At 41.2% G+C, this 71,419-nt stretch overlaps 4 protein-coding genes across 6 annotated transcripts in view; 3 read left to right on the forward strand and 1 right to left on the reverse strand.

Annotated features, from left to right (window-relative positions):
* Window positions 1–3,037: 3,037 nt before the first annotated feature.
* Window positions 3,038–9,958, forward strand: cd79b (CD79b molecule, immunoglobulin-associated beta). Its single transcript, XM_066665700.1, has 5 exons — window positions 3,038–3,225; window positions 4,913–5,203; window positions 6,375–6,493; window positions 6,979–7,032; window positions 7,460–9,958. Exons 1-5 carry the CDS (start codon window positions 3,174–3,176, stop codon window positions 7,601–7,603), a joined length of 660 nt encoding a protein of 219 aa, XP_066521797.1. The 5' UTR covers window positions 3,038–3,173; the 3' UTR covers window positions 7,604–9,958.
* Window positions 9,959–11,015: 1,057 nt separating this feature from the next.
* ifnphi4 (interferon phi 4) lies at window positions 11,016–17,855 on the reverse strand. Its single transcript, XM_066663957.1, has 7 exons — window positions 17,685–17,855; window positions 17,301–17,303; window positions 12,867–12,977; window positions 12,511–12,588; window positions 11,631–11,777; window positions 11,209–11,286; window positions 11,016–11,108 (listed from the first exon to the last, which is right to left on the reverse strand). Exons 1-7 carry the CDS (start codon window positions 17,853–17,855, stop codon window positions 11,016–11,018), a joined length of 681 nt encoding a protein of 226 aa, XP_066520054.1.
* plekhm1 (pleckstrin homology domain containing, family M (with RUN domain) member 1) lies at window positions 16,430–34,687 on the forward strand. Of its 2 annotated transcripts, none has more exons than XM_066665480.1 (13): window positions 16,430–16,559; window positions 17,959–18,169; window positions 20,712–20,953; window positions 22,521–23,156; window positions 24,302–24,800; window positions 25,501–25,672; window positions 28,229–28,595; window positions 28,685–29,250; window positions 30,025–30,170; window positions 30,455–30,648; window positions 30,770–30,833; window positions 31,480–31,637; window positions 32,892–34,687. In XM_066665480.1, the coding sequence occupies exons 2-13, from the start codon at window positions 18,116–18,118 to the stop codon at window positions 32,998–33,000; spliced, it is 3,207 nt and encodes a 1,068-aa protein (XP_066521577.1). In that variant the 5' UTR covers window positions 16,430–16,559; window positions 17,959–18,115; the 3' UTR covers window positions 33,001–34,687. The 2 variants fall into 2 exon arrangements, with proteins under 2 accessions (XP_066521577.1, XP_066521576.1); XM_066665479.1 differs by having other exon boundaries at window positions 18,079–18,169.
* A 5,695-nt stretch (window positions 34,688–40,382) lies between these two features.
* The window catches only part of arhgap27 (Rho GTPase activating protein 27), a 39,904-nt gene continuing 8,867 nt past the window's right edge, over window positions 40,383–71,419 (forward strand). The window contains exons 1-9 of one of the 2 annotated variants that reach the window (XM_066664108.1): window positions 40,383–40,511; window positions 44,481–45,394; window positions 66,389–66,737; window positions 67,168–67,301; window positions 68,207–68,437; window positions 69,572–69,652; window positions 70,039–70,140; window positions 70,559–70,633; window positions 71,411–71,419. The exon at window positions 71,411–71,419 is cut by the window's right edge and continues 78 nt beyond it. In XM_066664108.1, coding sequence (XP_066520205.1) covers window positions 44,519–45,394; window positions 66,389–66,737; window positions 67,168–67,301; window positions 68,207–68,437; window positions 69,572–69,652; window positions 70,039–70,140; window positions 70,559–70,633; window positions 71,411–71,419 — 1,857 coding nt within the window. In that variant the 5' untranslated portion in view covers window positions 40,383–40,511; window positions 44,481–44,518. The remainder of the gene's footprint in view (window positions 40,512–44,480; window positions 45,395–66,388; window positions 66,738–67,167; window positions 67,302–68,206; window positions 68,438–69,571; window positions 69,653–70,038; window positions 70,141–70,558; window positions 70,634–71,410) is intronic. The other variant, XM_066664109.1, reaches the window with a different exon arrangement.

A 71,419-nucleotide genomic window follows, 5' to 3' on the forward strand; every position in this document is an offset into this window, starting at 1 on the left:
AACCTCTTAGAAATTCTGTTCACAAACTGTTAATTATTATTCAGTAGTGATTTATGAATATATTATTCAGTCGTTGTCCATTCATTATGTAGGTGGCCTTCAAATAGATAAAACGCTGCTGTATTTTCTAGTATTTTGTTTTCTTATTTTTTTGTAATGCATTGGTTTGAGTTCTTTGGAAGCTAAAGTCTTAACATAAAAAATGTCTTACTCCTGAAAAAAATGTGTAAAGGAATAAATATAGCACTTTGGAGAGTTTTCTTAATCTGCTGTAGACGTCTTGTGATTTTTAGGATGTGTCTGTTCTTGCAAACTTCTCATGGGATTCAAGTTTGTTTTTAGAGTCGAGATATTAACGCATTTTGTTCGTATGGGATTTTTCAGCATGTAGCTTTTGAGTATTAATAATATTTGTTTATGCCTTCTGTGCTTTAGTATTTCTAATTGTGTTGCCTGTATATACATGACGCTCCTTTTAGAAGCTTTTCTTGCTACTTTATATGATGAGAATTTTAATAAAACCGTAATTTAAGACTATGTCAATAGAATAAATTTGACAACTTGGGAAACTGGGCGTTTTGTTTTCTTACGCTGCCATGAAAACGTACACTGTTTTTTCTGCTCTGTTTCCACAGTGTGTTTTTACAGTAGGTTATGAAGCATGTTTCAGCATCCTATCGGATGGCACTTCATTCGAAGGGGATACACGTTCTCAGAAACCCTCATCTAGCGCTCTTTTTCCGTAAGGTTAACGCCCCCCTCTTGCTGTTCCTCCTCCTCTTGCTACCCTTTCTATTTTTACTCCCAGGAGCGAGACAGATTAACAAGTGTTAATAACGGTGGAATTGTAGACCTATGCATGTTTTAGCTTGCAAAAATGTCTGCTGTATCTGTTGCCATTTCTCAAACGAGAAACTAAGTCCTGTATGCAATATGCTGTGTGTCGTTTTTAGAGGAGAGGTGAGTACTCAGCACCCAGTAGTCTGTGTAATGTGATATAAGCTACACCATGCTGTTCGGTTTGCTGATTATTTAACCACATTTTATGATATGATATGTTTACAGAAATGTCTGTGCTGCTGTTAAGCTGCTGAGGACACAAGTCGCTGTCTATTCTGGTTTATCGGTCCGGATGTAGAGAGCAGAAAGCACGGAGCGAGGTGAAAGCCATGGACAGGTTCCCACGGCATCAGAGAGGATCAGATAGTGGAACCGTGACGTGCTTGGTGCTTACAGTCATCTGGAGATGTCTTCAGATCACCAAGTCCCCCACCTACCACCAAAATAAAAGGTCAGACTTCAGCAGTGGGTAGGGAGGTACAGCCTGACTGCCACACAGAGGTGGGTAGAGAAAAAGCTTTGTAGATGACTGCAGTATGATTGCTGTCATAAAAAAAAATTAGATTAGATCCAAAAATTAAAAAAAGCTAAAGCTCCAAAGTCAGTGGTGTGTCCCAGTCACACACCACATGGAGAGGTAAATAGTCAGTAAACAGGAATGGGGTGAAAATAGACTATTTTACTGACTAATAAACTGGAGTAGAAGTGAAAGTATTACTATTTGAAACTGCTTAGGAAAGTGTACTGTTTCAATGTATGAGTTTAAATCAGTGTATGTGTCTTTCCTTCCCAGCAGAGGTTATGGGGCGGCCCCAGTGCCTACCCACTCACAGTGTGTCTATTCTAGTGTCCCAGAGTGCAAGCAATGGAAATACAGACTTTCTTTTTCCGCTGATTTACTCAATAAAGCACCTGTTGAGTGACAGTGCACAATGCAAAAAAATACAGCATTCAGATCCTCCCCCAAAATAGAATATACAGTATTATACACATGCTGACATGTCCTTGACATCTACTCCGTGTGGCTTCAATTTATTTACTGCAGTTTGAATTCATTTAATCATTTAACCACATCACACACTCACTGTGTTAATATCACTATTAAAATCTGTGGTCTTACGCTTATGAGCTGCCTCAAGTTCAAATCCCCAGTGGGTTTGTTTAGTTCAGATTTATCAGCAAATAAAGAAAAAAATAAGAAAATATCACCAACATCATCCAAAATGGAAAATGAAAAATGTAGATTTTTTTAGCTCAGCTTTCACCTGCACCTGCTGCTTTTGTAACTGCTGCTTACAAAACATCACTGGACATCACTGGAGCGCAACACACTTGGAAGAGGACTAACTATCTGGGCCTTCATTCCCAACAGAGAGAGAGAGAGAGAGAGATTTTCTTGGATTCTTGGGAAGAGTCTGGCATCATCAGTGATTATTACACTGCAGTAGCAGCTGGAGTACTTTTTAAGAGTAGCGTAATCAATCAGTTTGGACTCGGAAGAACTATTAAAATGAACAATTTTATTGAAAATGAATGAAATATCAAATGAACCAGTTAACATTTATTTACATTCCTATTAACACATGCACAATTAAAGCAACACTACATTGTATTTTGCCCTTAAAATTACAGCTTAAAAATCATTGTGATGCTCCACTGAGCTGTAACAGGGAGAATAGAACCTCTGCTGTTGCAACTCTGGACTCAGCACTGCAGAAACTGCACTAAGTATCTTTTGGATGAGGGTAGGAAACCACCCCCATTCCCTTGATTTCAGGGCAGTGCTGTAAATGTGCATTACCTTCAGCCCAGGAACAAAAATACATAGTGTTGCTTTAAATAATCATCAAAAGACTGTCTTATGTGTTTTCTATAAGTACATAACACCACCTCTGACTCCTATAGGATACGCCTATTGTTGCACATGGGAAGATTAGTGGATCGGTCTCGGTCTCCTTTCACTGAATTGTTCCTTTAAACCACATCTTGTTAATGATGGTAGGGTTATGAGGTTCTCAACACTCCAGTGCCTCGGACCTGAATTGTGTAATATGTCAGAGCCCCACACCAACGTTACTTTTTTTAATTCTTTTGCTCAGATTCTGACTCAGAGCTCATGCTTGGCTGAGCGGATTTGCATCGTACACAGGCACTATCACTGCTTACTGATCTCCTCCCCACTTTCATGGTAGAGGGAGCTCCATGCGCTATTTCTTTCTCTGTCTCTCCTTATTTCTTTGTGTTTGAAGGTAGCATCTAAAACACCCTAAAAAAACTGCAGTTTGCTTCAAGACGAGCTCTACAGGATTAACCCTCTGTTATTTACCGACATCATGCATTACTTCATAGTCAGCTGTTCCCTGCTGGCGCTGGTGAACCTCGCAGGTAAGACTCGAACCACATCCTTCACCTTCCCAAGAAAAACCTGTAAAGCCATAGACTTGTAGCTGGAGTCTTTTACTTTGGTGCAGTTTCTGAACGGTGCAGTTGTGAAATTATTGTTTAACTTATTCTTTTTAAAGTTTGTCTTTAATATATGATTTTCAATACTTTTATCTGTTGAAGGGGAGAAGTGTTTTGCATACAGTGGATGCACTCCAGCCTTGTTTTCAGACTTGCCTTCCTCTCCATCTGTGCATAAAAGAGGAAGTCACAATAGCTTCAAAACATGCATTTGCAGATCTTTAAAACATGTCACAGTCCATTAACAAATGCAAAAGCGATCAAATGTTTGGACACGTTTTAATGAAAGTTATGAAAATATTCAGCGCTGAAGACAGTGCTCAGTTGCTTCGAATGTCTTTCAAAAGCCTTCTTTGGATAAAGCCCAATTTATCTGTGCGATATTTACATTTTTATGTGTCCCATCAATGAGTTAAGATTCAAGAGTTTTTTTGTCATATGTGCAGTTAACCTTATAATAATAATAATAATACCTTTTATTTAATTAGTGCCTTTCAAAACACACAAGGGCACTAAATTATCAGTAAAATGATAAAATATGAACAAAGTAATAATGAAAATACATAAAATGAAGTAAAATAGAATAAAATAAATAAAATGTAACTCATTCTGCAGTTCCTATGTTTCAGCTCAGAAAAGATTACAAACAAAATACATAAATACGGAAAATTAGAAGCAGGAAACATTTAAGCAAATAACAATATATCATGTAAAATTAAGGATAGCTGAATTAAGTGTATACAATTAAAGGCATTGAAGAGTTTATAATTAAATGTAAGTACTTCTTAAATGTAGTAGCTGACTAAGAGCAGTGAGGCTTGTAAAAAAATATAAATAAAAATACAATAAAACCTGATGCCTTAGAAAGAGCGCACTTCTAGTGTTTGTTTTTTTTGTTGTTTGTTTGTTTTTTTTACAAATGCAGATGTTCATGATCTCAAACTTTCGTCTGATATTTTCACCCTTTCACGGTCATTTTCTTTCTCCTCTCACTAATGCTTTTCCAGTGTTGAGATATGGTTCCACTGAGTACATGATAATAAATGATCCAGAGACTCCTCTAAAGCATTCATATCTGCACTAGGATTCATAAATTCTAGGATGAAAATGTCGATTAGCAGTGAGAAATCTTCTGTATCAGAAGCACGGTGAGATTTTTGCCTGTAACAGATGTGTATCCTGACAAAACTAAACTGGAGAATTAGTAGAGAAATCATTCTGTAGTTTTCTCAGGGGGAACAAATAATGGATATGACCGATCCAGACGGAAATACAATCAAAAAGTATCCCCTGTAAAATTGAAAATTACACCACAATCTGTTGTAAATTTAATGTCTGTTCTGTTCTGTTCTTTCGTCGTAAACTCCTCAAACAAAACTGAGGCCACAGATTTGCAAAACAATAAAACCTGCAGTGAAAGTGTTAACATACTACAAGACATAATTTGGCCAGGCTTACTCAAACTTTTGCACAATTTCTTAACCTATAGTGCACCAGTGAACCTAGCGCAAGAGAAACATCACCCATATAAATGTTAATCACAGGGAGCCAAAAACTCCCGAGTGGCCGAATTAAAGACTGACGTAGCACCTCTTTGTCTTCTGCACAGCTGCAAACACAAAGTTGCACATAGACCAGAAGCCCAGGTTTTATGGCGTGAAGACGGGAAAGACTGTGAACATAATGTGCTTATTTTCTGGAAACAAAAACCTTGGAGAGAAGATAGAGTGGTACAAGGTCAAGGCCCACAGAGACCCACGTCAACAATTCAGTGGACACAAATCAGCCTTGATCTTAAATACGTCACTGACAATCCCAAATGTGGAGGTGACAGACAGTGGCATTTATTACTGCAAGGTGAAGGATCAATATGGACCGGGTACTGAGCTGCAAGTTTTCAGTAAGTGCATGTTTGTGTGTGTTGGTGGAGGTGGTGGGTTATAAATTATCAGTGATTTGCTCCAGTTCAAAAAGCACAGTCTCCCCAAGCAAATGGGTGATATAACAAGAATATGCCGATATACATTTATTGACACTTAGAGCACCCTTATAATGAACATGGCCACAGACAGCCACTGGATCACTCTGTAGTGGTTGCGTGTGAACCTACACTCACCATTTCCCAGTTCCCAGGTGTGGACTAGAGGGATAGAAAGCCTCCAGAATTATGCTGTGGAGAATTATGAAGTGATGGAGCTCCAACCACTACCTTTGAGATAGAGAATCTAACATCAGGACATGAACTCACTAATGCTCTTGTAGTTTAATGCAATAAAACCCTCATAGCAATGCTCCAGTATCTAGTGTAAACCTTTCCTCATAGAGTAGACACTGTTACTGACACAAAGGCAGGACAAACGCACTATTAATATCTTTCATGAGCAAATGTCTACAACCTTTGGACCATGTAGTGTGTTTAAAATAAACGTGTCGTCCAGTCAGCTGCGTATCACTAAGCAGTTTATTCAGTTACTGGTACTTTGTACTTGACAAAACAGTATTTGTTTAAAATATTTCTGACTAAAATTTGAAAAGCCACAAAAGCAAAGGCCCCTCACCAAAAAGCCAAGCACACACTGATCGTCAAAAGTTTGGGACGCCTTGCTTCTTAAATAAGTGATTAAGTAAACACATGCCAGTTTTTTTTCCACATATAGATACTGTATCAACAGCTGAAAAAGCATTGTATCTAAATGAAAAATCCCACTGCTACATGCTTTCTATGAACTGGGAGGGTTTTTCCAGGTATTTCTGACTAATAAAGAAAGTATATACAGCTGTTCTGGAGAGTAAGGGGTTATTCTAATGTATTAAAGTAAATGTGTGTACATTTTGCCCCACTGTATCTATATATCTATCTGTATATCTTTAAGCGAGTGTGAAGAGCAAAGTGTGTTTCCACATGTTCTCTTTGATCAGAGCACCCCACTTGATTTAACATAATAAAGTATTTCTTAATTAAAGACTAGAGATTGGATGACACTGGATAATACCGGACTGTCACGAGGAGAGATGTGGAAAGGGTTAAAATTCTAGATAAATATGTATAACTTTGCTCTTCTCTTCATCAGGACGCAGCGATAAGGGATCTGCCAAGTGGAGGAGCAACATGAAAGATTTCGTCATTTTCCTTCAAGCTTTTTTCCTCTTGCTGTGCATAGTTATTCCCTTGGTTTGGCATTACAAACTGGTGAGGGCCGTCCTAATCCAACCACACAAATACACATCATTTATAAAAACATCCAACTATTAAAAACAAAGTCCTGCGGGGTTTATTTCGGTCGTCCGTATTTTCCCGCTGTCCCAACCCAAGCAGGAACACAACTCTAGGAAGTGTTCCAGACACGGCGGAGGAATACATTGGTAATCTGTATGATTCAAGTGTTCAAAGGCAGCTAAAACAACTAAAAGCTTTAGCCTCCTCAAATGCCTTTTCATGAACAGGAATACTGACAAAGTCATTAGGAAGAACAGTGTGAGTTATAAGGTTGTTACAGTTGAATGGAGGCCAGTGGGATCACGGTGTTATCAAAATATTGATTTTAATTGTCATTAATGATTCAACCAGTGGATATCAAAAACTATCAGAGGTGCTCCTAAAGCATGCTTTACAAGTTTAGAACAACTCTAAGGTGATAAGAGGTGAAGTCCTCATTGCTCTGTGCTCTATTTCAGATGAAGAAAGAGGAGGCTGTGTATGAGGAGCCTGAACGTGATCACACATATGAGGTCAGTCCGTCTACCTCCGATTTTTACCAAATGGACATTGTGTGCAGGTGTAGTGTGTGAAGTGGTGGCAAACCAAGTGTGTGTTTGGTTTTCTGAAGCATCTTGACTATACTGTGCGCGTGTGCATGTGTGTGTGTGTTTCGCTTGGTTAACTGTGCTGCAGCCATTGTAGCGTGCTCTACAGGAACAGGAAGGGTTTAGAAATAGACAAGAGGCAGAATGCAAAGCATTGTTATGGTATGTGTGTGTGTGTGTGTGTGCCTGTGTGTGTGTTTTCTGTCGTTCTTTTACTTTCACTCCACTGATGTCATGTCTCTCATTCAGAAGTTATGTGAGCTTTGAGCAGTTTTAGGTGATTTGATGGTGTCAGGGTTATTTCTTATTCATTAAAGCTCTCTCTCTCTCTCTCTCCCTCTCTCTCTCTCAGGGTCTGGAGATTGAACACTGTGGTGGCGATCTCTATGAAGATATTCATGCTTATTCTCAGGCAAATCAGGGCCCAGAGGCAGAGTGGGAAGTCATATCGGCTGATGGCGAGTCGCCTGAAATGGAGTCTCCAAAAGACGAGTGATCAATTTTCACTCATAAACTTGAGGGAGAAAATGCTGTGTTGCATTTACTTGGTTCAGACATGTACATTTCCTCATGAAAAAACAAATTCTTTACATGTACACAGTAAGAGCCAGAAGAAGCGATGACAAAAAACTTGCTGACATTTGTATCAAGTAAATTCAGTGCAGTAATTCTTTCAAAGAGGAGGGTGGCATGTAGTGGCAGATTAAAAGTAATATTAATAATAATAGTTAAAAATAATAATAATGATATGTAAAATAGCAAAGTAGCTACAGGCAAAGTCCATGTTAACACCCCTAGGCCTTGTTTTAACCCCTTAATCTCTGAATAAGTACCTCCACAGTGACAGGATGATTTGTACCTAATATGCTTCAACATGGAAAGTTAGTGTCGATCCCAGTTTTACTTCATTAACCAAATTTTGGGAAAAGAGCCACTGTCTCCAAAGAGGACATGTTAGTAACTTCAGCAGTGCGTTGGCACTGAGTTACTGATAGGTACAGAGCAATAAATAAACCCACGTTTTATAAAACAGATATTTTGTTTAAACTATTAACTATGTAACTATGCTGTTAACTATGGCTGTCTCACACATTCTTTGTCTGTTTGGTGTATTTGTTGTGCACATCCACAGAAATTAATGCTACGCATACACAAGGTGCAGTACCCACAGAGAGGGCAGGAAAATATAAATAAGGTGGAAAGTTTTGATGAAGTGCTGTGCAACCACAACATATTCACTGTCATATTTTTTATGCTGTGATTGTACAGTTCCAGTAGATTCTGGAAACCACCTTTTCATTTCTTTAGATTGGAATTCTCATAGCCATGCCAAATGAAATTTAACCATGAAAGCTTAAGTATAATAAAGAAGAAGTTTTAGCAACAGAAGCTGCCCTATTAGATACGCTAATGCTAAAGCTAACACTGAAGCTAGCTGGAGCAAGGTTAGACACAGTAGAAGACACCTCGTCTTTTAGACAAGGTATTTCAGCAAATTAAATGACAACTTTATACAATTAATATCTATCTTTACACCATACCGTCTGGAGTTATTTATCAAGCTAATCTTAAACAGCAAGGAACAGCTAGCTAATATGTCTAGCTAACTGATCTTCACCCCTTTAATGTCTGTATATATTCTTCAATAAAATATAATTATTCAGTGTGCTCTAACAAAAAGTTTATCAGGAAATGAAAGGGTTAACTATCGTTATTTATCCTCAGAAATCACTTTAAAATATCTGTTAGCAAATAGAGCAACACTGATAAAGTTTAACGTGTCTTTGACTCTGTTCATAGCAGTGAACAAACTCACTAAACTATTTAGTGTATCAGGCTACTGCCACTAGAGGGCAGTGAGCCCACATGTACCCAGAGAGGAGAGCACCCGGGGAGCAGTTGGTGACCTGCTGCAGTGGTAAAAGGCAGCTCACTCCGTCTCTTGCCCCCCACATTTAGGCTTTTGTTGCCCCCAAGTTTTGCCCTTGATTTGAATGTCCTCCCACACAAAAATAATTCAAAATTTTTCCTGTTTCAACAAGGAAACATAAACATTGCCACCCTCCAAAAAAAACAGGAAAGTGAAATTCAGACATTAATCGTTCCTCAGGAACAGCTTTTAACATTTCTTAGCCTAACATTTCAGACTGATTTACTGTCAGAGCTGTTCTAACCACAGGTTTGTTGGGATTTCGGTAGTTTCGGTGCTCTGTTAGAGCTACTTTTACACATTTTGTATAAACTTGTATTTAGATCACATTAGAGGAGCCTCGGAGAGGAGAACACACATTGACTCATAACCACAGTAAAACACATGCTAGCGCACATAAACACACACATTCTCACACAAACACACACACAAAGACCTACCCTAACATTAACCACAACTACTACATGCCTTACTCTAATCCAAACTTTAACATAAACTTAAAACTTTGCCTTTAAAGTCAAGTCCTCATAATGTGTGTAAAAAGACTCGGTCCCTGCAACATAAGTAAAACCTAGTACACATGCACATACACAGACAAACAGTACTTGCAGTAGTTGAAAATACACACACACACACACACACACACACAGACGGTAGCCCATGCACCTCACACTGATCTGTCATATTACTGTATGTTATTAATCATGTACTATGTCATTACTTCTGTGTTTTTGTGTTGTAAGTGCTTTATTCTGTTTCTTTCTGCTTTGTTTATGGCTCTAGCTTTTTTGTCTGAAGCCGTTCAGTTCAAAGGTGCTGTGTATTAAAGAGAGATGGAGAACTACATGGAAAGGAACAGTTGATGTGATGTGTGGACTCTTTTCAACTCAAAGTCATGTGGTCATCAGGTGCTGCTCTTTCACTTCATGTCTTTCACCACGAGCAGCCGACAGATTTGTTTTTCCACCACAAAACTTATATGTATTCTGTGCTCAGAAACATTTACCAAGCATGGGAATGATTAAATCTAATATATAATTATTGTTAATGATGTAACAAGGTGAAGAAGTGATTTATAATACAGACCAGTGACTTAATATGGCTTGGGAATGACTTAATATTGCAAACCTATGTCTTAAAACGTGTAGGTGTGACTTAATAATGCAAACCAATTATTTAATAATGTGTGTGAATGATGTAATACTGCATACCAATGGCGTAAGGTGTGGTAACTATTTAATAGCGCAAACAATGCTGGATAATAAGGTGTGGGAGATATTTAATAATGAATGATAGTATAAAAACATTAAAATGCATTGGAATGACTTATTAATGAATGGAAATTAGCTGTTTAATACCTTACTATGTCATCCCCAATTATTAGGATTTTATTTGCATTCGTAATCACATTTTTAGCCTGCCCTTTTTATGAAGGGGTGTCCCCAGCAGGGCCCAGGACTTGAAGTGTAAAAGTGTAGTGCGTGAAACACTCACATATGAAAAGATCTGGGCCTGAATAAACACCAGTGTTGTGTAGATCAGCAGCGTACACACACAGCGCCCTCATGTGGGATGTTTAAACATTACACAGTGTAATGGTGAGGTGGGGGTGTTTCAAATAAAGCGGCCAAGAGGATAAAGCATTCAGGAAAAAAGGCGCTTTTATTGACAGACAAAAATCAGGAAAACTTTACAATATAATTTTCATTTTCAGTCCAACAAAATATATAATAAATAAATAAAATAAAATAAATAAATAAATATTTGGTGGATCTGTAAATAAATAGCTTGTCCCAAAGACATATAAAAAATAAATATGCTAAAATCTTATCTATAATTCACAGTTTCACATCTCAAATTTCAAAATTTCAAATAAACAATAAAAGAATGAAGCTAATTCAGTGTAATTCGGTGTGAATAATAAAATGAACAGAACTGAATGTTTAAACCCAACACTGAGAGTAAGGTCCGGAGTAAACTAATGCGCACTGAGAGCAGGGAATAACTCCAGCAGGTTCAGGATCCTCAGCAGCTCTTTTCTGGTCTGCTCCCAGGCGTATGACTGATCACTCTGTAAGACCAAAGACAGGTGTTTATTAGGTTTATTCTGTTATTAAGTGGTTTATTTATTAGAGGCAGATTTCTCAGTGGGCTTCAGAGTAACACCTTACCGTTTTGTTCTGGGTGAGATCTCGCAGAGCTTGGAAGTGGTCCTTCAGTCTCTTATTCTCTCTAAATCTGCTCGTGACCTGCATTAATCAGAGAACAACTCATGAATGAATGAATTTAAGGCGGCTTTCTAAATCCCTGCAAAGGTTTTTATTAAGCAGATAGGTGTCAGTCCCTGGGATATATTTGTATTATATTCATATTAATATTCCAGGGCCTCGGGTCACAGTCTGTGAGGAGTGCGGTGTGTTCTCCCTGTGTCTGTGTGGGTTTACTCCAGGTCTCCTCCCAAAGTCCAATCACATGCTGTTAGGTGGATTGGTTCTGTGACATTACCCACAGGTTTGAGCTTGTGAGCAACTGGGTGAGTGTATGAAACTGTCCACAGGTGTGTGAGTGTGTGGACGAGAAATGTGGTACACACACATGAGCGCAGTCTCTCTGTCTCATGGTCGATGATGTTTAAGAAGTTCTGCAGCTTCTCTCTGCTCCAGGAGACAGACTCAGCCTCGTTCAGCAGAAGGGAGATCTCCTCCAGAGTCTGGATCACAAACCAGACCTGTTTCTCTGGCTGCAGAGAGACGGACAGCCATGTGAATAACAGCGCTACCACAGTACGACTGAGAACTCACACATACACACAGGCTTGTTTACATAGTCTTTAGATAGACTTCCAATCATATTGTGGAGACTAAACTTTAGATTATATATAAGTATTAGTAGCCTAACCCTGACCCTGACCTTACTCTGTGACTGACTTACGTTGTGGGGACCTGACAATGAAGAGAACCCATATGTGAAAGCAGGTTTTGGGCCCCTACAGTGTGGAACAGACCTTGTACACACACACACACACATACAGCCAAATCCAAACCAAAATAGGTGTGAACACATTTTGACCCCTACAATGTGAACTATACCTGGGGGGAATTCCACATAACTGTTCAATAGGAACAGAGCTGAGGAAGATTCCCATTGGACAAAAATTTGGGCTTAAGTTAACTGGCTAACTGAGAAATCCTGCGTTCTGGAATACCCCCCAGTAAACAAACAAACACAAACACACAAGCCACAATCTGTGTAAATAGATTTCTATTCCCTACCATGCGAGATATACCTGGTAAACTCACACACACACAGACACTGGCATGTTAGCTTGTCAGAAAGTGATTATTAATGGGGTTAGAGCAGTGCGCAGTTGATAAACAGTGAGCTACTGTATGTAACACTGTACACTGACACGGTGGACGTACAGATCAGACACACTAATAGTGTCCACACAGTGGTGTTAGTATCTGACTTACCCTAGACTGTGTGTGATGAACGAACCAATCGACATCAAAGATGGCATCATCTCCACCATCCACACGGACTCCTGTATCCTGCAAAAGACCAGACAGCACAGCATGGATTTCAGACCAAGACCACAACCAGACACAGGGAGAACACACCACACAGACAGTCACCCGGAGGAAACCCACACAAACACAGGGAGAACACACCACACTCCTCACAGACAGTCACCCGGAGTGGGACTCGAACCCACAACCTCCAGGACCCTGGAGCTGTGACAGAGACACAACCTGCTGCTCCACCATGCTGCCACAATCAAGTGTTGGAAACTGAATAAATATTTCATTATTTAGACCAAAGGACTCACCATTTCTCTCAGCAGCATCAAGCACTTCCCATGGTACTGCCTGAACTTATTACTGATCCATCTACAGCTGAAGCCAGAGCTCAAGCTGCACAGAACCAAAATGAGGCACAACTGCAAAAAACGGTGGACCATTGCCATCTTTTCCAAAATAATCCCGTGAAATACAACTCTGTTCTTAACAGCACAAAATGTCTTATATAGCAGTCTGCAGTTCCCAGTGAGAGCACCTTGTCTTCCACTCTGTCTCAGACCCATTTTGTCCGCTCCTAACGTACAGTATTTAAAGGCCTCCATTGGAAATCCACACAAGCTGCATTTCACTTTCCAGAGTGACGACTGTAAAACAATATAAACAAAGCCACACCACAAACCTGTCGAAGGAGCCGCTGCTGTTGCACAAAGCCACCACACACACACCTGTGTGTGCAGCCATAAAGATGTATGTGAAGATTATGGAATTAATTACAGTACAATGCATTAAGAGTATATATAATCGCTGTTTAATGAATAACACACATCTCCCAAAATAGTAATGTTATGGGAGAAGGAAAACACTTACTTACCTTTCAGTGGAAGTCAACGTAAATAGATTTTATTCCAAATAATTCTGGAGAATCTTCTCTGGTCCATTCCTTATGATTTTGACACAGTGTGAAGGGCTGATGCAGTGTTCACTTGATGTAACAAACTAAAAATCCACAAAAATGGAGAAGCATGTTTTTAATTTGACAGTGATAATATATATTTTTAGCAGATACACCTATTACATACATGAGACAATATTTAAGTGAAGCTGAACTTTGGTGTATGAAATTTCTATTTATATATTTAAGTATTTTTCTTAAGATAAATAATAAATACATACATATATTAACAAAACATGATCTATTCCACTAGTGTTACTACTAAACAACAACAACAATAATAACAATAATAATATTACTAAAATCAATCTGTGTAATTAATCACCCCATTTTTAAAACGTTAATTAACATATGTTTGTGTGTGTGTGTATGTGTGCAATTGTCCGATTACTGTGTGTTTATTGAAAGTAATTATTCTGTGTGGTTTATTATATTGTATATTGTATTTAATGGGTTAGACATATTCTGCATATTTACTTTATATTAATATGTCTAACCCTTCCATTGTAACCCAACCTGTAAATCAGTCATCTGTATATCATGTTTATAGTATTTTCTGTTCCATTTGTACATCATGTTTATTGTATTTTCTTTCCAACTATATATTATGCTATAATATATTCACAGGTATAGTTTAAAATATCTCTAATATATTCACATGTATATGTGTTCATACCTCTGCCTATATATTCTATATATGTACATTCTGCACTTACTGCTTACTGCACTCTGGTTAGATGTTAAACTACATTTCATTACTTGTACGTGTGTAATGACAATAAAAATGAATCTAATCTAATCTAAACTTTCATAAATATTTAACATCAATTAATTTCTTTTTTATCATGTCGGTCGGTATTCCTGGGATAGCCTCGTCATGTTTTGTTTCGTCACTGGACTGGCCCTGACGAAACACTGCTCTTGCGGAGGTGGAGGGAATTCCCGAAGACCTGCCTCAGAAAGAGAAAACGAAACGTTGTCCTGAGGCCGAATAGGTTTATGTTTTTGTCGGTTTTAATAAAAAAAACCGACATAGCACTGTTTCTTTGATTGAATTAACCATTTTTCTGCAGCGTTTGAATGTTTTATACTTCAGTTCCTTAAATTTATTGAGTCGTAGTTTCAAAACTACAACTCCCATGATGCTTTGAGAGCAGACGATAGCTAACGGACAACGCAGGAAAACTGTTTGAACATTTTTTTTATAGATTACACAATAAAATATGGTGTATGGTTTTAAATAATTATTCATTAATGTATAAGGTGAACATAATGTTAAACTAGGACAAGTATCGTGCAGTCATAATGACATTTATTAAGAGCAGCTGCATTTTACACACTCACCCAGTCACTCACACAATCACAGCAGTGGACAATTTTACACAATCACCCAGTCACTCACACAATCACACCAGTGGACAATTTTACACAATCACCCAGTCACTCACACAATCACACCAGTGGACAATTTTACACAATCACCCAGTCACTCGCACAATCACACCAGTGGACAATTTTACACACTCACCCAGTCACTCACACAATCACACTAGTGGACAATTTTACACACTCACCCAGTCACTCACACAATCACAGCAGTGGACAATTTTACACAATCACCCTGTCACTCACACAATCACACCAGTGGACAATTTTACACAATCACCCAGTCACTCACACAATCACACCAGTGGACAATTTTACACAATCACCCAGTCACTCACACAATCACACCAGTGGACAATTTTACACACTCACCCAGTCACTCACACAATCACACCAGTGGACAATTTTACACACTCACCCAGTCACTCACACAATCACACTAGTGGACAATTTTACACACTCACCCAGTCACTCACACAATCACACTAGTGGACAATTTTACACACTCACCCAGTCACTCACACAATCACACCAATGGACAATTTTACACACACCCAGTCACTCACACAATCACACCAGTGGACAATTTTACACAATCACCCAGTCACTCGCACAATCACACCAGTGGACAATTTTACACACTCACCCAGTCACTCGCACAATCACACCAGTGGACAATTTTACACACTCACCCAGTCACTCACACAATCACAGCAGTGGACAATTTTACACACTCACCCAGTCACTCACACAATCACACCAATGGACAATTTTACACACTCACCCAGTCACTCACACAATCACACCAGTGGACAATTTTACACACTCACCCAGTCACTCACACACTCACACCAGTGGACAATTTTACACACTCACCCAGTCACTCAAACACTCACACCAGTGGACAATTTTACACACTCACCCAGTCACTCACACAATCACACCAGTGGACAATTTTACACACTCACCCAGTCACTCACACAATCACACCAGTGGACAATTTTACACACTCACCCAGTCACTCACACACTCACACCAGTGGGCAATTTTATACACTCACACAGTCATACTGTTATGTTAAGTAGGGTCGTGTAGGTTCCATTCAAGCACCAAATCTTCTTGATTAGTCTCCACAATGTCACAAAATAAGGGTCTGTATGGGACCCTGGGGCTGTGTAACAGTGAAACTACATGTTGCATCACATTTCTGGTGTAAAAAAAAAAAAAAAAAAAAAATAATAATAATTTCTGGTGTAATTTTTGAAAGCTGAGATTGACATGAAAGTCAATTGACATGAAAATTAATTTTACCGTATGCTGAAGTGCATTCCAATCTGACAAAAATGTCATTATGTATGGGGTTTCTCACGTTTTCAACATCGCTTAGGCTGTTTAAAGTCCTGTGGTGTGGGCCAGGTATAACTTGGATTGTGAAACAGCACTTGGCCACCACAGGAGAGCCACAGCGAGTGAGGCGGGTGGTGTAGGGCCGTATCCTCAGTGGGCAGTTCTGTGTGTACGGTAAGAATCAGGCCGATAATGTAAAGCTCCTGAGTTCAGCTGCGGCTCCTTGGGACGAGTTTAAGCTCGGCTAAAGGAGGCTGGATTCCCTCACAAACCCTTTTTAAAAGCCTTTCTCGCTAAGCTGCGGTAGCACACCATGGTGAGTGTGTTTTTCTGGGTTGTAAAGCAGTGAACTGCAGTGCTAGCAAAGCTCAGCTGATGACAAGGCGACATTACTACACACAAATTACTTTATTTTTAAGCTGTAGCTCTTTAATCTTGTGTTTCAGCTGTTTTTGAGGAGTGAAGTGATTATTTAAGTTGTTAATAACGTGTAATACGCATTTACACACTGGCTACCTAAGTTAGTTAGCAGTTTGTTTCGCTGAACTTGGCTTGTTGTAGTTATTTTCCGTTCCACCTTAAATGGTGCAGGAGTTGCGTTCTGGCTGTTGCACAATTTAAGGTGGACCGGAATGTGCGAATTTGAAAGCCCATTAAAACGAAGAAGATTTTATATACTTTTTCCGTTTTATATGTTCATTTGTCGTTCGCAGAGCTGAATTATGGTCTATTTTTGTGGGAGACACGTTAAAACAAACAGCGTCATGTTTAGTAAGTTATTTAACATTATTAAAAGGAAAACTCCACCAATTTTTAAAATATCCCTTTAATTCAGAGTCTGACATGTAAACACAGTGACGGGGGCAGTTTTGGTGTGTAGTGTTTCATTGTACTGAAACTTGTGGTGCTCAATAGAATAAGGCGTTTCCAGATTCACAGCACAAACCCAGCATATGATCTCCACTCCATCTCCTTCTGAGAAATGATGACAACTAAAGATTTTAAAGGGGGGAAAGCACTGTTAGCCGTGTTCCAGATACGTAATAGACATTTATACCCGCTAGTACACAAACAAACCACAAAATCAGAGTGAGGTATGGTCACAGTAAAACACATACACAGCGGATAGTTATTTTTATCCCTGAATATTCACAACAGTTTGGCAAATAATGTCTAGACACAACTTCTCTCGTAATTTTGGCTATTCCCATTATTTCCCATTAAGGGTTAAATCAATAATGCACCATACAAATATATTTTAAATCAGGATGTGCTTTGTTTTTTTTTTTCTTGACAACAGTTTGGAGAAGTCCACTGAGTGCCTCACCAAAGCTGTTTAAACTGAATGAGCACAGCATCCTGTAGACCCTTAATTCCCTTCTAGGCTTGACATCTGGCTGGAGGTGTCTGTTTAACTTTGTGGAACAGCCCCTGGTTTCACCTCCTCTCTGCTGGCTCTTGGATAGTTACCTAACCGCCCAGCGTCCTCCTCTGTCATGTCCTCATGACCAAACCATTCAGGTTTAAGGAAGTCCCGTAGCGGTGTCGTCTCCTCTCTTGTGTCGGTGTTGTCCAGTGTTGCGTCCTGTTGTGAAGTTGAACATGTGGACATTTTGCTTTTGCAAGTTACTGACATTTTAGCTGTGATCAAGAGCGCCTTACTTGTGTTTTGTAAGAAGGAAGTGTGTGTGTTTTTGTACCTATATTTTTTGTAGTTGAAATGAAGCTGAATTTACATTGACCTCCTACAAGAAGTGGCTCTTCTCAACTGTGACCACCACTGACAAGAACAAGCTGCTAACAGTCGGTCTCATGTCGTTTGTCCTCTTTGGCAGTGCTTGAGGGGGCAGTAAAGCGAACGCCAGGGGAACAATGCTCGCCACACAGACCGCAGACTCTGGGCCCGAGGTGAAAAATGCCAAACAGGTGAGTAACCTGAGAGATTTCTTTGTACGGACACTGAGAACACTTTGGCATTGAGTTTCACTTCTGTTTCACGCGCGCTTGGCCTGGGTGCTGCTGTTTGGGTAATAGTGTGGAAAACCACTGCAGTAAACGGCCGAACCAGCTTCAGGGCTGTTATTTTCCCTTTGCTTTACACTGGAGCCAGTGTTAAATTTGTGTTCCCAAAGTCTTCTAAAAAACCCACCTTAGTTATACCTCCTAATACAGCCATTATCTGCTCTTCCCTTTACATCAAAATAATCTCCCTAAAACAAACCCTTCTGACGGCTCTTTATTTCAGTCTGCCTCTGCACACAGCTGAAACGCACTCCATAAAACCTTACATTTGCAGCCCTTTATGTTAATTCCCAATGTCAAGAAGGGTACATGATATTTTTTCCTTGTTTGTCCATTAACTGACAGTATCTCCCCCTCGTTTTTTAATGTTTTCATTTCCCTCAAGTGGCAGCTGCTGCTCGACAGGCCGCCGTTGTAAATAAGAACATGTTCTTAATGATTTGCCTGGTTACATTAAAGGTTAAATAAATAATATTTATAAATAAATGTTGAATTAGGTTTAGTCTTGAGTCTTTTAATTGAAATGCGTATTAGTTGAGACTCATTTTAGTCGTTTAATTGTTGTTAGTTTTAGTGGATTTGGGTGGGTGGACTTCTGTGTGAGAATCTTAGGGAAGGTCATCGATGGTCCTAATTTAGTAATTGATTATTTAAATGTTTTGGATTAATCAGTTAATCGAAAGTCATGTTTGTTCCTAACTACGCTGGCCCTGTCTGTATCTTTAGAAGGCATTTCCTCTGTTTTGTGGCTCATTATTGGTTTGCTGGTACTTTGCTGGCAGGTGATAAGTGTGTGTGTGTGTGTGTGTGTGTGTGTGTGTGTGTGTGTGTGTGTGTGTGTGTGTGTGTGTGTGTGTGTGTGTGTGTGTGTGTGATTCTGTTTTAACTACACTGCAGCAGTTCCGCAGATCAGTCATTTCATGGATTTGCAGTAGAAAGGACCACAGCGGTGATATCTAACACGCAGATTACACGTTAGAGTCATGACCCTTTTGAAGTTATTAGAAAAAGCTTGTCAGATACGTTACAGAGAAAACACGGTTGTGTGGATCTGCATCACCACATTCGCTGATAGGCTTTTCCTGGATGTTTGCCTGGCCTCCTTCTGACCTTCTTATCGTGTTTGGTTCCTCAGTGTTTTAATGGAAAACAGGATCTGTTCTTAGACCTGATTATCTCTTGAAAAATGTGGTATTGATTCCCGATCCTGATCCAGTGTTTGTTGAGGTTTTGCGTTTCCTCTGTTGGACTCGACATGAGTTGCTGAGAAAAGCATGTTTTGTGTTTTATTGTTTTTCCAAGCTGCATTTCCAGGGATCAGTTGTGTTTACAGCTTTTAGTGTATGTCCTTCTCCAACATATTTTCTTATTCAATTAATACATACTCAGAGAGAGGGGTATAATCCAGATACCTCTGACCTCGCAGAGACAGACAGACTCCGACCACACATTGTGGTAAAACCTCATGGAGAATAGACCAATAGAAATGCTCCAAAATTACTCTGAATAAAGTCTTTTTACATTGACGTCCATTGAAAGTTTAGAAGGTTTTTCCCTTCTGTAAAGTTCCTATTCTGGGAGATACGTGTTTTTGTTTGGACGGCAACGTTATATAGTTGCTGCAGTTTGGTCAAAAGCAAATGTCTGACTCTGGGGGACTTCATGTGGACAGGGGAGATCTTTGGTTTTAAAATATAATTCTTTGCTGTGTGTGTTGGTTTACTGGGTGTGTGTGCAGTGCTCTCTGACACTCATGTTCCCATGTGGGGTCAGTCAGCTGACATCAGGTGATCCCCCGGCCTGTAGGTATGGCTCATGTTCACGTGGCTGACACAAATGTTGACTTCTCTGTCAGTCTCCATCCTGCCCTTCTCCTCCTCTCAGGAAACGCAGAGGACCGAGACAGGAACCGGAGAGTGCTGGCACATGCTCAGAAGGTCGCAGCGACATGGCAAAGCCACGTTCAGCTTGTTTTATGTTCTGTGGGTTTTTTTTTATATAAAGTTATCTTAAATGTAACCCTGGTGTGGTGCGATGTGATCATTGGGTGAAAAGGAAATATCCACTAGGTAGTGTTTTAACCTTGTAATAGAATAAGCTCTCAGACATTGCTACATTAGGCTCAGAGCTGCAGAAACTGCACTTTGTATCTCACAGAGGCAGGTGGGAAACCACTTCTTCCTGCTTCTGTAGCAGAATTAAAACCAGACCTTGGTTATAAAAACAGGTCTGAATCTTCATTTATGGATTTTAGTTGCAGTTTAAATCTCAATTACAACATTAGTCAAGAATATCGCAATATTTACCATGAATCGTCCAGCCCTGCTTTAGACTCTGTGTGAATAATGTGGCAATTTATGGTTCCTAACATTAAATCTAATGTATATATCTAAGCAGCAGATTAGATTAGACTGCCCCTGACGTCTAATGTTGGTTTCCTCTGCAGTGGATCAAGGAGAAGATCGCACGGACGCTGAAGGCCCTACAGAAGCGCTTTGTGACCACGGATGACCCAGTGACCAGCGAGGACTCGCAGGCCAACCAGCTGTGCTGCGCTCTGGAGGCCGTCTTCATCCACGGCCTGAAGAGCAAACACATCCGCACTGACGGAGCTGGAGCTCGGGGACGAAAAGGGCCAGTGCTGCCTCAGCCGGTCTTCTGGAGCCTGCTCAAGAGCGTCACTCACAGGCAGGTCCAGGCACTCCACGTTAACCCGGCTCAGCTTGTCTTGCTGCTTATGTCCAGATGATTATCGTGACCTTGAGTGTTATAGGGATTTGGGTTTGGAAGTGCCATCGGTGCAGTGACTCTGGCCTCACAAGGTGTGGGTGTGTGGGTGTGTGGGTGGGTGGTTTGTTAACCTTGACTCATTTGGAGACAGGAAAAAGACATGGAGAGGAAGGATTGTGACCAGCCGCAGGATTAGTTGAGTCATGTGCTTTTAGTAATTGGCTCAAGTTTAACTGCGCCAGTCAAGTGACAGTGCTTTGCATATTTGGGCCAGTGTGACAGCCTCCAATAGACCCCTTTATAGATCTTTAGCAGCATCTTGCTCTGCTCTCTCTCTATTCGCCAAACATTTCTTCTTATTATGAGGAGGCTTCTATTGACTCTGTTCTTGGAAGTTGAATGAAGTCAGGTGCATTTTAGTGCTGACACTAAAACCCAGCTTCATTGCTGTCCAGTGACTGCATTGTCCAGCTGTGCTCAACTGTTCACTGAACTATGCATAGGAAAATATTTTCAGATTATTGTTTTTGGTTTGTCAAATATTCTTCAATTATTAAAGCAATGCAATAATTTAAACACCACTAAGTAAAATATTGGGTGGATTAGCAGTGGCATTAATGACATATAAATTCCTGTGTCTTTCAGGCTTAGTTTATTACTTTTTCAAGGAACAGTGGTGAGGCCCAAGCCCCCGGAGGCTGGCCGGAGGGAGTTGCTGGCTGTGTAGCAGAGCCCTGAGCCCCTTAATGGCCTCCTCTGTCCAGTCTCCGAAGACTGAGGCGATATTTATCGTCGTTGCACAGCAGTACAATGAAATTTGAATTCCTCATTTGTCCCATCAGTGAACACAAGCAGAAAAACTAGGTTAATCATTTTGTTACTTCTGTTAATACGTTCTCATAACAGCATGAAGAAGAACCTAAACACAGAGGCGGGCCGAGCAACTTGAGCAGCTCGTACCAAAGAAAATGCTGCATCTGGTTTGGATGTGTTTTGACTTTATTGAACAACATAAAGAAGTCAAATGTAAACACAGGAAAATAACCAGGGACCAAGGTTAATTCGCCGTCTTTTTAACACTTGAAGCACAATTGCATCAACAAATATGAACAGCAGCATTAAAAAAAAATTCCAGTTTAAAATACTTGAGCATATTTACTGGAGCCTTGTTGTGGGTGGTTGTGTGTGGGTGGTTGTGTGTGGGTGGTTGTGTGTGGGTGGTTGTGTGTGTGGGTGGTTGTGTGTGTGGGTGGTTGTGTGTGTGGGTGGGGTTGTGTGTGTGGGTGGGGTTGTGTGTGTGTGTGGGGTTGTGTGTGTGTGTGTGTGGTTGTGTGTGTGTGTGTGGTTGTGTGTGGTTGTGTGTGGTTGTGTGTGGTTGTGGGTGTGTGGGTGTGTGTGTGTGATTCTGTTTTAACTACACTGCACACTTGATTTGCACTCATACCGCCCAGCACTAGTACAAACATTAAAATATCAGTGTACTGTGTGTATATAAATGCTTTAAAGTTTGTTGATGTTTCTTTAGAGATGTGATTCTGGAGCTGGAGGGTTTGAGCTTCATCAGCTCCGACGTGGGCCGCTGTCGTGCGTGGGTGCGGCTGGCGCTGAACGACGGGCTGCTCGAATGCTACCTTACCTCGCTCCTGCGGGAGGGAGCCAACCTGAGCATTTATTACCAGCCCGGAGCCCTGCTGCTGGACCCTGAAGACCGAGAGGTTCTCCTCAGCCTTCTGCAGGGTCTCGCCTCCCTGGTTTTTTCACTTTCCTACAAATCTGCCGTACTGAACGAATGGACCACGACTCCGCTGGCTCTCGCTGGCCTCTGCCCACAGGTGCCCGCCGACGACCTTCAGCTGCCCTCTAAGCGCAAGGAATCCTGGGACACGGTGTCACAGTCGTCCGGGGGGTCTTCTGGAGGGTCTGCGGGTTCGGATGGAGGACCTGAGGTGCTTCGAAAAGGAGCTAACGGAGTCTATGAGGTACGAACTCCACTCACAGCCTCGGATCTTAGCCTGGACACGGCTGGCTCGTCGCAGCTCTCCTCCAGCCTAGGCTCTGACGGACCAGCGCCGCCTCAGGACCACCGCAACCTGGAGAGAGAGAACTGGAACTGCCATTCGGAGCTCACCCAGGAGGAGCTTAACAAGAGAAGGGACAGAGGGTGAGGAAAGAGTCTGGTGTGTTTGGTCGGTTCACAAAGTCTGGTTGCTTTTGTGCCTGAGAACTAGGCACTGTTCAGATTCCTTTGAAAGAGGTTGATACAGTGCCTAACATGACAAAATATTAGGTATGGCTACAGGTCAGTATATCAGTACAGCCCTATGAAATTCATCCATCCATCCATCCATCCATCTATTCATTTATTCACACACAATGTACAGTGTTTAAGGATTTATTTTTTTTATTCCTCAGTTAAACAATTTAAATGAATTCATCAATAGAAAATGTAGCAATAGCACAACAAACAATTTGTATTTAAAACACTGCTTGTTCAGTGTGTGCAATCCAAACATTGTCAAGACCAACTTTACTAGGTATGGTTAAGTACTTTAAAAATTGGCTGACCCCACTATGTCCGACCCAGAGGCCTGCAGCCGACCGTGGCCTCACCTCAGACCGTGACGTAAACAGACGTGGAGACAGGAGCATGCCAGACCGGGCTCATGCTAAAGGGGATAAAAGCACAGTGCACCAGTGGCACAAAACTGAGGCTGGTGGCGTGTGTGTGACGAACATGATTTAATTGATATATAAAGATAGAAACTCTCAGAATATAATCGCAGCAAAGATTGGGCCCTGTACCGGGCAGAGCTTCAGAACCTGAGGTAGGTGAGGAAAAATATGTGAAAATCTAGGTAAAATATTAAACCAAATTTGAGCGCTGGAAATTGCTTGAAGGCGGAATCTTTGTGAGTAAAAAAAAAGGAAGTGATGGTGGCAAATGTGCAGACTTGCATTGTGCATTTTTACTGTGGTTTTATAGACTTTCAGTTTCAGCTTTTTTGGCTCACGATGCTGGTGTCATTTCCACGGAATACAATTAAACGAATGCTGCAGCACATGAGTCTAACATCAACATTATTAATGTCCTGTGTGGACCAGAGGGGTGTAAAGCCCCTGCGAAACTGTTCTCTGTGGTAAAGGAGCTCCATCCTTTTCCTTTGAGATGAGTTTGGGTGGGTTGAGTTATCCAGAACTAATCGTTCGACATCAGCGCCTAGCTCCGTTATGTTCTCAAAGCCGGATTACATACCCAAAATAAAGCCAGTACCAAAACGCAACCTTGTTGTCTCCCTTCTCTTTCAGAGGAAGCAGCTCCTCCAGCCAAGATCTGACCAAGGAAGATGCGGATAGGATCAGTCCAGCTCCAGACAGGACAATTGAGACCACCACTCACAGCAGCAGTGATGAAGACTCGCCGAGACCACCCTCACCCACCAAACAGAATCCAGATCAGCTGCCACCTCCCTCCACCTTTATACCCAGCACTCTCTCAGCTGTGTCAGAGGAAAAGACCCCGATAGAGGATCTGTCTCAACCCGAAACCACCACTCTGACTCTGAGAGCTGCAGTCCCCGAGGCTGCTAAACAACTGGACCAGAGCCGTACTATAGACTGCTCCCCTAAACCCTCTGATGTCTCTACCCCTGCCATGATTTCTGAGATGACCCCTGACTTAAAGACGCCCACACGTCCTGCTCCACTGACCCCTCCTGCCGTCGGGACACTGGGAAATTCCGGACACACTCCTGCCCAGCGTAGCTGTAGTGTTCTGAGCAGGAAAATATCCTCCGGCTCTCTCTTTGTAAGCTTTGGAACTGAAACACTTCAGTTACATTCTACATGCATTCTCTTTCCATTACACCTTAAAGGAACACTATTTAATATATTTTACCTCATAATTACAGCTTCAAAATCATTGTGATGCTCCAATGACCTAAAAGTGAGAATGGAGATTCTGTCATTTCTTTGTTCAGCACTGCAGAAACTACACTATGTAATTTTGGAGGAGGGTAGGAAACCAACTCCCTTTCCCCCTCCCCATTGATTTCAGTAGAGTGCTGTAAAAGCTAATTACACCAGGGGGAAAAACACCCAAAAATGATGCAGAACATTCTAGAACTTAAAGTGGAACTAAACAATCTTTTAAGAAGCTTAACTGAACTAAGCAGTGCCTATATTCTAGAAGTAAGGTTCTTAAGTGTTCCATTCCACCTTAAATAATATTGCAGTTATGTACCTGTTCCTAAGCATCTTAATATAATTTTTCATTCCACCTTAAATGAGTGAGCAGTCCTATACTAGCACCTAAGAAATTCTGTTAATGCGTTTAAGTGATGTAGCAGTTAAATTCTGCACCCAGGCATCTTCATTCATTGTTTTATTCCACCTTAAATGGGGTAGCTGGTACATTCTGGCACCTAAGCTTCTTAATAAAACTATTGCTAAACTAATGGAACCGAACACTCATCTAAGACCCTGCTATTCATTTATTTTCTCAAAAGTCTCCGACCTGGATCTCAGAGGATGACTTTCACAAGCCGGATCCTACCAGAACTGGAGACTCAGAGGGGCCTGAGGTTCTGGACGTTGCCCAGAGGAACGGGAAGATTTCTCCTGTGTCCGAGCCAGAGACTCACCAGTTTCCCCCCAGAGTGGTCCACCGGAGACAGATTGGTAAGAACACACAGCAATAATGTTTTCCTAAAGGACGACATCTCCTGAAATAGTTTTCCCATGTCATTAATACTGATCTTCTCTGGAAAACAAAAAAAAGCCCCTGTTAGTTCCTGGTGATGGTGCCCTGACTAGTCTGACTGGTCCTGACTACAGGGAAGTATGTCTTTATTTTCTTGGTCATAACGGCTGCATGTTATGAAATAATGTTTCAGTGCATGTTCACATTAATGTGTGAATCTGGAGCCCACCAACCCTCACACTGTGAAACAAGACCACCCAGTTTTCAACCTGTGGCCTAAGTCAGAAAACATGGGATAAATGAGCCGTTCAGATTCTTCTCCGCTTCTGAAGGCAAGTGCAGAGACTTTACAATTGCCCCGCCCCATCGTCTGATTCTATCCAATCACAGCGCTGGACCCACTTTTTTGTGCGATCACAGAGACGAGGTTAAACTCAGCAAAACAGAATTAAGAGCACAGAGTAAAAACTGAGAAAACAAGAACGGAGAAGATGGAGAACAGAGCGAAAACGCCTAAAAACCAGAGCTCCTCACTGCTGTGTGCTCAGGGTCGGGGCGAACTGCTAACGGCTCATTATCATTTAAAGGAACACGCGCTGAAAGCAGGCATTCTGAACAGGGCTTTTAGAAAGGGGGAGAACATTGCTGTGGGCTTTGATCTTTGTGGTGTTTTGACAAAGAAGGTCACAGACGTTTCATTAAGAACCAAAACCCTTTGCCCTTTTATGGACAGTGAAGGTCATTATAAAGGAGGAATTAAGGTGGAAATTTCCATTCCTTATTTTCCTTATTTTAAATATTGAATCTTATTAGATTCTGTTGGTATTTATTTATTCTATAAATGTCAGTTTCTTTAGTCCAGAGGATAAAACTAAGCATGACCTCTAAACGGAGGTGACAAATTAATACATATTCGCAACAGTATCTGGTTTTCCGGAGAGCTGGTGATGTGGTGAACACTCGGAGAAGTCTGCTGAAGCTGTGGAAAATAAACCCACGTGTTTTTCTACTCCAAAATATTCAGACTGACCTTGTTTTTTAGTGTATTCTGAGAGCTGCGGGATGAGCAGGACCTGGAAATGCTTATGTGAATGCTGAGGTGACTTGTGCTGACTGTTTTAGTCATGCGTTTCAGTGGGGAAGTGGCTCATGCTGCTCATGCTGCAGTCAGACCACACACTTGTGACCCAGAGCTGCTAGTACTGCTTTTTTATCAGCGATGGGGAGTGTGTGAGCTGGAGGGAGCATGGCGTCTGTTTTTCCACACTCTGAAGAGGCTAATGAGCGCGATCAGATTAAAGGGAACTGAAAGACAAGCGACTATTTCGGCTGCTGTAGTCTGTAGTCAGGGCCTATTTCGAGTCTTTCCTGTGTTTCCTGTTAATGAACTCTCTGGGTTTGGTTTTTGCTGTTAATTAAAAAGAACTTATTTAAGGTCTTGAGAGGGAAGGATTGCCTCCTGCTTCAACAAACTCTCACAACAGTCTCTCTCTTTTTGGTCCCACAATAATTGCTGACTCATTGTACTGTATATGGGCATGACCTCAGTCATTCTTGCTGACCTCATTGTTATCATTGTTTATTGATGTGTTTATGGCTTTGTCATTGCCGAGTCATGGTTTATCCACTGTTTATACTGTGGTCAGATTAGTGCTGGGCGATATTAGCGCCAATCAATATCATGATTAATTGTACATTTTACCACGAATACGATTAATGAACGATTATTTTGTGTTTTCTGAGCACAGTTTATATTTGGGGTGTGATTGTCCTTTGGCTGAAAAGGTTGTGTGTTTTTTCCTCCTCCCCCTCCCCTCAGTGTTTACAGTTGACTAGTTCTTGTTCAGTGTCGTCTTAATTATTGTCAAACACAGCTGCTTGAGTCGCTCGGTCGGCCTCTGCGTTTAGGTTCTCCTCCATGTGGCAGATAGGGGCCAGAATCACATGACTACAGCTTTGTAGCATGGTTTTAAAGGGACAGTACATGAACATGCAGTGGGGACATAACAGAATAAAAATAATCGATAGAGAAAAAATTATATCGATTAGAAGTTCTGAATGTTGAGTTTGATTATTTTTGATTAATTGCCCAGCCCTACGTCAGATCATAGTGATCTAAGAGAAGCATGTGTAAATGTTGCAAGTTCGCTCTGAGTGTGATTACGAAGCTGTCCTTCTGAAGAAATGTAAAAGCGAATGTGCCTCAAGTCGCACTGACCACAGCCACAGAAAAAAACACACACAGCATTTTCCTTTTTATATTTCTTTGTGATTTTTAAAATTGATTTATTTTTTGTTTTGAGATCAGAAAGCGTACAACTGGTCCACTGTGCCACAATCCTTCAGTTAAGCTCTTTCTTGCGCTTCTTTTGCTGGACATGGCTACGTCTGTCGTCACGGTTCCTGCTGAAGAACCTACCATTCTTTGGTTCTAACTAGGAACGAAATTTTAGTGTTTCCTGAAGCTACTAACGTTGGTGGAAAGGTGCTAAATGATTCGAAACCAGGGCTATTTGTGTGTCTCCCTCTCTCAGGCTTGTCGAACCCGTTCCGTGGTCTGTTGAAGCTGGGACAGCTGGAGCGGCGTGGTGCTGTGGGCATGTGGAGAGATTATTACTGCGAGCTTTCTCCCTTTGAACTGCGTCTGTACGCCAACGCAGAGGAGCGCAGCTGCATGGAGAACTGCTCCCTGCTGCGGTGCGAGGATGTGCATCTGTCCTCCAGCACTGAGGGTCGATTTCGTCTCTCCTTCCCAGGAAAGAAGCTGGATCTGAGGGCGCCGTCCCGAGGAGAAGCAGAGGACTGGGTGGACAGCATCCTAGAGGCTGTTAATAAAGTCAGGCCTGTGTCCCGCGACGAGCAGTGGGAAGTGCTCCAGACCTCGCCAATTCTGGGAGATCGGTAGGAAGGTTTGAAACATGAAACTCATGATCATTTTGCATAACACTACAGTCTGAATGTAATATTGTCCCTGTATCCTACTCCCGTAGCGACCGAGACACTTCCTCGCTTTCCTCTGACCCGTCCAGCCCTGACCGCTCTCCCGCGGAGCTTCCGGAGCCAGACTGGACCCGCACTGCCGAGCCAGAGCCAGATGCAGTGAAAGAGGCAGTGGTGTGTGTGAGCCGTGAGGAGCGAGGCTGGAGCACTGTGGTGCTATCCCTCTCCCTGGAGACTCTCAGGGGCTTCTCTGTGCAGGAGGGCAGGAAGTCTCTGCTCTTCTGCCACCCCATTGAGGCTGTGAGGGACGTGGTCCCGGATGCGGCCCTGGGAGGCCCCGCCTTCTTCAAAGTGCTGATGGCTCGCGAGACTTTGACAGTGAGAGCGCAGAATGCAAAGGAGGCGCAGTCCTGGAGGAGCCTCATCAGAGGAGCGCTCAACTCCTACTTGGACTCGGATGAGGAGGACAGCACCAAGGACCAGAGCAATCCAGGACACGGGGGGAATATCCAGAGACTCGTCCAGCACAGGCTGAAGGAGGATGGGGTTCTGCTGCCTCATCTGACCACTGTCCCCACGGAGAGAGGACTGGATGCTCAGAACTTCAAATGTGCAGGTATGACTCGGGTTTAAGGATTTATTTCACGGCTAAAGCTGACATTCCTTATGGTGCTGTTTCACTGTATGGCCCCTACACTACTCAGCTTTTTTCCTATTCCATGATGTAAATTGGTACCTGGAACTAGGTATTTATTTTGCTTGTGGTTCCAAGCAAGGGTCCAAAGAGATTCGTCACTCTACGGCACGCAACACAGATGCCCAGCACCAGCTCTCCATCTGTAAAGTCTCCAGCTGCAGCAGAGATCACATTTTGTTTTTATCCGACTCACGATGGCAGCTCGTAAAATTACGCAGTGGTCTTTTGAAGAGGTTCAAACGCTCCTTGGATCGGTGGCTGACTAAAGAATCCAGCGAGAGCTGGACGCTGCAACAAGGAAGGCACAACTCTACTAATCTGTCTGAACTGATGATGGAGCTGTGTTCAGTCCCAAACAACAACAACACATCAATACACCATGAGTAAACACTGCTTAACGTTACCCCTGCTGTTGTTGTGGTTTCCAAAGCCTTCTGTTCCCTTTAGAGGCAGGATTTTGAGATAGCACTGGATTACAGAGGGGACTTGTTGTAGTGGAAAAAAACAGGGACCAAACGGAGAGTAGCGACCAGTAGAAGTAGGTACCATGCAGTGGAAAAGCACCACTAGGTCAGATGTTTAGACTCAAATCCTGTTTTTAATTGTTTGTTGGTAAATATCCTACTCATGCTAGAATAAGACTAAAGTTACTGACCAAAACTTCTATACCCTGGTCTTCACCTCTGTGTGTAGGATGTCCAAAGCAGATCGGTGTGTCTTTGGGCCGAGCCAGGCTCTGTGAGTTCTCGGGTCAGTACTACTGTGAAAGCTGTCACTGTGGAGACACCACCATCATCCCCTCTCGCATGGTGCACAACTGGGACCTCACTGCACGCGAGGTGAGTGCCAACAATGTTCATTAGCACAAGACCTGCTATTACACACCACATGTCTAAATGCTTGTTTTTATATGTTTGTGAGGACCAGATGTCCTTGCATGGATAGGGGTATCTCACTTTTTAAACTGCCATTTTAATGTGAAAGACTAAGAGTGAGATTATTTACTCGGGTTGAGCTTAGAGTGAGGTGTAGTGGTAATAAGCTGCAGTAATCATTGCTTCAGTGGAAGGTCCTCATGATTATAGCACAACCAACATCTGTGTATATGTCTTTGTGTGTTTAGGTCTCGAGGCCGGCTCTGAAACTCTTATCAAATATCGAGCAGGAGCCTTTACTGAACATTGACCTCTTGAACCCTGACCTGTATGATCACGCTGAGGCCATGGAAGTAGTCCAGTGCCTCAGACAGAGGCTCCGCCTCCTGGGAGATTACCTGCTCATCTGCCGCAGTGGAATTCGTAAGAAAATTGAGGCCAGGTGTGTTTTTTGGATGCCTTATTGATCATGGTTTTATTCCTAGTTTTGGAATCTGCAGACTGTTCTGTGGTCATCTGTGGTGTTTACCATCAGAGGTCTGAAGTAGCTCTGTTTGTTTTAGGCTGGGGCAGAGGACGTACCTGTTGGAGTCAAGTCATCTGTACAGTGTGTTAGACTTGAGGCAGGTAAGTGCTGCTTTCCACGCTGAGTTTGTGTCATTTGGAAAGTGAGAGTTAACCCTCTTTGTGGTTGGTAAACACTGTATTAATTTGTTTTTAAGGGGAAATGTTATGAAAAGCTTGTTTGCTCAGGCCATGTGCATGTTAATGTGGGGATCTGGAGCCCACCAGCCCACACACTGTGAAACAAGACCACCAAGGCAGAAAACATGGGTTTAAACAAGAATAAGAAATAAGAGCACTGAGTAAAAACAGAGAAAACGAGAATGGAGAAGGAGAACTGGGTGAAAGCGGCTAAAAACCAGAGCTTCTTCTCTTCGCTGTTCACCCCAACCCCCCAAGTGCGCAGCAGTGAGGAGCAAACGGCTCATTATCATTTAAAGGAACAGGTGCTGAAAGCGGCTGCTCTGAACAGGGCTGTTTAGGCAGTGGGAGAATGCTGTTGTGGGGTTTGATCTTTGTGGTGTTTTGACCAAAGCAGTGCATAGATGTTTCATTAAAACCCAGAACTGTTTCCCTCTGGAAAAGGGGAGAGTACAAAGGAAATAATATTTTCCCTTTTAAGTATGTCTTAAATGGATATCTTTTTAAATTATATTTAGAGCAGAAATGTCCCTCCAATCAATTGTTGTGCTTCTCCTTTACCCTGCAGATAGCGGATGGTGTGTACGAGTCTTTCCTGCAGTTGCTGGTCCAGCTTTCGTCCAGTCACGTGTATCACTGTGACCTCTGCACTCAGCGAGGATTCATCTGTCAGATTTGCAACACAGATGACATCATCTTTCCTTTTCAGTTCGACACCACCTCCAGGTACTAACCCTAGGTTGTGATTCAGCTGGTATCCACTGAAGGTGCTTTTCCACTGCATGGGACCTACACTACTCTGCTCTTTTCTTTCGTCGGCCACCAATTCAAGGAGAGTTTGAACCTCTTCCAAAGACCACGGCATACTTTTACAGTGATCTCTGCTGCAGCTGGAGATTTTACAGATGGAGAGTTGGTGCTGGTCTCTCTGGACAGTCAGCGCTCTGCAAGGTTTACACGCCACAGTTTAGTCCCTACTCGACTCGCTCTGAACCACGAGAGAACAGCCACTAAACAAGAACCCGCTTCCAGAACCAGGACCTGATTTACCTGGTGGAGAAGGAGAACAGAGTTGAGTAGGGACCATGCAGTGGAAAACCACTGTTGGTGGAAGAGATTGGAAACATTTCTGGTATTAGAGCAGAACTGGATCTCAATGTTAGACAAAATACAACACCCTTCCCCTTTCAGTTACAGACTCTCTCCACTTCATATCTGTTTTCATTATGAGCAGAAAACTAGGGAACTACTGCTTTTTGAAGCTGTGAGATTAAGTTTTCTCAAATCTTTCACAGTATTCTCACTCTGTTCACACACACATTGGTTGTCAGCAGTGATGTGGAGATTCAAGCTTTTGAAGCAGTGATATTTTAATGGAAAATGGCTCAGTGCTTTGACTGAATCAACACCTGGCTTTATCACGCCATCTGTTGGGCAGTAAAAATGCAGCAGTTTTTAGTGTATAACTTCAGAGAGAGGCACTGTCCGAACCGAAACCAGGGCGTAATATTGATGTTTTTCTTTGATTGATTTATTAAGTTAATTATTATTTTTATTATTATTTTTTTTTACTTCAAACAACCTCCTAATCTCTAGGAACGGAACTGATGCTCCTTGTTTTTTATTGCAATTGTTAGCTTGGAAAGTGGCATGTTGCCCCAATTGTTGCTGCACAGGTCTGGTACCTGTGGGTGGGAGGGTTTTAGGTCCAAGGTTTGCTTCTTACCTCTGGTTACAGTCAGGTTACAACTAGTGCTTGGACTGTGCCAAATGATAAAATGCATTACAAACAGGTCCCACAATATTTACAATGTGCTTTGCATGGCGCCCTGTATTTGAAACTCTGAAACACGTGAGCAATGTGCTTAGAAATTGTGCTTCTGGCAGCCCATTCCTATTTATCACACCAACAATACATGATCATCTTCTATCATCCCCCTCCTCGTTTGATCAGCCCCTTTTCTTTTATCGCCCTCTCAGGTGTCAGGTGTGTAAGACAGTCTTCCACTCGTCCTGCAAGGCTCCGAACGTGTCCTGCCCTCGCTGCGAGCGTCTGCAGAGATACCAGGAGAGAGACCTGCTCCAGTAATCCTGTACCTCCAGCATCATGGAAACGCCAGTGTGGCTTTACAGGGCCCGTGAGGGACACAGAGCCAGCGCCTCAGTCTGGGGGTCCGTGAAGTCTAATGTTAATATGTTGTAAACGTTGCCTTAAGTGCACTTATTTATATATGTGTGTGTATATACTCTGAATGTGCAGGTGTGGAAGGACCTTGTAGCAACTTGCACTAACTGAGACAACCCTGGCCCAGTCTCGGTGTGTGTTTGGGGACGTCTGTTGGTCTGTTTGTCTGTTTGGTTTTACTTTCATGTGCAGCACATGCAGAGATTATGCAAGTCTGGAATCACAGTCTCTCTTGGGGTTTCGGGATGGCGTGAAACACCCGTTTTTGCCGATCCGCTCTTCACATCACATAGAGGAAGCCGCTTTGAGGAATGCAAACTTTCTGCCAAGGATCATGTGCCCTGTTTTTATATTTTTACATGTCCCCTGTTTGTGGCAGGACTGAATATCTGTTTACAGACCAAACACTAGTCTCCATCTTAATGAAGGTTGAGGTGTTGTTTTTATTAATACAGTGAGAAGCCTTGTAGCTTTGGACTTAGGAAAATCATCTTGTGCCTCTCTTTCTGTTTCAGGTTGCTCTTACTGTACAGGTCTTTATTGTTTTTAACTCGGATCTACATCGTGCCAAAAATTGAGAATGTTAAACACACTCATGAACACTTCACACATTGCCACGAATTCACCGTTCTCCTTTCTTCCGACTGTCGAGGGCTGAACGTTATTGTTATGTCATTGCTAAGGCCTTGAGGGCAGGGGATAGTGTTGTCATCCCTCAGGTGAACGAAGCCGCTCTGTTTGAAAGGGCTCAGTGAAATTATGCCCAATTATTTACAGACACCTGCTTGTCTAGCATTTCTTCTTAAGTGAAATGGGGTGGTTGCTCCTACCCTTCTTCAAAAATAATATGCTGAGCCTGGACTAGCAACAACAGAGGCTCTAATCTCCCTCTTAAATGTCAAATGAAGCATTGTAATGATTTTAAAGCTCTAGTTTTAAGGTAAAATATACTACCTAGTTTTGCTTTAAAGTGGCTGAGTTCCCTCATTGGGGGTCTATAAACTTTTGGACACGCTAAATTTCAGCCTAAGGGGCCAGTCTTCATCTCGACTTGTTGGAATGTGATTTGTGTCTTTTGTTTACTCGTCAAATGGACATCGAGCTCTGATTGGTTAAGAAGGCATCTATTTAAAAAGTCTTTTCTTTGTTGATGGTCACAGTGAAGTTTTTGATGTCGTCGGCGCACAGGAATGCCTTTTTATCTCTGAAACATTAAATCATTTTAATATAAATGTAAGTTTTCTTTTTCTAAGATTCTTTTAATTTTTTTTTAGCTTCACTCTCCCGCCCAGTAGGGGGCAGCATTGCCTATAGGACGGTGAACTAAACCAGGCTGGTCCAAATACAGTGCAATAAAGAAACGCGTCTTGCACAGCTGTAGCAGAACTGTACAGATCTTTCACATGAGCGTCGCTCCAGCAGCAGCACTTTTCTTCGTGTAGTGTGTGTATAATCATGTTCTTAATTTTTTATTATTATTTTTCAATTGATATTCATTTTTTACTGTTTTACTTTTAATGTCTGATCAGAGCTCCTGCTTTCTGCTGGTGCTTTTCCATTAACCTGTTTTCATCCTCATTAAATTATGTCTTAAAACAACAGGACATTGACTTTGTTTATTCTTCTACTCATTTTCCATTTGCTCGAGTTCTTGAAAGCAGCAGAATTCAAACATAGGGTCATTTTAAAGAAAAGGAAAAGCTAATATCCCTCCATTTTAAACACACACCGGTCATTTCTGTCTTAAAGGAAAATGCCACAAAAAATATCTAAACAAACACATTATTAAAGTGTTTTGAAATGGCTGACAGTAGAGAAACTTATGTACTCTGATTCCTTTTCTGTGATTGTTAATGGAACCAGACAGCTCCATGTCTACAACACATCCAGCTTTTTTTTTTAAAAAATTTCCCCCCTCTCCCAGTCATCCATGACAAAAACAATCAATGGTGCCAAGGCAGAGGCGAGTGGATCAGACACAGCAGTTGCTGCTGGAGTTTTTAAGCATGCACTGTCCACTCTGTTAGGCACACCTACCTCGTACATCCACCTTGATGTAAAGACAGACAGTAGCTCTGAATCTGTCGCTGCACAGTTTGTTGTTGGTCATCCTCTAGTCCTCACTGAACACAGGATGGGGTTTGAAAACTCCAGCGGTACTGCTGTGTCTGATCCACTTGCACCAGCATATCAGTATCACTGCAGTGATGCGAATGACCCACCACCCAAATAATGATGGCCTGTGGTGGCAGCTGATAATATAAAGAGTGAGTGTAGAAACAAGGAGGTGGCTTTAATATTATGGCTGATCAGTGTGTATTTCAGCCAGGGCCCTAAAGGCCTGCTGTTTTAACTTCTCCAAGCAGGACATGGCTTGTACTTAACTCCTTTAACGCATTTTTAAGTGTTCACAAATTTATTTTTAAACATGATTAACATTACAGCAATAGCACGCAGTCATTCACATGTGTAAACAGTGTGGGAACAGACAGTAGGGCCACGGTCCACATTCTTTTGGCTTAGAGTCATGTCCTCCATCAGGCCTGTGCTACAGCTTCTACCGACCTGGACGGGCTCTACTGGTTTTTCTCCATCATGTCGTTCCTCTTCTGTCTCTTAGAGCCTGTGTGTAAACTGCTGTTCGTGTGAGTACTGTGTGACCAGAGGTGCTTAAGGGTTTCCTAAACCTACACCTCGCTGACAAATGTGGACACCCCCTATAAAAATTAGATTTAGCTGTTTTCACAGAAAACCTGTAAAATATTTTAATAAAGACCCTTGAAGTCATGTTTTTGAATTCTGCAATACTACAGCTGCCCCAGCCAACTGTGAGTGACTGGGTAAGTGCAAGGAATGAGCTGTGAATGTGAGTGACTGGGTGAGTTTGTGATGGACTGGATCCACCGTGACCCTGAACAGGATGATAATTTTACAGATGAATGAAGTATAAGAGCATGGGAGCGTGAATAAAGAAGGGTAGGTTCCTCACAAAAAAATTTCAGTGGATGTAAAAGAGTGAATTTAAAATCTTCACAAGCAGAACAACTCCATAAAAGCTTATCTTAGAGAATGTTCCAGTGAAATTGTAACAGTTAGCGTCCACCTCTTGGTTATTATTATTGTTATTGAGGTCTGCATACTGCTGCTGTTCAGAGTTTGATTTGTGGCATTTAGGCCTCTATTGTTTATCCACGGCAGAGAAGAATAGCTGGAAAATCCAATTTATGATGACAATCAATCTTCTAACATCTGTTCTATTTTCCGTCCAATGAAAGGTCGGCCGTTTGTGTTCACAGATCGGTTTGCTGTTTCCTGGGGAGCTGGACTGTGTTATCAGACCAGCCCAGTGGCTCTGAGGAATCTGAGGGAAACATGTTTGAAGGTTATTCAAATACAGCTGGGGCTATTGTTAAATACGAGCTCTTAAAGTGGTACTGACCAAAATGAAAAATGACGTGTCATCACCATGTCTGTTGTAAACATGCCTCCTCATCTCATACGCCATCTGCAGAGTTAAAATTTTCAGCTGAAAGTGTAGAAAAACAATCTGCTGATACATGTTGAAGCTGGTAACGTTAGAGCTACTGTTAGCAATGCAACACGTTTTTTTATTAGGTGTACAAAGATGGTCGCAGATGGGTGCGGAGCCTACCCGGAATCACTGGGTGCAAGACGAGAACACAACCTGGAGGGGGCGCCAGTCCTTCACAGAGTGACACTCACATATTAACTCACACACTCACACCTACGGACACTTTTGAGTCACCAATCCATCTACCAACGTGTGTTTTTGGACTGTGGAAGGAAACTGGAGCACCCGGAGGAAACCCACGCAGACACAGGGAAAACACACCACACTCCTCACAGACAGTCACCCAGAGGAAACCCACGCAGACACAGGGAGAACACACCACACTCCTCACAGAGATTCACCCGGAGGAAACCCACATGGACACAGAGAGAACACACCACACTCCTCACAGACAGTCACCCAGAGGAAACCCACGCAGACACAGGGAGAACACACCACACTCCTCACAGAGATTCACCCGGAGGAAACCCACATGGACACAGAGAGAACACACCACACTCCTCACAGACAGTCACCCGGAGGAAACCCACGTGGACACAGGGAGAACACACCACACTCCTCACAGAGAGTCACCCGGAGGAAACCCACACAGACACAGGGAGAACACACTACACTCCTCACAGACAGTCACCCAGAGCGGGACTTGAACCCACAACTTCCAGGACCCTACTACCTGCTGTGGCACTGTGCCCCGGCAAATAAGTTGGAAAGCTTTTCTTTTTTCTTTTTTTTTTATTTGTAATTAAAAATTTAAACATTCTCCCACCCTTGTCATTTTATGGTAACTGGTGTGTAGTATTAAAAATGACAACCTCAATAACTAATATAACTGGTTTGAAACCAGCAAGTGAAGATTTAATTGGGTGCTGCATTCGTTATGAGCTCCATCAGGAAAACGTGCTACAGAATAGTGTGATGGATTTGTTCTGTTCTTAAGGCAAATATTGTATCCAGTTTTGATGAAAAAGTCAAAAAGTTAGCGATTTTGATTTTAGAGATCGTGAACATAGAATACTGAAACTTAATTTTTATTTATTCATTAATTTTAAAGAATAGTGTTAGGTTAATACTAGTAACTATGGGGGTGACACAATCTCACGAGATTAAAATGTGACAATAATTCTCATCAAGCTTGAACCTGTCTCACAGGGAAAAAAATCACTTCGGTAGTGAGAACTTTTTAAGAGGGATCTGGCAGCACAGTAGCAATGTCAGCGAATGTAAAAGCTCAGCAGTCAAAGTCAAAGGCAGCTCTCAGCAGAAGAGGCATCGCTTGTAATGCATCAAGAAACGTTTGTTCACAGCTGGAAGCAAAGAAAAGTAGGTTCTTCAGTGCAAACAGTGACATCGTCTGGGGGTGTGTCGAGGGTCACTAACTCAAGAAAGCCTCAAATACAGCGTTATCAAGTTGCACAAGGTCATTTACAATGTTTTATATAAATAAATAACAGGGAATTTGTGTGTGTTTCTGGGGCTGTGTTTGCCATGACACCATGTGCATTAGCCAGAGCTAGCTGCATAGGTTAAATTTTTCCGCTGTTCACAATCTCTGCAGGACGACTCTGAACTCTGCAACATTTACACGTGTTATATCTCACTCAGATCTGACTCCACGGTAAACAAAAAATTAACAATGATGCTGTCATGACTCTCACTGTATTCAGCTCCCCACTGATGACGTATCCTTGGTTCCCATCTAAGCTTGATATTAGACTTAATATGACTGGTTGTGGTTTGCACTAAGAAAAGGTGTATTTATTTTTGTTATATTTATTGTTTTTATTTATTATTTTATTTATTTATTTTTTATATTAAGTATATTAAGTGGAAAGTGGTTCTGTTCGGTCACACACTGCTTCGATTAAAAGCTAGAAACTCCTGCATATTTCATACACAGTTAAGTCTCAGGAGACTCAGTCGTACAGGAGAGAAACCAGTCTGTTGAGTTTTTTTTTTTACTTTGTCAAATAAAACTCCACAATTTTAAAAATATTTAAAAATCTCATCTCATCTCGTTCTCGAGAACCCAATATTGTGATTCGTCTCTTCGCGTAAAATGAGTGTCTCGTCACACCTATACTAGCAACAGTTAGCTTCCATAAAAGACAAGAGTGTGGGAATGTTTGAATAAATTACAAATACACACCCACACACACAAAACACTTTTAACGTGTTTATACATGTAATAAAATTTTATCTGGTGTCTTTTTGTGCTGAATTAATATTACAACTGTAGTTTTACAATGCTATAAGAGGTAAGATTTGCTAATAAATGCTTGCATGTATTAGCTTAACAATCAGTGGTTAGCTTAGTGGTCAGGATTACTCCACACCACAGGGATTCCCAGTGTTGATACGATCTATTGAGCTAATAACGGTAGCATACATTTACTAGACTCAATCATAGCACCATCACTACTGGTGTTGTCCTTGCCTCTGTTGGACATTGATGTCTCTAGTCCCTAAAATGACCCCCTTTGGTTGAGTCACACAACAGAAATAGCTCAAAAAACAGCTGTGCCATAAACAAGACGCATGTTAGCAGCAATGTGTCGGTGATATCACTGGGCGGTTTCAAGAACAAGCCACAGCAGGGCTCTTTCTTCACTCATCTGTCTCCTCCCTCATTCCTCTTTCATTCACTCTGCTTCTCTTTTCCTCACTCTTTCCAATGTGTGGAGAGAAGAGGCTAAACTGAGTAAGCTCCCAGCTGACACAACCCTGGAGCTAGTGTAGCTAAGCTTTTATCCATGCTCCAGTATGTTGTATTGTTTGCCATGTATTGTTCCTGTGTAAAAGAATGGATCAAGTGAATGTAGAACAACAAAAGTATAAGCCCTGAGCAACTTGTACTGTGGTCAGTACATGCATCAGCACAGAAATTACAGGGTGCACCATGCTGTTCTTCTCTTCTGGGTCATTCATTCATTCATCTTCTGTAACCACTTCATAATTATCAGGTACGTAGTGGGCACAAGGCAGGAACACACCCTGGAAAAAGCGTCACACACTCACCCAGTCACACACTTTCAGACACACACACCTGTGGACAATTTCACACATTCACCCAGTCACTCACACACTCACACCTGTGGACTATATCACACATTCACCCAGTCACTCATGCACTTACACCTGTGGACAGTTTCACACACTCACCCAGTCACTCACACACTCACACCTGTAGACAATTTCACACACTCAACCAGTCACACTCTTTTAGGCAGTCACATAGCCAATCCACCTACAAATGTGTGTTTGGACTGTGGAAGAAAAGCAGAGCACCTGGAGGAAACCCACGCAGACACAGAGAGAACACACCACACTCCTCACTGACAGTCACCGAGGCAGGGACTGAACCCACAGCTCTGTAATAAAAAGCCAAAGCTCCAAAGTCAGTCGTCAACATGAGCAGAAATACTGAGATGCCTCAGGGAGGTGTTAGTATGAGTAACTACTAATCTCTATTAGTATTTGAATTAAGTACAAACATATGTGCGAGTACATGGAAATAGTCACTATTCATCTCCAAAAACACTCCTTCAAACACTTTGCACGCCTTCCCTCAACCACACACACACACACACACACACACACACACACACACACACACACACACACACACTCAGAATCACAAGCTCACACACCCTCAAACCCGTCCAGCAACACAACCTCCTCCCTTCTCACACTGACTACGGCGCTGAGGGCGAGAACAGTGAGGGGAAGAAATGGGGAAGGGAGGTCGAAGACATGAAAGCACCTGTTCTCAGGGAGGTGTGGAGGAATAAAGGAGAACCTGGCCCTGCTGTCTCGCTCACCAGAGGTAGGCCCTCATCTTCACACCTTCCCTTTCATTTGGTAATGTCCTGTTGTGCTGTGTGAAGTGAAGTGAAGTGAAGTGAAGTGTACAGTTGTTTACAGCTTGGCCATATGGTAAAATCTTACTGCTTTCTGTTCCTTTTTTTGTGCCTTGGTTGACATTGCTTCTCTATGGTAACCCAACCTCCATTTTCTGCACTGCACTGACAGCACACTCAGAATGTTCCTAATGAAGTTAGTGCAGTCTGTGTTTGCCAGAAGTGGCACTCTTTTTTGTCATTGCTCAGTACAAGGCATCTAGCATCTACCAGTTAGCATCTACCAGAAGTGCAAGTATAGCAGAGGTCGAAGACAGGGTGCTAAAACAACAAAGCACATTAGTATATGTCTGTGCCAATATAGAAATATGTATATCGCTGTCCAAAGCCTCCTTTTGTTTGAAAGTTTCATGACGAATGGACCAATAGACATGCTCCACAATGATTTGCTATAAAACCTTTTAGCATTGACAGCCATTAAAATTTAGGAAGGTTTTTTACCCATCTCCTGTTAAGTTACTAATTTGGAGATAAGTTTTTCTTATACATAATTATCTTTCCCTATATATAAAAAGATATAAAAAAAAGATATAAATCCTATACATTGCGCTATAAGTGCTGTATAAGCTGAGAATAAAATAAAAATATAGAATATATTTTAGTTGTTACATATATATTTGTGCATCTTTGTATATATATAAGTATATGCATGTTTGTATAGAATATTTACAGTCTATTGATATACACAGATTACACAGAATATAAGACAGAGTATACTGTACATATACAGAATGTATGAATGCTAAGTATAAATGAGTCCAGTGTATACAGTATGTGGACAGTGTACAATACTAAGTGCAAATCATTGTATACAATGTTATTATATATATTATAATATTATATATTATATTGTCTCATGTATATATTAATGAGGAATTAGTAAAGGAATATAGGCTCTGTTCATTCATATTCATTCAAATGTAGACCAGGGTCGTAAACACTGCAGTGTAATTACCGTGGCTTTATGAGGTTTAGCACAGTGTGAGTGGAACTGGACTAAAACTGTTCACACAGTGTTCCACAGATACAGAAATATTTCATGCCATAAACACACTGTGCTATATTTAGAAGGCTATAAAAGGCTTTAAATCTTTCCGTGTCATTCATGTACTGATGCCATATCACTGGCCTAAGGTTGAAGGTGTGTACGACGGAACTGAAACTTCTAAACGCTTGGTGTGAAAGAGTACGATCTGTGCTCCATCTTTAGGAATTGAAAAAGTAATTCTGCACAATTCAATGGTGATTTAACACTTTTACAGCATTGAATGTATTGTCCATAAACACCGGTGGATATCTCTGTATCAATGATCAAATAGTGCTTCAGACATGTTTCTATGAGGCGGATGACTGATGCCTATCACCACCACTGGAATGTTTGTCTCAAACAGGGCATTTCACATCACATTTCACACCTTTGGACGGACATATGGTGTTGTTTACAATTTAGTGACGATTATTAAAGACAATTCAAGCAAATTCGCTTCAACTGGAGCTCCACGACCTCAGCAGAGCAGCTCTCAATATGTTCAGTCTGCATCATGTACCACTGAACATTTACAGACGTCAGTGTGGTCTTTCTTCTCATGAAGCGAAGCCCACATGTGTGTATTGTTGTTGCTCTGCTGTAAGGATGGGAAATTAGGGAACTCAGTATTCAGCCCATTCAGAGCAGGCCTTATTTGGAAATCCGAGATTGCAGTACACGGCTGCGGCTGTTGCTTTACGGCAGACAGCTGAAGGTTTTCCTGTTTCGTGGTTAGTGACTGCATTTCCCCTTGTTTTGAGTGCCTCCACTTCTCTCTGGGCTAAGGGTTTCATACACGCACTCCTCTGCAAACTGCATTCGCTTCCTGTAGCTGGTGCTGTGCACCAAAATGGGAGGATTTCTACTACACACCGTCTCTGAATGTTGTGCCTCTGACGCTGTACAAAGGCATCTCGTATAACACACAAACAAATGGAATAAAACTTTCTGAGAAAACTTTTAAAGTGGCTTTCAGATTCAGGGCAGGCTTTCCATTACAGTCGTAATGAAAGCAAGTTGAGTAATAGACATCTACTGAAAAAGACACAGTTCCTCAATTCACGATAAATGCAAATATGACAAACAGAGAAGAGTACTGTTTCTCTACATGGAGGGAAATGAAGCCAAGGAGTAGACTCCCTAAAAATGGAAAAAAATTTATTTGTAAAAGCTAAAATGTGTAAAATGAGTAGGCCAACTCAGTCCAAACAAACACAGGGAATGAATTAAAGCCCTGGTGTCAGGACAGTGTCTATGGGGCCCATCCTATTTAAATATGTAATAAATAACCTAGAATGGGTGAGTGTCTGGGTGTATTAGCGCTTACAGACAATGAATGAATGAATAAACCTAATTTGCATATCATAACTAATATGTATATAACACCAACAGTGTATACCTAATGGTACATGGTATGTGTCCTTAAATAAAAATAAACACCGGGCACCACCCCACTTTAGTACAAACACTGCAGGTCTCTTTTTTCTAGCCTGATATATAAAGACCCTAAAATGCAAGCAGACATGAACAAATAGTTCACAGTGAGGCTTTGTTTTGTTGAACCCAAAAGCAGCTAAGTTGTAGTCTTTGTAAAATAAATGTAGTTCAGTCCACATATAGGCTGATGTCAGGGAAACCAGTTCCTCCTGTTCGCAGATAGCTGGTGTTGATGAGCTGTCACACACCCGGCCTCTCCCTTTTCTTTCCCCTGCGGCATTTGAAGCAAACCCAACAGCAGCCAGGTTATTCCACTCGTCCATCTGCATTCTTCTTTTCTGAAAGGCCCTGGGTACTGACCTGAGATGAGGTCTGTTCTGCCTCACATGCTGTAAACATCATGGTGAAAAACATAAAGACCGATCCTGGGTCAGCACTGTCTGAAAAAAATCAGCAATAATGTCTGCTATGTAAACCAAATAATACTGCTCTCACTGACGAAACGCAGGGCTGATTGATTTGACACAGGACGCCCTGTGAAAGAGCAAGTGTCAAAGGATCCATTCTTTAGATTTCCAAACCCAGCTGACTGGTAAAATTGTTGGGTCCATTGCAGAGCCATTCTCTTAAGTGAGAGTGTTGAATTTGACATTTGTGCAGTTTCATTATTAGTGACTGGCAGTACAATTTAGGAGGGATTTACTTCAGAAAAATGCAGTGCCAGCAGTGTTTCCTTCAAAGAACCAGTGTTTTACACATAAATCCCTTTAGTCTTAAGGACAGAACTGTAGCGCTGTCATTAGCCTGACAACATCATTTAGCATAGTTGTATAAATGAATCAAATGAATCAACATGAGGTGTTGCATGAAATGAAATCATCTTTATCCAGATATAAAATAAAAAAAGCACATGGGTGTAGATGATTTCATTTAATGTATTTTCTTTACTATTTCATGTAAAAAAAAGAAAACATACACAGCTCCGGTGTGTTTTCCCTGTGTCCACGTGGGTTTCCTCCGGGTGACTGTCTGTGAGGAGTGTGGTGTGCTCTCCCTGTGTCTGTGTGGGTTTCCTCCGGGTGACTGTCTGTGAGGAGTGCAGTGTGTTCTCTCTGTGTCTGCATGAGTTTTCTCTGGGTGACTGTGTGTGAAGAGTGTGGTGTGTTCTCCCTGTGTCCGCGTGGGTTTCCTCTGGGGGACTGTCTATGAGGAGTGTGGTGTGTTCTCTCTGTGTCTGCGTGGGTTTCCTCCGGGTGACTGTCTGTGAGGAGTGTGGTGTGTTCTCCCTGTGTCCGCGTGGGTATATATATATATATATATATATATATATATATATATATATATATATATATAAATGAATTTCAAGTGAGATTACAAAATATTTCTTGTCTCTTCTTTTTTTTACCCACAGCTTCAACAATGATCCGATGTGAGCCTTGACCGGGCACAATGTCGGTTCCACAGTTGGTGGTGGTCAACTTCCAGTATGAGTACACAGCTCGTGATGGCTCGCAGGTGTCCATCCAACCCAACGAGCGATACGTGCTGGTGGCCAAGACCAATGACCACTGGTGGCACGTACGCAAAGACGAGGCCACCAAACCTTTCTTTATTCCTGCTAAATATGTAACAGAGTTACCTCCCGAGGACAACTGGGATTTTCCTGCACCTCCTGCAGAGGAAGGTGGCCAGGATCCCCCAAAACCTTCTGTGGAAACAGAGCCTCCTAATGAAAAGCAGTCTTCAGAGGTAACAATTAGGGACCCTATGTCCATCAAGAGAGACTCTGAGAAGGATGGTCATAGGATCTCAACGTTTATCATCCCTCAAGATCTGTATGACTTCAGCCTGTTTGGGTCAGCATTGTCAGAGGTTAAATCGGAGCAGGACACTAAACCTTGTGACCCGTACAAGGACGTTACAGAAGTGAACAGTACTCAAAGTGGAACACCATCCTCTCTTCCACTTACTGAAGAGGAAACCCCATATTCCATCTCTCCGTCACACTTTCCTTCATTCCTTTCCCAGGGTAAAGAAACAGAAACCAGCTCAGTTAGCAGTAAAATCTCATCGCCGACAAGCCCCAAAGAACTAAAAGAAGATATTGACATGCTAAGGAGGGCTGGTTGGGACCTGAAAATATGGGACCTCATGGAAGATGATATATATGAGACAATAGATAAAAAGAAAGATCAAGTGGTGAAGGAGCCTCAAGACAATGAGGCACAACTGGTACTAGACTCTGACTCTCTAGCTTCTCCTTCCATGCCAGTCTCTACAAAGAAACAGACTCCTGGAACTCCCACTGGAGAACTTCCAAAGAAGGTACAAGCTATTCTGATTTATACATGATTTATTCTTGATAATAAAGGGGCTGCTCATTTTATATGTAGTGTTATACTGCCCTGCTCTTACATTCTTGACTGCGCTGACCAGCAAATATGCCAAGTGATAAACTAATTAGCTTCTGATTAAATGCCAGTTAGCATTGGCTTTCTAATTGGATAAATAAATCCAGCTGTCTTTGGTAGTTTCCCTGATATTACTTTGGTATTAATGAGTCCAACTAATTTCTAAGACTGAATTTTGGAGGTGGGTCCAGATCAATTCATGGTAAAGTGTACATTATAAAAGGCATAATTCATAGACCATGATTGGGAATTACTGATTTTAAGGGTTTAACCTATAAATGACAACAAAGTAAACCTATATATATCACTCAGTAGTAAGGGCCATGCATGGCCACTATGAGGTGCTGTATTCAACCAAATCCACATGCCTCTGTGGTGAATCTTGCTGTCTGGAGTTCAGAACATTAATGTGGTGCTATCTTGAAATGACTCACAGAAAAGGGTAATGCCTGCTGGGACAGGCAGTGATGACAAGCTCCTTATTTTGGTACATGAAATGGTGCAACAGTTTTGTCATGCAGTTGCACTAGCGTATTTGGTCATTCTCTAGTTAAACCCATTAATTATTAGAATTAAAAAGGTGTTCTGAAAGTCAACAAGTATAAGTGCATGTAGTTTAAGGATAACAGAATTTCACTTGAACCATTCTGACTTCTGTGACCTTGGGCAAGATTCCTATCGCTATGCTCGTCTACATGTGTAACATGATTAAACATGTTTTAATGCTCTGGATAAAACTGTTTGCCAAATACCATAAAAATCCATCATTTTCAGATTCTAAACTTTAAAAACAGTAAATATCCATGATATGCTACTGCAGCTACTTTTCCAAAATCATTATGGTTCACTTATTTATCTCCTTTGATCAAATGCCCAGACTAACAAAGACTAGGCTTTGATTGCTACACTTTTCTGCCAAAGTGATCTGCATGTGAAAGGCTGTTTTTTTCCTGACTGGTTTGATTGCTAGTGCTATGAGACTCTCTCTCTCTCTCTCTCTCTCTCTCTCTCTCTCACACACACACACACACACACACACACACACAGAGAGAGAGAGAGAGAGAGAGAGAGAAAGAGCGCTAGCTAATTTCCAAAGAAATTCTACTCCTTCTCAGTGTCTTTTTCACACTTTTTTATACAAAGAGACTGGCTACAACAGTAACATTCAGGTCAAAGTAGATCTAGCTTGCTCCCTAACAGCTAACTACTAAACAAACAGCTCATAACATAACATAACATAACATATATATTAAGTGATTTGTAATTTTAAAAGTTTTAAATAAATTGTTTACAGTAATTAGGAGGAAGACCATCATTTGAAATGAATTCATTTACGGTTATTGATAAAATCTCATGAAATAATAATCTTTTTTTTTTTTTTTTTTTTTTTTACAATTATTTGACACAGTGTTAGGGACATAGGTGTGATTAATATTTTCCTGTGGGATTTTATTCAAATTGCACAGAGGCACTGGCTCAAAATAAATCAATATATTAATACAATTACTATGTTTTATAATGCGGTATATTCACTATATATCAGGTATCCAGGTGTAAACTATAGACTAAATATAGTAACTAGTATAAGGGGCATTTTGTTTTTGTTTTGTTTGTTTGATTTGAAAATATTCTGTATCTATGTCATGTTTACACCCCTGGAATAACTGGTCCGTGCAGTGTTTTGTGTTGGCCTGGGGCTGAAAGTGTTAATCTTCATGCAAAGCTCCTCCCTCCCTTGGGCCCCAGCACCTGTTTTCCTCAGGAGGAGGGACTTCACTTTTCCTCAACTCCACTGAGCATCCAAAACACAGCTTCTCTGTTTGATCCTTTGATTTAATGTTGTATATTTTTTTTATTAATATAAAAGTGTTGTCTGAGGACTGTGGGAGTGATCCCAAAGATAAAGCACGTGATGCACGGTAGGCTTTCTTACAGGTTCTTGTGTTTTACTGCATGTAAACTTCATTTTCGAACTCTTCGTTCCGCCTTAAATGGTGCAGCATTACGTTCTAGCGCCGGAGGCTGCAGAATGTAATGCTGCGCCATTTAAGGTGGAACGGGGAGTTTAAAAAAAAGTCTTGGGGAAACGCCTTTTTTTGATGTAAACTTGATGTGAGGTGGAAGAGGAAACTTATTTAAGATTGAATTTTCTGTATATCACTCAATTTTGTCTAAATTAACTGAGAAGTTTTCCCATTCAAATATTTTAAACCTATTGTTATACCTCACTCCTATTTAGTTTAGAGATTTCTTTGTAGTTTTTATACATTTAGGCCTTTACCCTACTTCACAAACTTCACTTTCTTCTTTCCACTGATAGGGAGAGTTGTTTTCCTTATACTCCTTATACAATTATTTTCCGATTCATTTTCCTTCATAATAACTCACAATGACACAATATTGAATGTAGGACAGGTGTAATTTGTGTTTGCTTTTAGCAAAGTGTTACTCCTTGGCTTTGAACTTTTCAGAGCTGATGTTCAGTGATGATTTCTTGTAGAGTGGTATGCAAAATTTGACACATCCTAAAAATAACATGCAAAAGCAATGCAAATTTTCCTACACTGTTTCTATTTGTTTGCTTCTGTATTTATTTTTTAAATGCAGAAATATTCAGACAGAATACATATAAGGCATTTTCAGCCATGCCACCATTACTTTTCTTGGGGATGTGCTGTATGGAAAAGCCCAGGCTCTGGACGCCTGCCACTGAAGTTCTGGTTACCATGACGATGGGGCATCCAAGGGTGGCATGGTCGAGGTGCCATTCAGTTCAGCAAGCACAATATGCAGAAGTCCCGGATATGTAGGTCAGCTTATGCTAATGCGAGCTCACGCCATTTCAGTGCAGAGCCCTGAAACCCATTCTAGAACCAAAACTGTCCAGAAGTTTGTGGATACCTGCTTGGACAATGTATCTTCTAGCTTTGTTTATTATTTTTGGTTGGTGGACTACTCACAGTCCAGGGCTTTAAAAACTCCAGTTGCACTACTGTGCCTGATCCACTCGTCCCCCTAAAACACACACTAACACACCACCACCACGTCAGTGTCACTTCAGTTCTGAGAATGATCCACAGCCCAAATCAAAGTCTACCTGCTCTGTGGGGATCCTGTGGAGGTCCTGACCATTGAAGAACAGGGTGAAAGGGGTCTAACAAAGTATGTGGAGCCACAGATCATGGGCTAAGTGGGTATAAAGCTCATTAGCACTGTGGAACCAGTGGAACTGTGTTCTCTGGGATGAACTGAACTGGTGTTTGTGATCCAGAACTAATCATCCAACACCAGCTCCTGACTTTACTAATGTTTATGTGGCTGAATGCCAATAAATTCTCACAGAAATGTTAGAAATGTTAATATAACTAGTGTAAAGCATCCTCTGGATGTTGTCAGTGTGATAAAGGCCTTTCTCCAGGTCATTAATCTATAAGGAAAGTTGTGGTTGTGTGTTGTTGTGAGTGTGGAAAGCAGAGAGAGACCAATCCAGTGCTGGTAATTGCTGGCTAGTTACATAACCGTAGCCATGCACTGTACCATGGAAATTAGGGGATTGGAGCCTTCTCTTGGTCCGTTCTTTGTGAAGGACAGCTGCTGTGTTCAAATGTTGTAGTAAAGTAAAAATCCACAAAAATGGAGATACATGTTTATAATTAGACAGCAATGATATATTTGTTAAAAAGCTAACGGTTATATAATAAAAATAAGAAAAAACAGCATGGATAAGTAATTACAATAGTAATTACTGGTAATATGAACATACACCATGTAAAATCAGAAGAAATGTTAAGGAATGTTTTTTTCCCCTCTCAGAAAATAGTGAAACATGCCTAGAGTGAACGGGCAGAGCTGAACTCTCTATTGCCTGCTTATAACTATATATATATATATATATCCCAAAGGAAAATTAGCACATACTGAAATGTGTTGATTTATATAACTTCACACAAGCCTCAAATTCTTGTTTTTTAATTTTATTGTTCAATTTTTTTCATGTATTTTAGATTTAGTGCACAAATTTCACAGATAAATTTGCAAAAAAACAAACAAAATAAACCTTACATTAATATTCTGGAGGTCCAGGATAACCTTAAGTTTTATCTTATTATTTTATTTCATTTAAATATATTGTGTGTGTGTGTGTGTGTGTGTGTTTTAAATGAGAAATTTGTATAACAAGTTGATTTCCGTTCTGCTGTTACAGGTCACTAATAGACCACAGAAAAGGGTTGTGTTTGAGGAACTGAGGTTCTTTGCTTGAATAAAATCTATAGGTGAAAATGCTCTGTGACCTTTCTGCTTATAAACTAAGGGATATATTTAAACACAAGCCATAACTTTCCAGTAAAATTGTACCACTGATAGATTTGGAAATAAGTAAAACACGTAATCTTGTGTCTTGTGGAAGTGTGGACCAGATTACATAACAGTCTGGGGTCTGTCTGTAGTTTCACTGTCTGAGTTTGAGGATTTCTCTGTGACTGATCAGCAGAATTGAAACCTAAATCGGTATCCACAGTGTTGTCACTAACACAAGGTGATTGCAGGCAAAGTGGCAACTGTTTGTATGTGGGAGTCAATTACATAATTATTGGGCTTGTTCTCCCCAATCACTGAGAAAAATAAATATTTTGGCTTAATATTTATTGTTTAAAACATCTTAATTAAATGATGCAGGCATGTAGTCATTCATTCATTCACTGTCTGTAACCCTTATCCACTTCAGGGCGGCGGTGGGTCCAGATCCTACCTGGAATCACTGGGCGCAAGGGAAGAACAGGCCCTGCAGGGGGTGCCAGTGCTTTGCAGGGCGATGGCATGCAGTTAGCATCATGCTAATTGATGTATTAAGCTTCCTTTACTTGCTAAAGGGGCAGATATTTCTTTTCCCATGTTTAAGCCTTTCTAAACGTGTAAAAGGAGATTTAAATTTGAGTATAAATCATCTGAATTATTTATTAAAAACTCGCACCACACTTTGCCTGGAATCTATTCAGCAGCAACATCAATATTACACACACTGTACACACACCTCAGCTGATTCAGACACTGATGTTTCTCATAATTACTTTGTTGACCTTATCATTCATGAAAAGGCATTTGAGGAGGCTAATGTTTCGTGGGCACTTTCTGGATGTGTGTTCAGGATTGTGTAGCTAACTGACCAAGTAATGTCCAGTTTGTCCAGTCTATAGGCCAATCCTGAGGTGCCTATAAATCACCCTATACTAGTTCAGAAAGTGTCAATAATAAATAACGTGGACTCTAATTTAATGAAAAAAAAAACATATATATTTTATCTAATCATTAATTTCTGCTTTAATAATCTTATCTTGCTCAGCTCCAACAATGGAGCCAAAGTCTTATTTATCTGTATTGTTGATCAGTTGCATTGCACCACCACCGTCTGGTAGGTGGACGGTCTACATTTTTTGGCCTGTTCTGTGGCACACATTTAGCTGAGTTCCTCTCCTGGGGCAGCTGTCATTTGTAAAAATTGACAGTGATATATAGTGTGTTGTGGTAGGTTAGTTTCCGGAGGCTATTAGCTAGTGTAGAGGGTTCAGCAGACTTTGTCAGACTTTGGTTAAAGCCATTTACAGCTCCTTATCAAATGAGGTTTTGATATAAATCAGATATAGATTTGACTGGATTAACAAGATTTAATAGATTTTTTATATTTACCTGAGTCGTGTAAAATGAATTAATGTGTCTTACATATTAATACAGGTTTAAATTGATGTAAAATATTATTTTTTTTATCCTGACTGCAACTTTTCTTGGCCTTTTTTGTTACTTTTTTTTGAGCCAGTTTTACAGTAAACAAAATGTAAACTAGATTTTTGTATGGTTTTGAGTTTAGTAAATGCAGCTGAAGTGCAGTTTCCACTCGAGGACCTTGTTTACAGTGTAACTCTGATATTCTGAAGCGCTGGTCGGGTTATGGTTCAAGAAGAGGCTACGTGAGGGGGGGCAGTCTATTGCTCTGTGTCGTGTCTTTTATATAACACTGTAACCTCAGCCTTGTTTGTTTTCTTGTTATTTAGTTCCTCATTTCAGACGGTAACTTATAGGGGTGCTGTTGTGTTTGGTGTGAGACTTAAGACCCCCCCCCCCCTTCACCACACACACACACACATACACACACACACACACACACAAAACTATTCAAAACAGGAAGTGATGTCATGGAGACTACACTTCTGGCTAGTCACCATCACATACAGATGTTTACAGTGAATGATACAGAGGAATAGAATAGAGAAGATACAGTGCTTTTAACCACATGCTGAATGTTGTTTTGGTTAAGGAATGAATACATGCTCACAGAGGGCACACCCTGCGTTGTGTCTAAAACACTTTTAATAGCGTAATTCACAATTGACATTTTAATGCGTACTTCTACCATTATCATTGTTGTTCTGATATAATAATACTTTACATTCCAAGGATTTATTGGATGGTGGAGGGGAGTGGTTGTATCAGAAACACTCCCTGTCTCTGAAATGGCTCCCTATGCACTATTCCCTATGTTACTCACTATACAGTGCACAATTATATGGAAATCAGGAGGCTAGGGAAACATTTTGGACTCTTAATCATTTCGGGTTTTTTTTACATGGATTGTACACTTCTTTTTGCAGTGCATTTTGGGATAGTTTAAATGCACTGGAAATTGCCCACTATGTTTTTGGACACTACTAAAAAATGGCGGAACCCCAAACTAGTGGGCCACAGTTTCTAACACAGTGACTATGCTTTCAAACACCACTCCAGAAAGGCTCTGGAATTAAATACTAAATGTTTGCTATACTTAGGGCTGGACAATAATTCAATATCAATATTTATATAATGTTTTGATAACAATTATATTTTCTTTATTTAAATATACATTATTTACAGCGTCTGTCACTGACTGACGGTCATTACGGGGTGCTGACATCAGTAAATTGCACTCAATTTTAAAATTAATTTAAAAATATTAATATTGACAATGACAAAAAGGTTGTTGTTTGATGATGTCAAGTTGCTTTCAGTTCTTGGCAGTTTTTTATTGTTCATATCGATATCGGAATTATGTCGTATTGACTGAAATTTAGAAGTATATTGTGATATAAATTTTGGCCGTATCGTCCAGCTCTAGCTATAGTTTAGGAGTGGGTGATTTGCTAAAAACATACCATGATATAACTTTTTTACGATACATAAATATGTTCAATGATATATTGACAGACAAAAATGTAAAGGGTTTGACACATGTTTAAACTCAGCATTCAACATTTTCCACACCGCACAGCACTAAACCCCATTTAACAGGACTAATTATAGTCTGTAACAAGTTCTCTTTTATCAATATCTGTGACACAATCACAAAAACATAACCAATCTTCATAATTATCTCCATAACCAATGGGGTCACAGTCCACTATAGTGAACAGGGCCCATATTCAGCAGACTGACTCCTTTGCATGTAATGTTCATTGGAAGCCCAGCATGATTTGTATTTGAGGAAACATTGGCCTTGTTTGGAGAACCGGCTGCTGGTTCCTGTCCTCCTCTGATCTCTGAGGTGATTAGGATAATGCTGAGGTATCTGCCACGGCCAGTTTTCTGCTATAGCTGGACTAGGCATGTTTCCAGCCTGATAAGGTGTTTATATACGAGCGAGTGTTTGCTCAGGTGTGTGCAGGTGTGTGGGTTGGAGTCTTTTGCCTCCAGCCATTGTTACACGCTGTCGCCATGTAACAGCCGCTTTAGGCTAAAGACAGTGTATCTCAGAGCTGTGAGGTAATCCAGGATTCGAGGGCATGCTCCATGATGTAACTATGAAGGCGTGGGGTGGGTGGGGATGGGGTGTGTGGATGACTGCCTACAATAGCCTCTCTGTGTGAGAGAGGGGCAGTGTGTGTGTGAGTGTCAGCGTTTATGTAGGTATAAATCATGATGTGGGGACCTAAACCTGCTTACACATTCAAATCGTGGGGACCTCTTCATTTTGGAGAACACAGGCATGTGCCCACTATGTCAGTGAGTTGGGGCCAGTTTGTATGTGTGTTTGTGTGTGTAACTGGCCCCCCATTTACATAGTGGGGACCTGCCTTTTTGTGTGTGTAAACCAGGTATAATAATGTAGCGGGGACCTAAATGGAGGGGACTTCTTTCCCTTGTGAGAAGCACAAAATCTAAGTAATTTAGGGCCAGTTTGTGTGTGTGTGTGTGTGTGTGTGTGTGTGAGAGAGAGAGAGAGAGAGAGAGAGAGAGAGAGAGAGAGAGTGTACCAGACCCCTGCCTCATCACTCACTGTTTCACCGACATAAGCAATTGGGTTAAGTAAGCAATCCCATGCATTCTCAGTCTGGGCCTCCACAGTCTGTCCATTCTCTGTTCATTAGGGCTGTGAATTCCTCGTGGTATTTCAGTGTACGAGCAGTTTTGAAATTCTGGGTCAGCTGATGCTGATTTGCTCTGGAAAACTCTGGCAACTCTGGCTTTTCTGCAATTGAACAGGCATTTTAAAGAAAGAGACCTGCGAAAAATTTCAGATTTACCTAGATTTTCCTTTGCTCTAATTCTGTCAGTCTTCAGGTTTATTGTCTGAGGTTTACTCTGTAGTTGATATATATGGAACACAGTGTTGTTATTAAATAAAAAATTTATCTGCATCACATAAAAAAAAATGCAGTGAAACTAGAACAGCTGTACATGAGCCTAAAGTCACCATGACCAGTGCTAAAGATGGAGTAGAGGGTTATAAAGCCATGGTTGTGCTGACCCTTGCAAATTCCCCAAATGTGGGAATGTTGACTGCATAATTATAGATCGTGGGTGACAGCCTTCACACCCTCCCCTAATTATTAAGAATGAAAAGGAGTGAAGGATCTATGCTTTCTTTTCCTGCAACCTCTACGGCTGAAGCATCTTTGAGCAAGACATATAACCCACTGTGTGTCTAGGTGGCTACCTCTGTGTAGCAATAAGCTACGAGAGGTCATGCCAAACTCTGCTTTGCGTTGTACCAAACTTAACCATACCCATGATAAAATTGCAGTAAAGTGCGGTTTTAAGTGGCTTATTGCTTTTATTTAATGTTGGTCAACATAAAATACGATAAAATATACAAAAGTTCATAAATATATTATAAATGAAATAAATAAATAAATATTCATAAACAAATATTCACAATAAAGTATTCTTCCGCCACACAGTGTAGTCCATTAATGGTAAGCACTGTTGCTAAGCAACATGAGAGCAACTCCGTTGAACAAAATATGTTCACATATATTCTGGGTTTTTTAGCTGAGTAGAAATACTCACAATTCTGTCCTCTTTCTGAAGGTACTCTTACTTTAGAGGAGAAGCTGCAAGAAGTTTAGTGCTAGAGTGTGTTTTAGCCTTTAGCTCAAGAAGCTGGCTGAGTAGCATTAGCTTAACCAAGCACTGTATTGTCTCCTGATTTCACGCTGTTCTTAGATAATTGAATAAAACTGTGACAGTGAACTTCAGTGTTCAGTTTATAAATCACATATGTGAGTAGTATTTGTAATAACCGTTCCTTCACTAATGTAAATTCTGGAAGCTTAGCAGTTTAACATGAAAAGTCACTACCAAGGTTTAAAACAATGGTTCATTAATATGGTATTCAGATGTTGTGAGGTGGTCAGAGGTGTGAGTATATCGTGCATTTTACAACAGCTTCGAATTTACCTCAGCCAATCAGATTTTAGGACCAGAACTATCCGTTTTATAATCAGGAATATATCACACTCGGATGACCAGAACTTTGCACACTCACGTTTTGGGCACTTGTCACAATGTCCCCACAATGTAAATCTTTACATTTTAAGTTGAAGACATGTTTTAAGGTTGGGTCACAGTTAGGTTAGGGTTAGTTTTAAGGTTAGGGTCAAGCTTGGAGTACTTAGGGAAATTTTAATGAAATTCTCAAAATTAATGGAAGTCTATGTAATGTCCCCACAATTCACAGACACAAGATTATGTGTGTGTGTGTGTGTGTGTGTGTGGGTGTGTGTGTGTAAGTTTCCAGTCCAAATTTCTCTCACTCTTGGTTTTAATTGATTGTTAGCAACATTAGCATAATTACGCCTCGTTTTTAAGGCCAGGTTATAAATGTGCTGTGGAAGGGACGCTCAGTCCTCAGGGCTGCTCTCTAGGTCCTGTACCGTCAGGGAGTTGGTGTCAGTGCCATTTAAGGCAGCTAACCTTGAGAGAGTGCCTTCACTGAGGAGATTCCCCTGTGGTTACACTGATTATAATCTTGTACAAACGTGTCCCAATAACAGATGGCTTACCACATCCACGTACGTGGGCTGATACGCTCCACTCCAGCTTGTGTGACACTTGACACTTGTGACAATTGTTCAATGTCAGAACAATTATTCCACTCTTTTCACCAATTAAAAGACAGGGAATGTTGACTGGTTTCAGACTTTCATTCATTCATTTATTCATTCATTTTCTGTAACTGCTTTGTTCCTGGTCAGGGTTGTGGGGGGGCATAGCCCACCTGGAATCACTGGGCACAATCTCTCTCTTACACACACACACACATATACCTGTGGACAATTTCACCTAGTCACACACTCACACACACCCGTGCACAATGTCAGTCACACACACCAGCGTAAGAGTTGAAGGATTATGCTCTAATTTTCTAAGGAGAGTCTTATTCCTTGAGATTTAAATTTAATTTAAATGGAGGTCATTGATGGCATCTCAGAAACCCAGCATTGTTTTAGTAATGGTGTGTAGGTTGTACTCTCTCTCTCTCTCTGTCTATCTCTCTTTCTCTCTCAGGATTTGAATAACAAACTATGGCTGCCTGAGGATGCCAGATTTAGACGTGAGTGTCTGTTTCCCCCCAAAGTTTTGTTCCAGGAACTAAATTATCTGCCATATCTGAGTCTAGACACAGATCTAGAGCAGAAAGTGGACTTTAGAGCAGTATTTAACACCACAGGTTTGCTTTTTTGGAAACGTAATACATTGTATTGTGCATTATTTTTTATTAGCATTGAAATACAATTAAAAAAACCTCATAAGGGCACTAGCAGAAATGAGCTATGACCTGACCTGAAAAATTAATGCCAGTCGTCATGGGAGTGACCTTAGCGCAGCTTTTCTAGGGAAAAAACCTGCTGATTTAGAAGAAATGTGTGTCTGGTTTGGAAATACACACCCACATGAGTGCTCTCAAACACCCACAAAAACACACACACACACATACACACACACTGGTGGCTGGCAGGCGGAAGGCGTTTAGCAACTTTCTCTCTTCATCCTGTGGACACGTCCTTCATCCACAAAACAGTGTGACCCTGCGCCTGATGTTTACACTCTCTGTCGTCCTGATTGTAGACACCTCTCTTACACCAGTTTGCATTACCTTCAAATGGTGATGCTGTGGAGCAGCTGCACATGAGCCCAGAGTCTCGATGCCTGATGTGAGGAGTGTGGAGCTGTGTTCTCTGAAGCGCTGGACCTCTGTTCACTAGCACTGGGTTTGAATGGTGCTTGTGACCCGTAACAAATCATCAGTCTTTGCCTTGGCGCTACAGTTAGTGTTCTCTCTGTGTCTGTGAGGGTTTCAGCTCTTAGTCTAGAAAACAATCAGTTGTCCACAGGTGTGAGTGTGTGTGACAGAGTGAGTGTGTAAAATTGTGTGTCAGGGTGAGTGTGTGAAATTGTATGACAGAGTGAGTGTATGAAATTGGCCACAGGTGAGAGTGTGTGTGACAGGGTGAGTGTATGAAATGGTCCACAGGTGAGAGTGTGTGTGACAGGGTGAGTGTATGAAATTGTCCACAGGTGAGTTTGTGTGTGACAGGGTGAGTGTATGAAATTGTCCACAGGTGACAGTGTGTGTGACAGGGTGAGTGTATGAAATTGTCCACGGGTTTGAGTGTGTGACAGGGTGAGTGTATGAAATTGTCCACAGGTGTGAGTGTGTGTGACAGGGTGAGTGTATGAAATTGCCCACATGTGTGAGTGTGTGTGACAGGGTGAGTGTATGAAATTGTCCCCGGGTGTGAGAGTGTGACAGGGTGAGTGTATGAAATTGTCCCCGGGTGTGAGAGTGTGACAGGGTGAGTGTATGAAATTGTCCACAGGTGTGTGTGTGTGTGTGACAGGGTGAGTGTATGAAATTGTCCACAGGTTTGTGTGTGTGTGTGACAGGGTGAGTGTATGAAATTGTCCACAGGTGTGTGTGTGTGTGACAGGGTGAGTGTGTGAAACTTTGCACTAGGTCTGGCTCCTAAATATTTGGATATTTTGATCTGTTTTTTTAGTTTTTATTTATATTTTAAATAATAAATGTATCTATTGATAAAGGCCATGTTCCTTCCACTTGTATTCAGGCTCGTCAAAATAAAAGTAAGGGTTAAGGTTTCATACCTGATAAAAAAAGACCAAACCAAACAAAGAAGGCTCTCTGTGGTCCACGCCAACAATGGTGTTAAATCAGTCTGTACTTTACATGACTGAAATAAATGTATCACCCTCCTGCAGAACACATTCTCGCACATAGACACATACAAACACACACAGCTAGAATTCTCAACTGACACAGGAATTTTGTAGTTCACTCAACACCATGTTCAGATTAGTGGTGGGCGATCTGGCCCTAAAATAATATCTCGATATTTCAGACTATTTTGGTGACAACGATATTTTTGACGATATAAAAAAAAAATGTATATATAAAAAATATTTAAGTAATTTCAAGAACACACCACTGAAACAAAATAAATGTTATACTAATATTAATTATAGTACATTAAATATATTTAATATATATCAATAATATTAAATAGTTATATTTATTAAGAAGTTTTATTTTACTGCAAATCTGTAAAAATTTGCTCCTTTTGTAAACTGTAACTTACCAAGATTCTGATTTTGTATAAAAAAACAATGTAGAATAAATCTACCACAAAATCAATGTACAGAATATTTACATTGTGCATATAAACAGCAAAGTAACCTTAAAACTTCACCGTAAATATCAAAGCAAACAATAGTTGCTATGCTGTGTCATTACGTAAAAAAGTCAGAATGTCCCTATTATCACGATATAGATTAAAAATTATGATATTATCATAAATGTTCAGACCACCATTTCATTTTGGCCAAAAATACAGTGACTGGTTTCTGTGGCAGTAGAGCACCAGCTTTAGATTCCAGCAGTGTTCATGTTTGCTGCTGATTTTTATTTAGTTTTAGACTTTTTTTCTACAATGTGTATTAGTTTTAGTCACATTTGTGCCATTCGGTTACAGTTAGTTTAGGCTTCATATACAATAACTTAAATATACTTATATTACATTTGAGTCAGGAGTTTCAAGTCTATGAATCATTGGCCAACAGTTGATATAAGCCACGCCCAGACAGAGCATTTTCCTGTTTTTAATTCCTTGCCATGTTCTGTTTCCAAATCAGAAGTAATGTGTCATTAATAACACATTCACATTATTGTGAAAAGAATAAAACCTTTCCTCAGAGTTCTCATGTTTGATTATTATATTTATTCAGTTCTCATCTTATTTATTCCTTGTAAGAAATATGTCATCGATGAATAGCATTAATTTTATGATCATAATATCGTAGTCTTTGTTAATGAATGAACACTGTTTTCCCAGTTTTCGGTCTCCATTGTCTTTGTTGGAATTGTTTGCTAGGTTCACTTCCTAAATATAGTTTTGCCAGTGATGTTCAAGGCACAGAAATTGTGGATCAAACTTGTTTATAAGTTCAGACTCATGGTGAAATCAAAGTCAGGGGATGAACTTTCGTTAAGGTGAGGAAAACCCCTTGGTGGATTTTCACAAGGGTGTGGGAGAGATGTTATTTTCTAAAGTTTCCCACCCCCTCGATCTGCTCTGTTGTTATCTATCATATCTGACAGGAAGAGGGGTGAAAAGTCCTGTTCTGGTTCTTTCGCCCTCGAGGACCCCTACTTTCTTCCTCACTTTCATTCATTCAATCTGTTGACACACTGCCTCCCACCCCTCTCTCTCTTTCTTTCGTCCTCTATCTCTCTCTATCACACTCTCTCTGCGTTGCTCCCCCCCCACTCCCTCCGAGCAGTCAGTTCTCATTTTCTCCGTCCACAGCGGCTGCAGACACTGCCTGCTGAAGATGCTTTTGTCTGAGTTCATGAGCGAGAGTTAGTGAGAGTGCATGGAGCTCAGGGTCACTCCCGTCCATGCTGAGCTAGCTGGAGGGTAGCTGGCTGTTGACTTGATGATTTGGAGCTTCCAGAAGCAGAAAACATGGTGGAATTTTACTCCAAATTGCGGCTTAATTGCCGACCCAAAACTGCGATGGCCTACGCCGTGGATCCTCAGGTAGGTTACAGTGAGTGCACTACAGTTCTTTGAATAGAGTTGAATAGCGTTGGTTAGGTTAGACTTGGTGGAGGTGTTTGCTAGATCCTTCAGCTTCATGTGCGGATTTGATCGTGCAGCTGGAGGTGTTGGTTTGATGATTTAAATCTAAATCTTGCTGGGTGTGTCATTTTATTTTGATTCTGTAACATAATGGACATGTTTCTATTTACTTTCCATTTGCTAGACGTCTGTGTTTGTCTCTAAAACTACCAACCGTCATGTTGTTTTGATTCTATAACCTGGTATATTTCTACAACACTGCACGGCATCATGGTGAAGTTTTCAAAAGCAGGAAGTTGTGAAGGAACACACCCCCAGATGTCAGTTCCACAGTCGTCCATTGTGGTCTATCTGCCATGATGCTGTTGCGCCTTTTGCCTTGCAATGCTTTAGTACAGTGGCGCGAAGTTGTTGTTTGTGGCGCTTGATTTTTTCCCTCGGGCATTACCTGTACCAAAAGGCATGAGTGTGTCATAGAATTGTCCATTTCCTTTTACTCAGATTTGAATGGGGCCCTGGGCTTTGGGTTGAAGCTCTTCAGATGGATGAGATAATGCTTTGTGAATTCTCTCTGTAAAGTGTGACTTTGTTGTGCTGTAGTTTGCTTTTCAGCAGTCTGTCTCTTCCTGTTGAGACACTCCCTGGTGCAAATAGCCTTCAGAACATGTTTCTTCACCTCAATAATTTTTCTCCTCAGGATGTTGCGTAGATCACAGCAGATGGAACTCTGTGTTACACACACTTTATAAATGTAGCTCCTGCCTAGTGGTGAAAAAAAAAGACACCAAGCCAGTGCTTCTGGGTATTTATTGTGACCAGGAGTGGACAGATTTGCACATGCCACTTTAAAACTTGGCAGACAAATTTACAAATTGGTGACCAGGGTGTTGTAAAATCACATTAGGAGTGTGTAGGTACATGCAAGTCAGCTGTAAGTATCTTTAAACTGGTCACTGAATGATATGACGGGACCCTTGTTTTTCAGGTACATGGTCAATCTTTGGTCAGTTAAATGAAATGAACCTGACCACAAGTCTGAATTATCTTGCCAATAGTTATTTATCACCCTTTAGCCAAGACTAGTCCTCTCCCAATAATTGTATTATCAATTTATCGTATATGGATATTTACTCAGTAATGTTGGCTGAATTCAATATTCCCTGTTGTGCTTACTAGAGTGTAGGGGTGGGGCGATATAGCCCTAATATAATATCACCATACTTCAGGGAATTTGGGCGATAGTGATATTCTTAGCGATACGACAAAACACTGAAAAATACTTTTGTTAATTTCAAGAACACACTTTTGCCACAAAAAATAAATGTTTTATTCACATTTATTTTATGAATGAAACATGTTCTTACATAATACCATGGTTTATTGTACATCTTATACCACCTCTACACGACTGAAGTCACTGCCCGTTTTTTGGAGCAAATGTTTCCACCTCAGAGACACTTTCCACCGTACTTCACTGAGCCTAATAGACACGTGTAAATAATGTATGCCGTATTATGGGTAACTGCATGACGTTATTACATAAAGAATATCAGAATATCGCGATTATCACAATATTGCTTTTTTAAAATTGTTTTAAAACCGATGATGTTATCACAAACAATACGATATGGCACAGCCCTACTGGTGTGTTTAGTTACATAAGAATAAAAGTGTAGTATTTTAGCAGCAATGTCTGAACATTTTTATATGGTCTTAAAAGGATAATAATGTTATGTTATTAACTTCAGAAATATGACTGTTGTGACATACCTAGCTAAGAACCCCAATTACACACAGGAGAGTGACGACTAGCACATGCTTCCTTCCAGACAGTTCAACACGCTGGAGGAGATCTCCAACTCCCCAAATCCATCACGTCTGATGTCACATACAGCTAATGCAATGGTTTTAAATGAACCTGGGCCTCTTCAGTGACCTACATGTGAACTGTTGTGGCCCGGGTCACTGAGAAATAGCCGTAGTGTCCAGCCCTGATTGTGATTTTGGGTCAGTTGACTCTTATTAGACTGTGAGTGTCTGGCCTGCCCCATTCAGACCCGCTGCAGTGTGGATGGATCAATAACGCGTATGTGATGAGTTGATAATGAGTGACCTCAGGGATGCTGTTTGCTTGGTACCAAAAAATACAGAGTGCTCCTCTATCCCTCCATCAATCCCCCATTTATTCCCTCCCCTCTCCTCCTCCCTCCCTGCCTCTCTTCTTCTCTATCCTTCTTTCTCTTAGCCCACTTGTGAAGTGACATATGCAGGACGTACGCAGGCCTGTCTCTGTTGGCCGACGCTCTCAAGCTCATCTAATTTTATCCTCGGAAAGGTGGCACACATTCCGGTCTGGGAATTCCACGTTTCCCTTAAGCACTTATTCTCTCTTGTTCTCATTTTTTGTCGTCCTCTCGTTCTCGCGTCTTTTTTCTGTTTCCCTTTATTGCTCCCAGACACCAGGGTCATCCCTCCGTTATCACCCTGTGTTAGTCTCTACAGCCGAGTCCAGTGTCCACTTCTGTACGACTCAAGTCACTCCTTTATCTCTCCTTTTTCTTTAATCTTTCTTTCTCTGGTGGTTTCACTTCTCTTCCTGTGTTTATCTTTGTTGATTTCTCTGTCCATTCTTCTTCCTGTATATATTCTTTCTTTCTTTCTTATTTTTTTCTGTTTGTTTGTTGGTTTGTTTGTTTCTTTCTATCTTTCTTTCTTTCACTTTCTTTTTTTTCTGCATCTTTTCTTCTGTCTTTTTTGTTTCTTTGCTTCATTCTTATTTCTATTATGATCTTTCTTTCCTTCTTTCTTTCTTCTTCCTGTCATTGTTTCTGTGTCTTTTTTTAAACCATTCTCTTTTCATTTCTGTCTGTCACGTTTATCTTCTTCTCTATCTCACTTCGTGCCTTTTTCTTCATCTGTCTTTCTTCCTTCCTATATTTTGCACACTATCTTTCTCTCTCTCTCTCTCTCTCTCTCTCTCTCTCTCTCTCTCTCTCTCTCTCTCTCAGAGGTATCTCAGAGGGGGTCTGTATTCTCAGAGGGCTCTGTTAAGGGTACAGGTGAGTTTGTGATCTCTCTGAAACAGTAAATCTTGGACTTAGACCTGTGTCCCATCTCCGCTCTCCGCTCACAACCCATTCTTCACCTTCACCAGACTCAGTATCATCTACACATCCACCCTCTCACTGCTCTCAGAGCTTCAGGGAGTTCCTCTGGAGACGTACAGGTTTCCTTCAAAGGCTGTGAGGACGTTCCCGCCAACTCTGCTCAGATTTCACCCTGGACTCAGATGAATCATTTCCAGATCACAGCTGTGGTTTATAAGAGCTGCAGGTTTCATTAGAGCTTACAACATCAACAGAGTTGTCTGGGCAAGTTTTAAGCTGTAAATGTGCTTTAGTGTCACAGCTTGTGAAAATCTTTGAGCCTGAGTTTGACCAATCAGAGCGAGGCGAGTAGGGACTAAACCGTGGTGTGTGAAACTTGCAGAGCACTGATTGTCCAGAGAGAGTCGTCACTCTACGCCATGCAACACAGACGACCAGCACTAACTCTCCATCTGTAAAATCTTTGTAAAACGTTTTATCCAACTCACGACGGCAGCTCTTATTTTTCAGGCTTTTGGATCAGTGGCTGACGAAAACAATTACCACCTACATTGTTGTGGTTTCCACAGCCCACTGTTCCCATTAGAGATGGAGTTTTGAGACAACACCAGCTACATTTCTGTGGGGAGCTGTGGTAGTGTAAAACAAACCAGGTACCAGGGAGTAAACAGAGAGTCGAGTCCAATAGAGTCAGTACCATGCAGTGGAAAAACTCCAGTTCTTCCCAGTTCTGTTCACTTAAGTAACAGAAACCTGTTCTGTGCAGCATCTCACTGAGGGAAGGAGGTAAATGGAGGACTAGAGGACAACAGTGATCCTGCACTATTAAAAGCAGCACACTTTAAAATCTAGGTCCCTAATCACAGACCACTGACCGCTAGACACCAGCAGGGACGCTGAGAACTTCACAACCAAGCGGAACAACCGAAATAAAAGTCAGAGGTTGTTGTGCAGAGTTAAATAGCTTAAAGTAATAATACGTAAAAAAAATTTTAACCTTGAAATTACAGCTTCAAAATCATTGTGATGCTCCAATGACCTGTAAAAGGGAGAACGGAGCTTCTGACGTTCCTGTTCCTTGTTCAGCACTGCAGAAACTGCACTATGTAACTTTGGAGTAGGGTACAAAACCAACTCCCCTCCCTTCCCTCTCCCCATTGATTTCAGTACAGTGCTGTAAAAACTAATTACACTAGGGGGAACCCCAAGAGTAAAAACAACCCCTAATTTTACCTAGTGTTTTGCCACGACATTTTGAGACTTGACCATATCATAGACCAGGAAACTCACTCTTATGCCTTTCAACACTTTCTCGTTTCTCACTGTAGTGGCAGCTTTGCCCACCTTACGCTTTGTGGCTTTACTGGCAACACAAAGTGAATAAGACTCAAAAAAGTGTCACACAGCAGTCAGCCATAACATTAAAGCCACCTCTGTGTTTCTGCACTCACTGTCCACTGTCTGAGCTCCACTGCACAGGAGCACTGTGTAGTGCTGTATCTGTCGCTCTGCATTCATAACTTTGTTAGCTCCCTTTCACCCTGTTCTTCAACACTCAGGACCCTGTGATGTCATGGCTGCACACACACTCTTTGTTGTCGCTTAGTGAGACACTTGTAGGATGTGTATTGTCTGCAAATCTCTAAATCTAACTGTAAACGAAGTGAGATGCTGTGGAGCAGCTGCACGTAAAGCAAAGGTCACCATGCTCAGTTCCTACCCTCCTCCAAAAGTTACATAATGCAGTTTCTGCAGTGCTGAGCCTGGCATAGCCACGACAGAAGACCTGTTCTCTCTTTTACGGCACAGTGAAGGGTCACACTGGTTTTGAAACTGAACTTTTAAGGTAAAAATACTACCAAGGGTTACGTTAATATAAAACGTATATTAAGCTGTGCCCTCAGCTAAATACATTACACAAAGCTGGCCATGCTGCATTATATTCAACCAGAGGAAACACACATTGTTGTACATATACAGCCAAAAAGAGCAGCATGATTAACCACATTAACTGCCCCCCATAAAGCGTCATAGCCATATGTCTGCTTCTGGACGCTAGCTGACCGTGTCTCTGGTGTGATCGTACTTAATTTAGTCTCCATGCAGCGCTCTGTGGCAAGTGTGGCTCTTCTTGAGCTGTTGAAATGAGAACAAAGTGATGTGTGACGATACGGCTGGCCTGGCTGCTCGGCTCACACCAGCTCGACTTGTTTCCTGTGTCTGCAGGATGTTTTTTTTTAGTGAGCGCTCTGAAAGACTAATAAAAAATTTCTGCGCCCCGTTTGACTGCACAGACATTTTTGACTTCATAGCTTACAGTGGTATGCTCTTAGAAAACAGAGTGGAGTCAACTTAGAAAATATAACAATAACAACAACAGAGGTGTAGTGTACAGATACGTTTCCTATATAAGGAAATTAAAGACACAGTCAGTGACAGTGTAGGGTACTTCATTTTCTCGAAGTGTCAGCGTCCTGACAGTAACTGCATTAATATTCACTATATATTCAATTTTCCTGTTAAAACCTTTGGGGACACGGCTCTTTAATGTGTTTCACTGTGGTGCCACCTACCCCTCATTTATAGGAAGACAATATCCCAACTTTTGTGTTTACAATATGTTTAGAAGCAGCAGTAACCCCTGAATGAAGACAAATGTTGCTTGTTCTTCTTAATGCTCAAACACGATAAACTAAACTAAACATTTGCAAACTCAGAAATGGCCAGTGGATTTTTTTTTATTATCTTTTTTTCCACAAGGGAAGACTGGGGTTATAATGAAACCTTATGAAATGTGTGGCCTGCTTTGGCCATTTGGGTTTCAGAACGGCCTGTTTCAGCACTTTAATCAGCGGATAATGAGCCGCTCGCTGTTCACCCTGACCCCGAGCGCACAGCAGGAGCGAGGAGCAGAAGCTCTGGTTTTAGCTGTGTTTGCTCGCTTCTCTTTCTTCTCTGTTCTCGTTTTCTCCGTTTTTACTCAGTGCTCTTTTTTGTCCGTGCTGAGTTTAGCTTTGTCTTTGTGCTCTCACATAAACACGGGTCCAGCGCTGTGATTGGACACACTCAGATGAGGGGGTGGGGCAATTCTAAAGTCTATGCACTTGACGTCAGAAGCGACAGCTTGTTTTATCATGTTCGACAGGGTGGTCTGGTTTGACTGTATGTCCAAAAGACAGTGATGTGTCCTGGAATTTGACACAGAGAAAATAAAAAGAAAAAATGCATTAAAATTGGCAGAAACATTAGCATGTATATCACTTATTATTTTCATCATCTATGATCTGGATTCACCCCCATTTTTTGTGTTTCCAGTGTATTTTCAGAAAATAATTTCACAATAATAATTATTCTCCAGTAAACCTGACCCCTTTTCTCTGCTCTGCGTCTCAGGTGGAGGATGAGGATCTGTCGGCTGTGTACGTGAACGTTCCTAGGGCCCGCCGGACTGCCTCTGGTTTACCCGGCTCCTCCGCGTCCACGAGCTTGCCCTCCTGGAGCGTCCCAGACACTCCGGAGTCTCCAGAATCTCCTCTTGAACTTCCTGAACCTCCTCGGCTGGGCTCCGAGGCATGGGAGATCCACACTGACCAGCAGAGCGGTCAGCAGTACTATTACCAGCCCAGTACTGGACACAGCACCTGGGACCCTCCCTCCAGCCCCTTCATGGAGTCGGATGTGGGAACGGAAGATCCCCTGCCCTCGCCGTCCCCTGTCAACTCAGCAGTCTCATCACCTTCAGGTAAGTCTCTAGGGATCAGGAAATTTAGCTGACCATCAGTTTAGTGCAATTAACTGGACACTAGATGGCCGTAAGTGTGTGGACGCCTACTCGCCTAAAATAAGGGTTTTAACTGAGAGATGTTTTCATTTAGCTGCTCTCCTGGAAAGGCTTTACACCAGATTTTGGAACATTACAGTGAGCATTTGATTGCATTCAGCCACAACAGCATTACAGCAGACTGATCCTGGGGAGGGCTTTATACCGCTGTAGACCAGGTTTGGCATCAGTGGCTGAACATCACATTTAATTTTATGGTTTTCCGTAATTATTAAACCCACTGTGTGTGTGTGTGTGTGTGTGTGTGCTGGAAGTCATTGACAGAGAAGCTGTTGTTTTATATAATTGCCACTAGAGTACTATATTTTAATGGTAAGTGGTCTATCTTTAGGACCCTCCCCCCCAAGGTGGAGCTCAGACTGGGAGCGAGTTCTGGACGAGAGCAGTGGCAGACACTACTACTTTAACCAAGCCTCCGGAGAGAGCTCCTGGGACCTCCCAGAGGAACTGCAGGACAGCGTTCCGGTACGTGGGGCTGTTACAGAAGCAGCAGGGGTTTGAGCACTTGATTTCCATAGAGAAAATAAAGTTACGATTTTGTTCTACAGGGAACACAAATAGGACACATTTTAAAGGGACTTAATGTGATGAACCTGGTAATGCTGGGCGATATGAGCCCACGTCTATATTACGATTAATTGTACATTTTACCATGATTAAGATTAATGAACTTAATTAAAGTCAAAACACAACACGTCCAAACCTCAGGCGCTGTGTTTTTTTTGGAACAAGTTGCTCAAGATGCTCGGCCGGCCTCAGCTTTTAGGTTCTCCTCCATGTTGCTCCCATGTGGCAGATAGGGGCAGAATCATGTGACTACAGAGTGGGAGTGTGGTTTTAAAGGCACAGTACATGAACACACATTGGGGACATAACAGAATTTAAAAAATAATAAAACAGTTTAAAAATTTGATATAATTGATGTAGACAATATTATGTCCATTAGGAGTTCTGAATAATTTTAGATTAATTGCCCAGCCCTATGAGCTGGTGACAAACTGTTTGAGCTGTAGTGGCTCAAACAATAAACAATTCCATATTTTAAGAGATATACAGAGGTGGATGACAAAACAGGAGAGTTAGTTATCAAATGAATACATATTTCTGCATAAATAAAATCTTATATACCTTCTGAACTGTGTTTACATCGCTAAAAAAACCACTAACAAAGTGTTAAATTCCCACAAGAGTTAATGTACATGAACTGGTTAATATTGAGAACAATATTTATTAGGATAGCATTCTTTTTCATTTTTATACCCAATAATTTCAAATCACCAAATGAATACTAGATATGTATTAAAAAAGTACAGACGTCTCTGCTGCTAACACCATTACCTCAAACAAACTCTGTTCCGTCCTGTTATTAGCCTCCGCTGCCTGAGGAGGACTACCCCCCTGAAGAGGACGTCCCAGTGTCCCCACGACAGGATGACGCTGCCTCTGCCCCTTTCTCCCTCACTTCGGAGTACTCCCTCGCTCACGTCAAAAAAGCCTTCATCCCCAGAGCCGGTCTGGACCACAGCGCTCCCGCCGGCTGGACCCTCAACATCGAGCCCGACGGAGCCTGGGTCTTCACCAGTGAGCACACACAGGAGCAGGTACAGCGCACTGCAACTTTAAAGATGTGGTTTGGTAAAAAAAAAAAAAACTCAGATAGTGAACCAGTCAAGACCTGATAGAGAGCAGTCGTTATAAAGTCATAATCAGGTAAAATCACATTTACACAGACACCTGGGGTAAATTCCACACAAGTACATTGAGTAAACCTGAGCATTGCGCCCTGCACTGTGTCAGTGGAGCATCACAGTGACTTTGAAGCTGTAATTTTAAGGTAAAAATAGTACAAAGTGTTGCTTTAACAAACTTCAGACATCAAGGGTGAACTTCAGACACCCAGTTCACCCCTTAGCCCGACCCCTCTGTTTTCCTTAGGGGTAGTGCGTCTCAATTCTTGTTGGAAAAGAGGGCACACTTAAAACGAAGGGCTATAAATGCCTTGTGAATTACTGGCAAGATGGCTGTGCACCTGATGAAAGAGACCCACAAAAGTCTGTGTTTCCTCCCGTAAAAATTACGATCCCCAGTGTATTGTCTTAGTTCAATGTATTGGAACGTTTTATGTCGCTTTAATTCAGAATAACTTTCACTATTAGTGCGCTGATGTCTCAGTAGCTGTAGATTTCCAGTTCCACATTAACCTGTGAAGCAATTACAATTTAAGGTGGAATTGAAAGGTTTGAATTATAAGCCACTGAATAAGAAGCTGAATTCAGCTTCATATCACAGAGAGTGAGGAGTGTGTGATGATACTTGATTGTTGAACACTTTTGAAGGCATATGACGTCCTAAATGTTACTACACTAAAGTCCGGCAGCACTTCTCTGATATCACTGCACTATAACAGCCTTAGAGCACCACTGAAATGCTGCACTTTTTTGTGTTCTGATGACGTATCAGGCTTTTGGAGGGTTGTCCCATTTCGTAGGGGAAGATATCACTTGAAAACAAGGGTAGGAGTAAAAATAAATGGGATTCACCCTAAACCTGTCTTGGCTAGAAAACGAGAGGAAGGGATATCAGTAAAAGGAATGGCAGCTAATGTTTAATTCAAGAGAATCTGTGGTACAGATCTGCCACTGAACTATGGCTGGAGATGATGATTTCACTGGTTTGGTTTAAGTGCCCTGTGGTGGAAAGTGTGGCTGGTCTGAAGACAATGTCTGTGTTCACAGTGGATTAAGTCTCTGGACGATCGAGGACAGACGTACTACTACCTGAGAGACGGCTCCAAATCCCAGTGGACTCTGCCTGAGGTTAGAGACTTCAGTTTCAGTCGTTGTCACAGTTCATCCCTGATGAACACTTTATGATTTATTTGTTTTAAACCACTGCTGTTAAGTTATCAAATGTGATCCAGAATGTAGTTTCAAATTCCTAAATTACTGTTTCAGAATTTAAACATAGTTTTATTCAGTTTTTTTTATCCTCTCTCCCTCTTGTTCCCTCTTTCTGTCTCCATGTTCCTCACCTTCCTTTTCTTTTCTGTCCTCTTCCTCTCTTCTATTTCTCTTTATCTTTCTGCCTCTCACTCTCACTTGCTCTCTTCAAGTTACTTCCTCTCCATTCTCTCTCTCTCTCTCTCTCTCTCTCTCTCTCTCTCTCTCTCTCTCTCTCTCTCTCTCTCTCATTCTTCCCCTAGCTCTCTGCTGGTGTTGGTCAGTATAGAGTGGGGAATGGAGGCACACTGAATCATGATGGAGTGAGGAAGAGCTGGAGGAATAGCACAGGATCTCAGGATGAGGTACACACACACACAAACATCATTATTAAACTCCCCATTAAAACTAGTGTGATTAACCCCTTAAATCCCAAGCTTGCTGAATTACTTGTAAAATGTATCAAAATAAACCAAAATGAAGGGCAAATACAAATAATATAATCAAATGTCTGTCCTTATGTTTGCCTTTCTGACTTCATTGTTCTGACTGATCTGTCTTAAATACTATTTTTGTTGAACTGTCCCTTTAAGCCTTTATTCCAGACTACACTGTGCTGTTAATTGACCGTTTGGTGAAAATCTTTTCCTGGTGTGATTCCAGGCACAATCAGTGTCCAGAGAACTGTTCTGGACTCTCTGACAATAGAGAGAAAATTGCTTTCCTCATGTTTGTGTAATAAACTGATTATCGCTTTTTAAATTCTTTTTATTTCCTTTACAGAGGCTCTACTCCGTAAGCCATCGGCGCAATGCTTCCGACAGTGATGCATCCAGCTCTCCGGAAACGCCACATAACGTATGTCATTTTTTGTCATTGGCATGAGACTGACATGCACTCAGATCCAGAGTTAAGTGAAAGATGAGCAGGTTCATGTTAGAGGTGTGTAGATGTGATAAGGTGACAGATAAGCCAGTTTAACCCTGGATCTGTGTAGCTAATGTCAATAACAAGTTAGCATATGTTCACCAAATGCAACTTTTCTATATTTCTGCATAAATGTAACCTAAAACTAAATTAGAATTTCACACAAGTATATAAAAGCCTATATTAGGAAAATTATCCAGTATTACATATCCGTGAGTGGCAAAAATATAGTAAACCAGCTGATGTTGGCATTCATTTCTATGCAGTTGATACAATCTAATTTACAAACACAGAAAGCAGTAAAATAAAGTGTATTAAACAAGGTAGAGAGTTAGCTAGTGCCTTTTCTGGCTGCACAGTAGCAACTTTAACGAAAACAAGACCAAAGATGGATGATGAGAAATGGTATGGTCCACTTTAGAGGTGTCATCCTGGAAATAATATTGGAAATATATTATAATACAGCTATACATAAGAATAATATGTTTTTAAGATGTTTTTACCTATTTACGCGGGGTCCAAGTCTTAATTAAAAGGGTCAGATCACCCCAGCCCCCTGCTAAACTTGTGGTAAATGCTGACTGCATTCACCAGGGCAAACTTCTGATTCACAAGATTCATAGATTTACAGAAGGCTAAAGGTTAGCAGGTTAGCAGTAATATTTGTAACATTGACAGCAATGTTTTTATTTTCTAATTGTTTATTAGAGTACACCT

The sequence above is a fragment of the Hoplias malabaricus genome, chromosome 3 (genome assembly GCF_029633855.1).
Source record: "Hoplias malabaricus isolate fHopMal1 chromosome 3, fHopMal1.hap1, whole genome shotgun sequence".
In the NCBI taxonomy this organism is placed as follows: Eukaryota; Metazoa; Chordata; class Actinopteri; order Characiformes; family Erythrinidae; genus Hoplias; species Hoplias malabaricus.

Bases quoted from the DNA above. Each gene is read 5' to 3' on its own strand.
- ifnphi4 (XM_066663957.1), bottom strand. From the start codon at position 17,855: ATGTCCACATGTTCAACTTCACAACAGGACGCAACACTGGACAACACC. The intron at 12,589-12,866 runs GTGAGTCCTTTG...GGTCTTTTGCAG, and splicing joins TGATGCTGCTGAGAGAAATG to GATACAGGAGTCCGTGTGGA. The intron at 11,778-12,510 runs GTAAGTCAGATA...GTCTCTCTGCAG, and splicing joins TTCATCACACACAGTCTAGG to CCAGAGAAACAGGTCTGGTT.
- cd79b (XM_066665700.1), top strand. From the start codon at position 3,174: ATGCATTACTTCATAGTCAGCTGTTCCCTGCTGGCGCTGGTGAACCTC. The intron at 5,204-6,374 runs GTAAGTGCATGT...TCTCTTCATCAG, and splicing joins TACTGAGCTGCAAGTTTTCA to GACGCAGCGATAAGGGATCT. The intron at 6,494-6,978 runs GTGAGGGCCGTC...GCTCTATTTCAG, and splicing joins TGGTTTGGCATTACAAACTG to ATGAAGAAAGAGGAGGCTGT.
- plekhm1 (XM_066665480.1), top strand. From the start codon at position 18,116: ATGCTCGCCACACAGACCGCAGACTCTGGGCCCGAGGTGAAAAATGCC. The intron at 23,157-24,301 runs GTGAGGAAAGAG...CTTCTCTTTCAG, and splicing joins AACAAGAGAAGGGACAGAGG to AGGAAGCAGCTCCTCCAGCC. The intron at 30,834-31,479 runs GTAAGTGCTGCT...TTTACCCTGCAG, and splicing joins GTGTGTTAGACTTGAGGCAG to ATAGCGGATGGTGTGTACGA.